The sequence below is a fragment of the Heterocephalus glaber genome, unplaced genomic scaffold (genome assembly GCF_053883595.1).
Source record: "Heterocephalus glaber isolate CG9 unplaced genomic scaffold, H.glaber_assembly_v1.0 deba00001577, whole genome shotgun sequence".
Lineage (NCBI taxonomy): Eukaryota > Metazoa > Chordata > Mammalia > Rodentia > Bathyergidae > Heterocephalus > Heterocephalus glaber.
The window spans coordinates 193,211-265,299 of NW_028258358.1; the positions used below are offsets into that span (position 1 = coordinate 193,211).

Sequence of the window (72,089 nt, forward strand, 5' to 3'; positions counted from 1 at the left end):
ACAATGGAGTGAAAGTTTATACTGTAGTTAGGGAGTGAGGATGAGTCAGTTTCTGCTCATGGATAGGGGCATGTACAGCTTGAGTCAGCCAAAGGCCATGGGAGAGAGCATCAGGCTTTCTTACCAGCTTATTCTGATTTGGGATACAAAATCAAGAGGAAGGGAGATTCTTATAAAGCTATTGTCTGTGAAACATAGAACTGGGATCAGAGATTTTTATAAAATTTGACAAGTTGATAAAAATTGAAAAGAAGATGCTAAGATTTCCATAAAATTGCAAAAGTTCTACCCCAGTGCAATCTTGAAAATAGCATTATAGTAGGGCAAATATTACTTAATTTCAAGATTTATTGGAAATCTATATTTTTAGGGCTGGGGTTGTAGCTCAGTGGCACAGCACCTGCCTGGTCCTGAGTTTGATCCCTGCTAGCAAAAAAAAAAAAGAAATCTATATTTTTCACCCAGTATGGTATTATATAAAAATTAATTAATTAATTAATAAAAAAGATGAAAGAATCCAGAAAATAATACAGATTTAGGCAAGTGAATTTTAACAAAACTACAATGCAGGTGAATTAAGTAATGTATTAGCTATTTCTTTTGTTGTTGTTGGGTAACAATGCATGACACTCACAATTTAAAGAAGGATAATTCACTTGGCTCATGGTCTCAGTCATTTGTCAACTTTCTACAATACAAGATTAACCATGGCAAAAAGGCATGGTGGAGCAAAGTTGTTTAATTCATAGTGGCTGAGAAGTAAAGCACAAAGCAAAGGGCCAGTAACAGATACCGAACAAAGTTATGGCTCCAGTGAAGTGGACAGCTGAGTGAGGTAGAAATTAATAGAGTTGGACAGGGACAGGCCCTAGAGGAAGTCAGTGGATAAATTGAGAACACATCAAATCTGTGGCTAGAGGCACACCTGAAGAAGGCAAAATTACAATGGCCAGGCTTGCATACTTTCCTAAGGGATGAATAGAAATTTGAGATTATGCTGTAAATGATACCTCCTAGTCCATTAAGTCCAGATATTCATCAGACCCCCAGGTGGGTGACCTGAATATCTGGACCCATCCCTTCTCACAACTATTCCTGTTTTAGGGGACACAGATAAGTTGAGGTTAAAAATGCTAGTCAAATGTCCTTGCTACATGCTCCACTTCCCCCTTAGATCAGTATTAGCTGAGTGGCAATATTTGTAATCTTATTGGTCGATTATAGTCTGACTCACATTTGTGACTTTGCTATATAAATTACCACTGACAAAGGGCCTCCGTGGCAACCCACTCAGGACCACCCCTGTCTCTCAGGAGCTATTCCTATATCCAACAAGTCTTTCCTACCCTTAACTTCCTTTGTCATTTGGAATTCATTCTTCAATTGCAGGGGACACATATTGGCACATCTGACATCTAGCAGGTTGCGAGTTATATTTCTCCTATACCATTTTGGAGGCCTCAGTGAGATCTTTGGAAGGAGGCAAGAGTGTGATTTTGTTTCATAGTATCCCTAAATCTTTGGACTGGAATCTGGATCATGATTCATTTAAGTAATCAAAAATTATCATCCATTATTTGCTGGCTGCTTATGCCTTTTGTTGGTTGCTTGAACTGTGTTAAAAGTTGAGAGAAGGGAAGATTTTGATGTCTTAATATTTAGTTTTCTTTGATGGGATATTTTTAATTTTACAGGCAGAGTCTCATATGCTTGTTTTGTATATAGTGCATTTAGACCTCTACACTGGTTGCTGAATTTACTTGTATTCCTTTCTTGAGTTGTTTGGCAGTTATGAGATGGCTTTTGTCTTATTTTAGATAGCTGGTTGGAATGACTTTTTCAATTTTTAATTGCTTTGCAATTCATGCTCTTGTGTATGTCTGAGGCTAGGGGACAGCTTTTGCCAGTTCACCCATATTATGAAAGGTTGTTATCATTGTCAATAAATGTAATACACTTCTCTTTATGATCTTGAAAATCTTTTTCTTTTCAGTTGGAAGCCCCTGGGCCCTGAGAAAATGAGGGCTCATCTATAGGCATTCCTTTAAGACTGCACCACCCCTATCCCTCCCATCCCTGAGAGGTTAGAAGAGAATCAGAATTCATGCTCATCCAGAAAGGCACATGTAATAACTTTGGCTGAGCCAGTGCCCAGGCAGGGGTTTTCTCCTGAAACTGCAGGACTAACAGGAGGAAACAGTCATTCAGGTCTCCTGATTATTGGTTTAATTCTTTTCTGGAAATGCTTCTCTTCTGAAACATGGATATTAAATCAGGAATCAATTGTAGCTTGTGGTTTTGGAAACAAACTCTGGGTTGGAAATGTGAGTTTTCAGAAGAGGTAGGTACATCCATTGGTAAGGGGAGCTAGTCTAGCCCAACCCATCTTCACCACTCTCCAGAAAGCAGTCACCTTTTTTGGAGCAGGGTAAGCTTAGAGGACACCCTGAGGGAGTATCAAATCCAAGAGGGATAAAAGGAACACCTTCTTCTCCCTGTGGGTTTTATTTTTTTTATTATTTTTATTTTTTTTGTGGATGGGAAACTCATTGTTGAATTTCCTTACTCCTTTGGCATGTATTCTTAAGTACTGGAAATTATCTGACCATCACATTCTGAGGAAGAGCTGTTTAATATTTTTCTGCAACCATGCATGGCCTGTCTATCCCTGGAGGCAAGGTGGAATGCAGAGGGAAGTATTAATTATAATACTATTTTACAACTGGAGTTGTAAGAGCAAGAGGAAAAGTAGTCAGAGGTATTTTATGTTCAGACTTTATTTCCACAGAGAGACAATCCTGACTTGTGTTTGAAGTGTAAATATAAGTCACTGGAAGTCAAATATAAGTCAGATACTTTTGGTCATTAAGGTATCATCTGGTGCAGCTATCATTACTGAGCCTGAGGTTCCCCTCCTTTGTTCTGCATACACTAAGGCTGAGAACTCAGCCCTTCAAACTACTTTATATTGTCAACTTTTAATTAGGAAACAGGTGAACACCCCCCCAATAAAATAGTTAAAATTATTATCTTTTTTTTTTTTGGTACCGGGGATCAAACTCTGGTCCTTGCGCTTGAGCAACAGGCGGCAAAACCACTGAGCTAAATCCCCGACCCTAAAATTATTCTCTTAACAGCAGTTTTAGCTATGAGTTATGGCTATCAAACAACCATGAGTATCAAAACAATGAGATGCCTGTATAAGTGACAATTCCAGTCACTTAAAATATAAACTGAGGACCGTCTTAAAACAAGCCTTTTGCTGTTGCAGCTGTAAGGGGTTTTTTGCTTCTGGTTCTTATTACAGGAGATCTCTGTTAACTGATAACCTACAAAAAAATTCTGACTATTTATCCCTGCATCCCTAGGATGAATTCCACTTGTTCAGAGTGTTTGATCTTCTTCATTCTGTTTGCCAGTACCTTATTTAGGATTTTTGCATCTATGTTCATCAGGGGGATTGGCCTATAGTTCTCTTTTTTGGTTGTTTCTTTCTCTGCTTTTGGGATCAAGGTGATGCTTGCTTCCAGGGATAATTCAGAAGTATCGCTTCGTTTTCTATTTCATTGAAGAGTTTAAATAGCAATGGCAATAAATTTTCTCTATATTTCTTGTAGAATTCACCAGTGAATCCTCAATCAGGACATTTCTTCATTGGTAAATTTTTAATTACATTTTCAATTTCATTGATTGATATTGGGTTCTTTAGAATATTTAGGTCGTCTTCATTCCAATTTGGTAATTCATATGATCTAGTAATTTGTCAATTTCTCCTGTGTTTTCCATCTTATTGGCATACAGGTTCTCAAAGTAGGGATTGATGATCCTCTGGATTTCTGCTGGGTCCATTGTAATTTCACCCTACCCTTTTTATTGTTAATTGCATGGATTTGGGCTTTAAAAAAATTTTTTTTTCATAAGGTCAGCTAAGAGTTTGTCAGTTTTGTTTATTCTTTCAAATAACCAAATCTTTGCTTCATTGATTTTTGTATCATTCCCTTAGTCTCCATTGCATTGATTTCTGCTCTGATCTTTATAATTTCCTCCCTTGTGTAAGCTTCAGGTTTGCCCTGCTCTTCTTTTTCTAGAAGCTTGAGGTTCAGCACTACATTGTTTCTTTGAATTTCTCTCGCAAGACTGCTTTCATTGTTTCCCATAGATTCTGATATGTTGTAATGACATTGTAATTTAGTTGTAGAAACAGTCTGATTTCTTCTTTAATTTCCTCTATGACCTATTGGTTGTTCAGAAGTTTGATTTTCAATTTTCATGTGTTTATGAAGTTCTTGTGGTATCTTTTGTTATTGATCATCAATTTCTTCGCATTATGGTTTGATAAAATACAAGGGAAGACTTCAATTCCTTTGCATTTTCTTAAGCATATTCTCTGAGTAACTATGTGATCTATATTGAAGAATGACCTGTGTGAAACTGATAAGAGTGTGTATTCAAATTTTGGGGGGTGGATCAATCTGTAAATATCTGTTAAGTTCATTTGTTCAAGAATTTGAGTTCTATTATTTCATTGTTTATTTTTTGTCTAGTTTATCTATCTATTTGTGTCAATTGGGTATTGAAGTCCCCCACTACCATTGTATTGGTGCCTATTTGATTTTTTCATGTCCACTAGTATTTGTTTTATATAGTTGGGAGCACTAGTGTTGTAGTGTATATATATTTATGATTGTCATCTCTTCCTCTTGGATTGTTCCCTGTACAAGGATATAGTGTCCTTCTTTGTTTCTCTTAATAGGTATTGGTTGGAAATCCATTTGGTCGGCAAATAGGATAGTTACTCCTGCATTTGTCAGGTTTCTTTTGCATGTAATACTGTTTTCCACCCTTTAACTTTCAGTCTATGAGCTTCTTTTTGTAATAAGTGTGCTTTTTTATGCAGTGTATTGTTGGATCTTGCTTCATGACCCATTCTGCCAGTCTGTTTCTTTTGATTGGTGAATTGATTCCATTAACATTGATGGTTACAATTAATATGTAATGACTTATCCTTGTCATGACTTTTTCCTGTTTCTGTATTCTCTCCCTTTACATTTAATTTCTTGTCTTGCCTGATGGATTCATTCTGCCGTGCTTCCTGGGGTTGTGGTCTTCATTGTTTTTTGTTAGGATATTGTTTAAAAATTTTTGGAGTGCTGGTTTGTTATTCATGAAGTTCATCAGGTACACTTTGTCATGAAAGTATCTTATTTCTCCATCAATTTTGAAAGATCTTTTTGCAGGGTCCATCAATCTAAATTGGAGGTTATTTTCTTTAAGGATTGAAATACTTTACTACAGGCTCTTCTTGACTTGAAGGTTTGTGTTGAGAAGTCTACTGTGGCTTTCCTTTGAATGTGATTTGTTTCTTTTCTGTAAATGCTTACAGAATTTTGTTCTTCTGTTGGGTTTCTGGAATCTTAACTACTATATGCCTAGGTGTAGATTTTTTTTATCATGGCTACTTGGAGTCCTATAGACCTCACTTATCTGTATGTCAAGTTCTTTTTGTCTGCTTGGGAAGTTTTCTGCCATTATTTTTGTGAAGTTTTTTTTTTTTATGTCATTTGCACTCTCTCCTGTTTCTTCATTAACTCTGATCAGTCTTATGTTATTCTTCTTTCCATCCTCTATCTGCTGCTGGATTGCTTTCTTATGGCGCCTTACTAATCTTAAGAAATCTTTCTCTTCCTGTTCACTAATTTCAATCCTGTCTTCTATATCTAATATTTTATCTTCACATTGGCTCATTCTACTGTGTAATCTTTCAAAGGAGTTTTTTTTTTTAAGTTCTTTTATTGGTACATTTTAGATGTACAACACATTTACATTTCTCATTGAGAACTTATACCTTTACTTGATGCATCTTGGTTCTTATTTTTTCCCCATTCCTAGCTCTCCCTTCACCTCCTCCACCCTTCCCTCTTTACAAAGACTTATTTTCTATTTTTTCCATTTCTCATAATTTTTCCTTTCCCTTCTTTCCTTTCCCCCGCCCCTCCCACTTCCCCTACCCCTTTGGACCTTTTCTTCCTATTTTGTGTTATCAATTGTTCATTCTAAACATTGGTACATTTAAGGTATACAATATAATGACATTCACCATTGGAAATTTCTCTTGGTTCTTATTTTTCCCCTTTCCCCTGCTCTCCCTTCAACCCCTCCATCCCTCCCTAGTTACAAAGACTTAGTTTCCATTTTCTCATATTAATTCTATTCTCTTTTTTCCTTTTCCCTAACTCTCCCACATCCCCTTCCCCTTTGCCCCTTTTCTTCCTTTTTCACATATTCTATTACACCTTTTAGTCCTTATTTACACTTTCAGTTTCTCACACTAGCAAAACTATTTGGTATTTATACATGTGTGTCCTATTGTTTCACTTAACAGTATCACCTCAATGTGCATCCATTTAGCTATGAATGTCTCTCATTTCCCATTTTTATGGCTGAGTAGTACACCATTTTATTAAAAAAAACCCATTTTCTTTATTCAGTCTCCAGTTGATGGGCATTTGGGCTGTTTCCAAGTTTTAGCTATTATAAATTGTGCTGCTATGAACATGGGTGCACATATATCACTGTGGTATAATTCTTTTTTTAAAATCTCATTTGATTTTTAATGTGATTAACAGAGATTTAATTTCCACAAAAGCAAATAATTACAGACAATGGGAAACACTGCCGAGATGGTGTCTGAACTCTGCTCCTTAGGCCAATGCCAGGCTACATGGTAAATGAAACTCTGACTATGGAGTCTTCACTATTATAAAACTCAGAGCACATGGCTAATTAAAAAGCAGCAATGGTTAATTTGATCACAGAAATAGTATGTACGATGAATCTGTCAGTATTGGAGTCTTTTTGGAGGAAAAACGTAAATGAAGACTTCTATCCTTTGGAAAGAACCATGACAAAAATACCCACAGATGCGGCCTGCTGCTGGGGATGCATCCCTCCAAACCCATGGGTCCAAGTTCTTCTCATTGATTTCAGCAGTTCACTTTCTTCTTCTTCTACCAATTTAAGGAGATTCCCACATTCTTCAGGAATGACTAGAAATTCCCTTCAGTTTAACCGTGAAGCAGAAATATTCTGCAACCTGGATGCAAGAAGTTTTCTACCCAAGTTATAAGACAGGATGATTTATAGAGTGCATTTCAAAGAAAAGTACTTAATCAAGAGTAAATTAAAGTGTAATGCATAAGGTACTTTAGTGCAAAGTTGCTAAATATGTACATGTTATGTGCCAAGTTCAAAGAAAGTGAGATTTACTACTGCTAAGGGAGAGAGAATATGGGGAAAATACCCTCGTGTCTTTAATCCTCTGCAGGGTCAAGTGTTTTGGGGGTTGTGTGTGTGCAAGCACGCATCAAAATATGCGAGACAAAATATGTGTTAACCACTCAGTGGTCTCTGCAGATGTCTGAAACTGCTTTTTTAGAATTTGAGACTTAAACATTGACATAATTGTGCAATCTCCAATATGCAATTCCATCTCAGAGAAGTGTTAAGCTTGTAGTAATGATTGAGCAATTTCAGCCTGCATATATTGTAAGGCAGGTACTTGACTGTGAATTAAATGTTTAATGAAAATTACAAAAAATACAATCACTATAACGCAGCCAACAGAGACCCCGAGGAAGTCAGCATGGGACTCCTCTTGCCCAAGCTCTCCTAGGTGGTCACCCCCCAGGAGGAGGGTTGTGCTCTGTGTGTAAGGAATTGCTTTTGGAGCTGTGGAACTGAGCAGGTCCTGGACATTGCTGAGGGATCCATTGTGTGGCAGGGTGGTGATATTGAGGGGGTGGCACAGCAAGGGGTACAGATCTGTGGAGTTCATGGCTTCTTTTGTGAAATTCCTTCAAAAGGCAAGACCATGGGCTAAAAATATTGGATGCATTTCTGCTAATGCATTATCATAACCATGGTTGCCTAACAGAAATTCATCTGGCTTATTCTGTAAAATATACCACCCTTCCTCAGCCACCTCCATGGCTGGCTGGATCCGCTTGTTGTATTTGTAATCCCATCTCTCCGGAATCTCCTCTTTTTGTAAACAGTAAGGATAGGATGAGCATCAGCCAGTGCTTCATAGACTTCATCAAATTTACCTTCTTTTGGTAAGATAGTGGCTACTGGAGATTGGTCAATCAGTGTGTAGTGGTTCTCTATCCAGATACTGGTCAAGCTCTGTCACCCTTGCCTTAGAACACTGGGTCATTCCATGGTAGCTTGTGACTATTACGTTCACCATGTTCCACAGCTTTGCTTTCTTCAGCATTTGTATGAGATATTGAAGTTTTAGCTATTACAAATTGTACTGCTATGAACATGGGTGCACATATACGACTGTGGTATGATTCTTTTAATTCTTTGGGGAAGATACCCAGCAGGGAAAGAGCTGGGTCAAATGGGACTTCCAGTCCTAGTTCTTTGAGGTATCTGCATACTGATTTCCACAGTGGTTGCACAAGTCTACATTCCCACCAGCAGAGGAGAAGGGTTCCTCTTTCCCCACAGCCCTGCCAGCATTGGTTCTTTGTTGATTTCATGATAGCAGCCATTCTTTCTGGAGTGAGGTAGAATCTCAGCGTTGTTTTCATTTGCATTACTCAAATGACCATTGATGTTGAACAGTTTCTCATGTATTTATTTGCTATTTCTACTTCTTTGTCTGAGAAATGTATGTTCATTTCAGATGCCCAATTTTGGATTGGGTCTTTAAATTTGGGAGGCCTGATCTTTTTAAGTTCTTACAGATTTTAGGTAATAGACCTATGTCTGAGGAACAGCGGGTGAGGATATTTTTCCACACCGTGGGTTGTCTTTTCACAGTGCTGGTGGTTTCTTTTGCTGTGCAGAAGCTTTTAATTAAAAAGAGATCCTACTTGATGACTGTGCTAATTCATGGGAAACTGAGGTTTTGTTCATAAAATCATTTCCTACACCAATATCTTCAAGAGTTCTACCTAATGTATTTTTCACCCAGTTCAGCATTTCTTTTAATATTTAGATTTTTAATCCATTTTGATTTTAGTTTAGTGCATGGCGAGAGATATAGGCCAAGTTTTAATCTTTGACAAGTTGAAACCCAATTTTTCCAGCACCATTTATTAAAGAGGCTATCTTTTCTCCAGTAAGGGTGTTTGGCTGCTTTATCGAAGATGAGATTTCTGAGTGTGTCTGGAGTTGTTTCTGCATTTTATAATCTGTTCCACTGGTCCTCAGGTCTGTTTCCTTGCCAGTACCATGCTGTTTTATCACAGTAACTTTGTAGTATAGTTTCAAGTTGGAGATTGTAATACCCCTGCCATATCTCTGTTACCTAGAATTGTTTTGCTATTCTGGGTCTAATCTTGTTCCAAATGAATTTTTGGATTGTTTTCTCAAGGTCCATGAAGTATGATGCCGGGATTTCATTTGAAATTGCATCAAATCTATATAGCAGTTTTGGAAGTAGGGACATTTTCACTATATTGATCCTTCCTACCCAGGAGCAGGGGATGTTTTTCCATTTTCTGATATCATATTTAATCTCTCTTTTCAGAGTGCTATAGTTTTCAGAGAAGAAGTCTTTGATTTCCTTTGCTAGGTTGAATACTAGGTATTTCAGTTTTTTCTTGGTATTGTGAAAGAAATTATTTGCCCTATTTCTCTCTTAGTGAGTGTGTTGTTCGTGTACAGTAAAGGTATTGTTTTTTGTGTGTTGACCTTGTATCCAGCTACTTGACTGAATTTGGTTATTAAGTCTTTAAGACTTTTGGTGGAGTTCTTGGGGTCTTCTATATAGATCATCATGTTATCTACAAATAATGACAAATTGACTTCTTCATTTCCTATCTTTATTCCTTTTATTTATTTCTCTTGTAATTTCCATGGCTAATGTTTGCAAAACTATATCGAACAAGAGTGGTGATAGTGGACATCCTTGTCTTGTTCCAGATTTTAGTGTGAAAGATTTCAGTTTTTGACCAGTTAGTATGATACTGGCTGTTGGTTTTTCATAGATGGCTTTTATCAGTTTGAGGTAGGGACCATCTATTCCAATTTTTTGTAGGGTTTTTATCATAAATGCATGTTGGATTTGGTCAAATGTTTTTCTGCATCTATGGAGATAATCACATGATTTTTGTCCTTGGCTCTATTGATATAGTGTATTACATTGATTGATTTGTGTATGTTGAACCATCCCTGCATCCCTGGGATGAATCAGGGTGAATGAATCATTCACTTGATCAGGGTGTGTGATCTTCTTGATGATCTTCTGCATTCTATTTGCCAGTGTCTTTTTAAAGACTTTTCCGTCTATGTTCATTAGTGAGATTGGCCTATAATTCTCTTTTTTGTTTGGGTCTTTCTCTGGTTTGGGGATCAAGGTGATGCTTGCTTCCAGGAATGAATTTGGGAGTATTGCTTCCCTTTCAATTTCATTGAAGAGTTTAAACAGGAGTGGCAGCTGTTCCTCTCTAAATGTCTTATAGAATTCAGCAGTGAAGCCATCAGGACCTGGACTTTTCTGTTAGTAGGTTTTTAATTACATTTTCAATTTTATTGGTTGATATTGGGTTGTTTAGAATTTTTAGGTCTTCTTCATTCAACTTTGGTAATTCATAAGTATCTAGGAATCTGTCCATTTCTTCTGTGTTTTCCATCTTATTGGTGTATAGGTTCTGGAAGTAGGTATTGATGATCCTATGGATTCCTGCTGGGTCTGTGGCAATTTCACCCTTTTCATTCCTAATTGCATGGATTTGGGCCTTTTCTTTCCTTTTTCTGATAAGGTTGGCTAAGGGTTTGTCCATTTTGTTTATTCTTTTGAAGAACCAACTCTTGGCTTCATTGATTTTTTGTATTGTTTTCTTAGTCCCCATTGCATTGATTTCTCCTCTGATCTTTATAATTTCCTCCCTTGTCTGAGCTTTGGGTTTGTCCTGCTCTTCTTTTTATAGAACCTTGAGGTTTAGCATCAGGTTGTTTAATTGGGCTCATTCTGTTTTCCTAATATGTGTATTCACGGCTATGAATTTCCCTCATAAGCCTGCTTTCATTTGTCCCACCAATTCTGACATGTTTTCTTGTCATTGTCATTTAATTGAAGGAACTGTCTGATTTCTTGTTTAATTTCCCCTGTGACTCATTGGTTATTCAGAAGTGTGTTGTTCAATTTCCATGTGTTTATGAAATTTTTCCAGTTTCTTTTGTTATGGATCTCCAATTTCATTGCACTATGGTCTGATAATAAATGGCATATCTTCAATTCCTTTGCACTTACTTATACATATTCTATGCACAAGTATGTGGCCTATTTTGGAGAATAACCCATGTCCAGCTGAGAAGAATGAGTATTCTGATTTTGTGGGATGGACCACTCTGCAAACATCTGTTAAGTTCATTTGTTCAAGAGTTCAACTGAGTTCTAGTATTTCATTTCTTATTTTTTGCCTAGTTGATTTACCTATTTGTGAGACTGGAGTATTGAGGTTCCCAACTACAATTGTATTAGTGCTTATTTGGTTTTTCATGTCCATTAGTAATTGTTTTGTATAGTTGGTCACACCAGTGTTTGGTGCATAGATATTTATGATTGTCATCTCTTCCTGTTGGATTGTTCCTTACAAGGATGTACTGTCCTTCTTTGTCTCTCTTAATCACTGTTGGTTTGAAATCTACTTGACCTGCAAAGAGGGTAGGTATTCCTGCTTTTTGGGGGGATCCCTTCTCATCGAGTATTGTTTTCTACCCTTTAACTTTCAGTCTATGAGTGTTTCAGTCTAAGTGTGCTTGTATGCAGCATATTGTTGGATTTTGCTTCTTCACCCATTCTGCCAGTGTATTTCTTTTGATTCTTGAATTGAGACCATTAACATTGATGGTTATAACTGAAACGTATTGACTTGTCATTGCCATGACTTTTTCTTTTTGTTAGGTTCTCCTCCTTTACATTTAATTTCTTGTCATGCCAGGTGGGTTCATTCTGCTTTGCTTCCTGGGGTTGTGATCCTCAATGTCTGTTCCTAGGATATTGTGTAAAATTCTTTGGAGTCCTGGTTTTGTATTCACTAAGGTCCTAAGGTGCTTTTTGTCATGGAAGTATCTTATTTCTCCATCAATTTTGAAAGATAGTTTTGCAGGGTACATCAATCTGGGGTGGAGGCTGTTTTCTTTCAGGGCTTGGAATATGTCACTCCAACCTCTTCGTGCCTTGATGGTTTGTGTTGAGAAGTCTGCTGTGATTCTGATGGGCTTTCCTTTGTATGTGATTTGCTTCTTTTCTCTAACTGCTTGTAGAACTTTATTCTTCTGTTGAGTTTCTGGAATCTTAACAATTATATGCTTATGTGTAGATTTTTTTTTATCAAGGCTATTTGGAGTCCTATATACCTCACTTATTTGTATGTCAAGTTCTTTTCCCCTACTTGGGAAGTTTTCTGCCATTACTTCTGTGAAGAGATTTTTTTATGTCATCTACACTCACTCCTGTTTCTTCTTTGACTCCAATCAGTCTTATGTTATTCTTTGCATTGTCTAGCAGCTGCTGGATTGATTTCTCATCATCCCTTATAATTTTGAAGCAATTTTTCTTTTCCTGACCACTAATTGCAATCTTATCTTCTATATTGAAAATTCTGTCCTCACATTGTCTCATTCTTCTGTGTAGACTTTCAATGGAGTTTTTGATCTGCTGGAAATCTATTTGTATCTGTTTTATGCATTCCATTTTTTTCTGTGTTGGGATTCCATCATGTTCCTTAGGTCTGCTTTAGATTTATTAATCATGTCTTGCACTATGAGCACAATCTCTCCTGTTATCTGAGAAATTATTTCTGATTTCATTTTTTCCATATCCCCTTTTGCTGCCAGTTCAGTGGGTCCAGGTGGTTGAGTATCAGAATGTTCCATCTCATTTCCCTTTGGGGTTGCTGTATGTGATCTGGAAGTCTGGTTTTGAAACTTGGTTATGTGCCTTCTCATTTCGACCAGAGTTTGGACGTGCTGTTGTTGCCCATGCAGCTCACCTCCTCTGAGCTGGTAGCGGTGGAATAGCAGCTCAGAAGCCCCTTCCTCTGCTGAGAGCAGTGGGACTGTGGCTCAGAAGCCCCTACCTCTGGGCCAGGAGCAGTGGGAGACTCAATGGAATTTTTTAATCTCCTGGATATTTGTTTGCATCTGTTTTATTGATTCCATTTTTTTCCTATGCTGTGACCCCATAACATTCTTTAGCTCCTCCATTTTTTATCTTTGTTTGCTCTAGAGCTATTAATTATGTCTTTCTCTATGAACACAATCTCTGTTGTTATGTAAGAAATTATTTCTGATTTCACCTTTTCCAGATCCTCTTCATTGCCAGTTCAGGGAGTCTAGGTGGTTGAATATAAGATTGTTACATCTTCTTGCCCCTTGGAGTTTCCTTGGGTGATCTTGAGGTCTGGTTTTGAGTTTTGTTTACATGTCTTATCATTACAAAGGATTCAGCCTGCTGAGTCTTTGTTGAGGTGACTTTTTGCTCACCCAGTGGTCTTCAAATCTCAGCTAGCCTCAGAGGCCTTCTCTCTGCTGCTCACCACTGCATCAATTCCTGGGTTCAGAATGATGACCTTCCGGATCCCTGCACTACGCTGTTGTCTGAGAGGGGTTCTGGCTGGGCCCTGTGCACACTTAGTTAGTGATTGTAATTGGGTGACCCTCTGGCTGGGGCCTTCCCTCCTGTGTAACTCTTTTCTGGGAGGGCTTTTGGCACTGAAGTCCATGGAGTCTGAGAAGATTGCATAAGTTTGATACATACAAAATAACTAAATGTTGATCTCTTTTATACAGTATATGTTTAGACCTTAAACATAAAATGATCAAAATTTGACCTCTCTTTTAATTTGGTCTTGACATGTAAACTTGATCTGCTGCATCTATTAGCTTTGATAAAACAAACTTTTTGTTATTGTAGAAATTAGATACACTTGTATATTGGAAAAAAAGGTTTTTTGTGGTCATTAATGCTATTTCCTATACTTCCCAAACAACCAGAATTGTAAAGATGCCCTTAGTTTTTTTCAATATTGTTATGCCCCATAAAATCTGTTAAAGCAGTCTATAATTTTTCTTAAGAATAAAACATAGCTGAGGAATATATCTGTGACCACTTATTGTTAACCTTGTCATATATTAAATGATCCCTAAGTATGCAGGTCTTCAAAGATGCAAAACTGAAAAACATCTTACAATATTGGTGACTTCCAGGTTAAAGTCATTTATGATGATAAAATTTTTAGTTATTGCATTCAACCATTCTATCCTTAAATGCATTTTCAAAAGAAGAGGTGTATCTTGACACAAAACACATAATTCTTCATAGCATGCTATACAGCATATAGTTCTTATTGTATAAAATTCTCAATAATGAAAACAAATCTATACCATCAGAATGTAAACCAATGGTTGCCAAGGGACAGCATAACATAAAAAGGAAGTATTTTGAAGACAAGATAGGCTTTTTAAAGAAGCACAGAAAATAAACATTTGAGGCAATGAATAAAACTATCTTCATCTGCTTATTATTTCATGGGTGTATAAATGTCAAACTTAACTAAATTGCATAATTTAACAGTATAGAGTTCATCATGTATGAATTTTACCTCAGTATAACTTTTTAAAAATACTATACTGTAAAAATTTAGGATTGAAAACTTTATTACAAAGTGTGGCATACAATAGTATAGATTGGTTATAGAGCAAGACAAGTGTCATGGATTGTATTTGATGAAGAAAGTGAAAGAAAATTTGTCTGAATTCTAAATAATTTAAGAATTAAATAGGATTTCAACAATTCTCTTTTGACAGGAGCATTATTTTTGAAGGTTATTAAATTAACAAACTGTATTTTTGATAATTCTTAATTATTAATAGTTGGAACATGTAGATTCTTGAGGAATAAAATATAATGACAATGTAATCACTTCCATCATGAAAAAGAAATTGAAAATTTATTCCTTGTTTCCCTCAAACAGTTATGGAAAGGAGATAAGATTGTAAGGTCATATGCACTTACTGTTACTTAGGATCATGGGGAAGAACATGGCAGAAATATAAAAATAAGCATGTGTAAACTAATACATAATATTTGTCCTGATAGCACTTGTGTTTGGAATAAATTAGGGACATAGCACTACATAGGAAACTTTGGCCAAAAATTTAAACATGGTACATAATATAAAGTACTGCTTTGGCAGATGTAAATAGAAATAAAAGTTTTGTGTTACTGTTCAGATAGAGCAGACATGTTGGAGCCATCTGAGGTCTTGGTGAATGTTCTAAAAGGTTGTGTGGAGGCAACGTAATGCCATGATAATACCATCTTCAAATGGAGCTAGTTAGTTTTCAGGAACTGAGACCAGTTTCAAACAAGAATCTTTGTAAGTATAAATATTCAAATATCACTATGAGATCCTGGATTGTCTTTTACTCTGAGATACAAATTTCACTACCTTTATACTCAGAAACCATTTTGGTGAGGATCAAGCTAAAGCTGGAGGATCAAGGAAGGTAAACCATACTAAATCATCCAAAAAGATAAGTTGAATACATGATATTATAACACTATCAATTTTTGAAAGAATATAATCATAAAAACAGCTGTAAAGGGGTTTTCACAATAATTGCATTCATTAAAATAAAAGAGTCTATAAATTTTCTACATATGTGAGGGTAGCATGTAAAATTTTAACTCTAATGCATCCTTTAAACAACTGGATTTGAATTATATTTGAAACTGGATTCTTAGCTGTGATGAGAAGAGCAGGGAGGAGGTATTAAACTAACCATTGAGAGCATATGGCATAACATCAAGATAAATAGAAAGACTGTATGATTTTAAATATATACTCATCTGCTTTAAAACATGAAAAAAATCACATAAAAATTAAGCATCTAAACACAGGTTTCTATTTCTTTCAAATGATGCTTAGCTATTATAGCATTTGTAAGGCTACTATATGGTATGAAAATTTAATACACTGGTTTTTGTAAATGGACAAAAGCCTTTCATAAATATTTCCTAAATAATTTTGCAATATTCAAGGTGATTAGCTTTAAACAATAGAGCAAATACTTGAAACATGTGTCTTAAAATTGGCTTGGATTTTAGCAGGTTTGAAAAAAGTTCAACTTTGTCCTTGAAGAGCTTCCAAGAAATCTGTTCAGTTCTCTGTGTGCTTCAATTCCAATTCATAAATAAATTGTATTTTCATCCACTCAGATATTGAACTAATAGTTATCGCTTTTCTTTTAACCACATAGCATGGATTTACAATGGAAATGAAAATGAGAAAACATTCTTAAGCAATCTGTAGTTTGAGTGGTTTCTCAATCATTCTTCAATTTTTCTATTCTGATAACATAACGATTTGGGTTTCTTTTTTTACTGTGAGATATTGCTGTCCTTTCAGGTTTTGAATAATTTCATTTATCCTAAGTGTACTCACTTAGTTAAATTAATATTAGAAAATATGGGGAGTAGCTATTTGAACTATAAATCATGGAGAGCAATTATTTGATGTGATGATTACGTGAGATAAAATGAAAGAAAACAGAAATCTCTCCCCTCTTAGAGATTTTCAACATCTTTCAAAAAAATCTGTTCTATTTTCTCATCTTATTTCTACTGTTCCAATGTAAAAGTAAATAAAAATGGATTTAGTTTTACAATTTTTTATTTCACTGTGACAAATATTTTAGTATAGCATATTAATGAAAATGGAATTCCATCAAGATAATGGAAATAAACATCTTATTTTTTAGTACACAGCATAATGTTATCAAAAAACTATACACAATAAAATATGAGAAATAATGTTTATGAATACTCCATTCCAAACTCAACTGAAAGCAATTTGTTATATCCAAAATAATTTAAAAGCATTAATAGCAAATGACTTGTCTCATGTTTTTGAATTTTTCAATTGTATATTTTACAATTTCCAGAAAAAAGTACATATTTTCCAAACTGATTACATTTACATAATAAAGATCATAGTCTGAAATTATCCTAATACCAAATGTACCAATTAGTATAAAAATCTATGCCACTTAGATAAAAAATCAGTATGTTGACAAAGTTTTAAGATTTTTATATTCACATTATTTAAAAATTATTTATTCCTTCTTTTTTTAGTTAAAATATATTTGTAGAAAATTTAATTTATACCCAGAATTGAAAGTAAGATGTAAAAATAATTAAAATTTTTATGCTACAGATAAAGAATTTAATGAATATGAATCTTCTAGAACAAGCTGGATTAGAATTTATAGAGTAGCATCATCATCACAGAAATCTTAATTTTGTTTAATTTCTTTCTTTTAACATGGTTTAAAATGCAAACTTACGGATTCATACAAACTTATGGATTCAGTAAAATGGAGATGCCTGGTATGCTCATAGTTCTCAAGTTTATAAAAATCACTTTAAAGTCATTTATAGAATAACCAAAGAAACAAAACAATCATGATATTCTCATAAAGTTTACATGGAAAAGACTTGATGTATGACATTCAACAATTAGTATAAAGTATGTAATATCGCTACAGAACATAATTACACTATTGGTCTGCAGTACACAGTTCTGTATTTGCCAAACCTCCTTTACTACTACATTTAAAATATATTTCCTCTCCTTGAATTAAAAGCACCAAGATTACCATTTGTCATTAGGATGTCTTTTTACAGGTCTGCTGTAATTTCTTAAAAATATACTAAAGAATTGTTTAGTTCTAATAAAGAATCTTTCTCCAAAACACTGACATTAATTAGTAAATGAGTACACAAATCTCATTTTGTAAGAGAAGCCATGCCTTTGAGTATGTTTTGTGTATGACTACACAGAGAACACAACCCAACCAAATATTTCTGTTTACTAATTAATTGTAAATATGACAATTTTTTTAAATAATCAGTTTGAAAAAAATATAATGTCCCTCTACATATTCCTTCTAAGTTTTTTTAAAATAATTACCTTTCTTTTTAAATAATCTTGAGATTTTTCACAACTTTGCACATTTTGTTTTGAGTATACTCATCATCCTCAAAATATACACACCTCATCTTCACATTTGAAGGAAAATGTGGTGTATAAAAACGTGGGTCAATTATTTTCTTTCAAGACTTGAAAGAACTTATCTCTGTAAATACAAAATTTCTTCTTTGTACTGCAAAGTCATCTACAATTCTTGATGCTCTGTTGAAGCATATTTACTAATTTATTTTGTTCTCTTTGCTATTTTTTAATTTACTTTCTAAAACACACTATGAGATATATATATATATATATATATATATATATATATATATATTAGGTTGCATTCTTTTAAAACAAAACTTGACAGAGTGATTTTATGTAAGTCATTTCTTGTGGGAATGTACCATAGAAAGTGGGTGGCAATTAAGCAATGTAGGAAATTTGGGGAGAGTTAATCAAAGAATGAAGCCTTGGTTGCAAAGTGGCTTTAGCCTGACATTTTCTTTAATTCTTTAAATTCATTAATCACATACTTTATAATGAACTTATAAGATTATTCCATTAAATAAAAGTACTGGATATGTACTTATACTTTCTGCCTTTTTTTCCTATAACTGAAGTCATGTTTTCTTATTTTGTCTGATTGTTTTTTATTGTGTACCTGATACTGCACTGGAAAAAAGTGCGGGCACTGAGACTGAATGATGCTATCACACTCCAAAAAAAAAATTACATTTTCCTCTAGTGATCAGTATAATGAAGCTTGGAATCATAGATCACATTTAATCAATAGGAAATTGTAACATCTGAATGTGGGTTTTAGTCTCTGTGGGGACCAGTAGATTTACTTTTCATCATTATCCCCAGAATGTAGTGAGTGTTTTCATGTGCAGGTCAAAAGTCTAGGGAGATTGTGAATTTGAATTTTTTGTCCTTCTTGCTTTATGAATCTGCCTAAATTTGAGGTCAGTTTCATAACTTAACTACTGCTTGAAAAAAAAATGACAAGTTCTTCTGGAGGAATATAGTGGCACATATTGAGTAAAAACTCCGAGTGTCACTTCTGTATAGGATGAAAGCTTAGCCGCACAAATCCTATTTTGGCAGTTATCCGAGACATGTAAAAGCTTTGTTTTACCTGGTTTAGTTTTTCTCAGTGCTCTTAGTGGTAAATTAAACCTAAAAGTAGTACTTGCTGAAAACAAGTACTTTATGGTGTCATTATGATACAGTCAGAGTTTATAGCTTAGCTAGTCATGTACAGTGTATCAGTTTCTTTGAAGTGTCACACCATAGCAATAGCAGTGATTTTGATGCCCAGTAGGAAATGTGGATACCCATCACCTGCCACATAGTGGTCTAATGGCAATTTCCATTACCCATTGATGGTATTAAAAGTGGACATGCCTGGGTCTCTGTAATAGCAGGGAAGCCAGAATGAAAAAAGTTTGCAGTTATATATTAATAAGACTTGATTTTCACTTAAGACTGGTAAACATAATTTTGTTATGTAAGAAACATGTTTTATAACAAAAGTAAATTGCATTCATTGCTACCACTGAAATGCTCTTCCTGTACAATTTTAAACTGTGATGAACTTTCCAAAACAGAAGAAGAAAAAGTAATTATCATGTTTCTATTTTTACTTAGTTGTAAATTTTTAGCTTGGTAGCGGGTTAATTATGTCTGAGGTGCACCCACTGAGGATTCTGTAAGAAAATTGAGGACTAACTCTATAGAACCACAGAGATTGCTGGAAAGATGATACCTATTAGAACTCCTACTTATGGAATATTATCCTAAATAAATATCATTGCTATAAGGCATCCTAAAATCAAAATAAAATGCCTTTCAAAAACCTTTATTATGTAAATAGTTAAGACTATTTCAATGAAAATTATTCAGTTAAAAAGGAGAGGAGAAGAAACTAATTTTCTAACTTTTTCAATTCTCATATATGAAAATCAACAATGATTAACTAGTATCTTGGATAAAGATGACAATGTGCTAGTGTTTCTCTTGTAATATATTGAAAAATGTGAAAGTTAACTTTCCCCTTTAATATACCTATAAGTGCTACATAAAATTATTTTGGATTCTTTACAAGGAAATTTGAAGCTAAATCTTTACAGATTATTATTATTTTTTCTTTGCTGATGGAGCAATCCTGCTTTGGGTCCAAAGTTAAATTTAAGAAATGTTGATAATCTGTGAAAAAAAAATTTATGTGATTTTAAAGTATATCTTATTCTGATCTAGAACTGTGGAATGTGCTTAGTACAGTTTAGCCATTATACTGTGAAAATATGTGACAATAACTTCTGATAATTAAGAGATTTACCATTATAAGACAGTTTTAAAAAATAATTATATCACTTTATATAAATTAAAAATACGTAAGGACCTTTTAGCTGACCCTAGCAGAGAAACTCAGTATAGATTTAGCTAATTTCTGTAATGTTTTTCCATTTCTCAAGAGGGATATAATTAGAATAGCTTGCAAAAGTTTTCAAAGGACATCTTTTTTTTTTCAATGCAAGTGCTCTACCACTTAAGTACACATCAAGCACCTATTTTACTTATTATTTCTTATTTTCTTACAAAACTGGTTGAACATTATGGTAACCACATAAATGAAAAAAATCTGTAAAATTTGTTATGGGAAAATGCATAAAAAGATTTTATTTATGATAATTTTTTGTCTCTCAGAAAAGTATAATATTTTTGAAAAATGTTTAAATAAAAGAAACAAAGGGTAGAGAAAGAAAGAGACTGCTGGATGCCAAACTACCACCTAGTTAATATGACTTTGTAGAAAATAAGGTACTTAATGGTTCTATTATATGTTCAAGGTTGCAGAGATATTAAGAGAAATTTGATAGAATGAAGGTATGTTTGACTTCATTTTCAATGTATGGAAAAGTAATTTAGGGAAAGTTAAGAGTAGAAAAATATGTGAATGTCAAAGAGATAGGATAATAATTTGAATAATCATTTTATTGGAAAAATGAATCAGTATGAGTATATCAAGTAACTGGAGAAATTTATATTCCATAAATCAATCTTTATGTTATAACCCTATGGTGAAAAAGTGTAAAATGAAAATAGAAAAAGGAAAAGCATTCAAATGAAATGGGTAATATAAGAAAATATCTGTAAATACAACAGAAGTTGATGTTGATTTCTTTGAAAGATAATGTTGATTTGTTTGAGCTTCTAATGTAAAGTGAAAGTTGTATTTAATATTATTCCTCTTCATTGGCAAAGGCTAGCATGTTAAAATTATATCACTTGATTTGAGTGCTTTGTTCCTGTTCTCCACTTATTCTTGTTTCATTGAAATTATGTTCTCAGATGCAAACATATGGACACAAATTTTCACAGGTATAGTTTAAAAAATCTCACACTGGGAAATAAAAAGAAAAGATCCAAAGGGGAAGCGGAGGTGAGAGGAGTAGGGGAAAGGAAATAAGGGAAAAGAAAAAAATATGAGAAAAGGAAAAAAATGGAAACAAAGTATTTGTAAATAGGGAGGGGTAGAGGGGTTGAAGGGAGGGCAGGGGAATGGGGAAAAAATGAGAACCAAGATACATTATGTAAAGGTACAAGATCCCAATGATAAATTTAAATACATTGTATACCTAAAATGTACCAATAAAATAATTTATGAAAGTAAATAAAATTCACATTGGTACTTAAGGCTCTAGAAATATTCTTTGTTTATCTGCCAATGGAGAGTTCTTTGAAATTAGAAATGACACTGTGGGGCCAGGGATTTAGCTTAGTGGCTGTACACCTGCCTTGCAAACACAAAGTCCTAAGTTCGATCCTTGGTAACAAAAAATAAAGAAATGACGCTGTGGGTACTGCATTAAATGTATGTATAAATACATATCTAGATATATACTATAAGTGATGAATAATATACACAAACGTGAAAGTTTCTCATACTTTAAAATGAAAAGTAGCCTTATATTATTTCCCTATTTATAAATTTAACAAGTATTGCTTATTTATCTTAGAATAAAGCACACATTTTCATTATACTGTAAAAGGCTGTCTATTGCCTCCTGAGTTTCATCTTGTACCAGATTGTACATCACTCATTTTGTAGTGGTTGATTACTAGGATTATAAACACAATGGCCATCTTTCACTTCCTTAAAAATACTCTAATGTGAGAAGTCTAAGATGCTTTAATTTCTGTCTTTAATGTTTCCTTACTTTGTGACTTTGATATGAATTTTCTTTTCACTAGAAGAATATTCCCCGAGTAGACACTATTGTTATGTCAAATTGCTTTACTATTTCAATTGTGTACTTCCTTTTTGTTTAACTAGATGTTGCAATTACAGTTGATGAAATTTTTCAATTATTTGTTTACAGTGCATCTGAGTCACTAGCTTCATTAGGACAGAAGCCATGATGTTATTATACATTTTCATAATCCCATGGACAAAAATAGTGAAACTTTCACAGTCATTTATGAACTTTAGTCAAACATCTAATGAATTTTTGCATTTCTTAATATCTACTGAGTTCATAGATTCTTGAATATTCATTTAAATAGTTACTGAATAAATGAGAGATGCATGTTTTAAAGGCTAAAATTAAAAAAGCTTGACTGAAGTATTACACCATGAAAACATGACAACTGCAAATACTGTAATGAAGTTGTAGATCTAATTCCCACAAAGGTGTATGACTCAAAATTCTCCTCTGTGACTGGCCAAGGATTCTCACACCAAGAAAATATAAATAAAAGGAGTAGTCCCTAAGGATTCTCACATGAGAAGTTAAATTGAAAATGAAATAGAACTAAATATAGGATAGAATCAACATGCATTAAGTTAGCAGAAATAAACAAGAGCAATACTAGAGGCCTGATAAATTCAGATACTAGAATTATCAATTTGAAAGGCAAAATATAAAACAAAATCAAAAATAAATAAAATTGTTAAACATTGCCAGTACAAATAAAAACCAAATGATTCTCAGAAAGAACCAGTTGTATTTGGATAGAGAAATATAATTTATAGCAATCATTGAAACCAAATTGACTAAGTAAGTAAAATAAATGGCAAATGAACTACTAAGTAAATTACATGATAAATGTGAAGAAATTTTGCTCATATTTGACAGTGTTTAAAATAATATAAAAGGAAATTTAACAGACCAGAAAGGTAAAATGAAAATATATATCATATATTAAATATTGCATATTTGAAAAAAAATTGAAATGATAAATGAAAGGCAATATTTGACAATACGATGGCTTAATATTTTATTTAATTATTGAAATACTTGAATATAAATACTTGGCAACAGAAGTGAATAGTGCGGCACAAACTCAAAATGTGTGAATAGTGAATCACAAATATTAAAAATTAAAGAATCACCTAATTTATCAGTCAGCGTTGTCATTGCTGACAGATACCCAACACCCATAATTTAAAGGAAGAGAAGCTAATTTAATTCACTGTTTGAGTGGTTCAGGACATAGTCAGCTGCTTCCACTGCAGGACAGTCATGGCAGAGGGGCGTAGCAGACCAAAGATGCTTAGCTCACAGGGGCCTGGAAGCAGAGCAGCAGAACACCTTTACAGAGGAAGGGCCACGGAATTAGATATGTACTTCAAAATTTCACATCAGTGACTCACTCAAATACATGCAGATGTGTGCTTTTCAAGCTCATCAAGTTGACAATGCAATCTTACTATCACACCTGTGCATGATTTAGTGAAATGGTAGTGTATATGTAAACAGAAAATATTTTAATGAGTTAGAATTTATCTAAGTTGATGTATGTATGACATCCACCAAAAGACAAATAAAACCAACAAAATAATTAGAGTTAACTATTTAAATTTAAATGTAAATTTGCAGAATATTTGGAACCAAACATTGGTCTGGCTGAGGTGGCTACAGAGCTCAGTCACCATTTACAATAGAAGATATTCAAATAGTGATTAAAATTCCACTCACAAAATGGAAATATAATAAGTACTTTTACATGGTGAATTCTACCAAGACTTTAAGGAAGTGATAATTGCAATTTTATGCAGTTTATATTGCCTACTATAAATCTGTTGAGCAAAAGGACAAAAAAAATAAGAACATTAAAATATTAAATAGAATCAAATCAAACAAATAGCCTGTCAAAATAAATTGTTTTCAAGCATTCAAATAGCGTAGAACTTGATAAAACTTACCGATATCTTTTAGTATACTATGAGATCGAAAGAGATAATCTACGTCATATTAGTAGTAGGTAAGAAAACCATTGTTACAATTTAATAAATATTAATGACTTACAAACAAAAATTAATGGAACATAGAAATTTCTAAGCAATGTGAAACAAATGAAAACATTTTTAACTTGATAAAAATATGAAATATAAACAGTACAAGTATTAGTTTTAGAATGATAATGTTAAACTGTGCATTGATTCAGAAAAGCTCAATTTTTTTTTCAAATGAGCATGAAACAATGTTATCAGATTCCAAAATACCCATTAAATCTTCAGAAATCTACCTCCAGTAGCTATTCACAATAACAGTGTAATCATAATATTGATTTCCAAAATAGTAAATTGGAAGCACCAGTTTTGAAACTTTGTGAACATCATTATACAATCATTGTACATCATTGTATTATCATCATTGTAAAATACTGAGAATATGCTTGTCACTTTTTGAAAAATCAACTATACATTTTTCAGAGTCTTCTATGTTGGAATAAACAATTATAGCTCACTAATGTACGTTGTTCAACATACCATTTCATAAAGTATGTCCTAGTGTCCTAGCCCAATGTTTAGTTGCTATCACTAAGTTTAATATATACATTTATGCATATTTCTGGGTTGTATTCCCAGGATTAGAAATTCTGCTTCACAGGTATATATATTTTCAAATTTAGTAGATATGTAGCCAAGCAATTTTCCAACGGGTAGTGGTACAATCAATCACAAGTTTGAAATATGTCTTTAACATTCTTATCAATTCTTGACATTTTCTGTCTGTTTCATTTGATCACTGTTGTGGTATGCAGTTTAAATTTGGTGACATATGCATTTATTGTCATGTTATTGGCCCCCCAAATTATACCACTTAATTTGTAACATTATGTCAGTTGATACAATTTTATTCCATTTAGTACTTATCTGATAATTCTACAAGTTTAAAATATGTTGACACAATTTGTCAAGTTGAATTATTTTTATATTTGTTTTTCAATTTTCTACATATAGCTGAAAACCTATAGTTCATTACTAGTATAAGCTTAAAGAGTCAATATTCAGAGTGTGCTCATAAATTTTGTACACAGGTTTGCCTTTTCACTACTTTGTTTATTTTATTCTGAGAATGTCCCCTGTAAGTGTTTACATGAGGTTTTTTATAGACAAATTATTTCTCATTTATTTGGATAAAATTATTTACTTCATTTTAAATTTTATTTTATTAGTAGATGTTTGCAATACATAATGGTTACATTTATCATCAGTTGGTACATGTACATATCTTATTTTTTTCCATCCCTTTTCCCTTCACTACTGCCCATCTCTCTCTTCTTTTAGTCTCCGTTCCTTTTGCAACAGATGTCTCCCTGTTTCCTATTATCTTTTGTTTTGCTCTCTAATTTTTTAATTTTAATTTTGTCATATAAAAAGAAACCACATGATATCTAACCTTGTGTGTCTGATTTATTGCACTTAAGATTAAGGTTTTGAGGTACATCTATTTTTTTCACAAATGACTATCCATATGCAGAAGATTGACTCTAGACCTTTATCTCTATGTATTTCATTTTTGAGGGACTATGTTTCCTAGATAAAGAATTCCAAGCAGGCTATTTTCTTAAAATTTAAACTATCCATTCAGTTTTATCTTCCAAATGCCATTAATTTGTTGAAATTTGGATGTTATTCATACTATTTTTCCTATTTGAAATTATTTAAACTCTTCTTTGACTACTTCAAAGATTTTTCTTTTTAATTTTGCTTTCCATTCCTTTAACCATATTCTAAAGAATTTCCCAGGATTTTTGAGTCTGAATTGATGTATTGAATAGGTTTTATAAAAGTTATTATTTTTAAAAAATTTATTATTTCTCCCCTCTACCTGTGAATAAAATTACATGAATGTTTAACTTGCCAACACTTGTGTCTCTATTTCTCTGTACAATACTGTTCATTATTTTTTCTTCAGTACGTTGAAAATCTTCAGTTGACCACTTTATATTTCTATGATCCTAGAAATGTAATTTTTATTCGAGCTAATAAATTTATCATTTTAGATATTATATTTTGTAGTCTACAGTCACAATTGGTTTATGGATTGTAATTCTATAATGCAATTATCCACTTTTTGTCTATTTTTGTAACATATTAACCAGAGTTACTTTAAAGTTATCATCAGCTGACACTAATATTGGAATTATTTTTAATCTTTTTTATTTTCTTCTTTCACCTTATTTTCACTTATTTAGTCCTATTTTTTTCTTTAAATGTCCAATATGTTTTAATTGAATAATAATATGCATTAAAATTTTTAAGGTCATAATATAATACACTTATATTGCTAGAAAGGTAAAGTAATGAAAATGTACTTTATTGTACATTATAGAATATTTAATTGATAATATATGAAAAAGAAGCAAAGCACTTTAATTGGAAGCATATCAAAGTGAACATTAATCTTCTCTGGAATATACTAATACTGTTTTAGTGTTTACATATATTTCTATTATGACCACAATTATGCAACACTTTATGACCTTCAACATACCCTTTTTAAATATAGGAGGCTGGCAAAAGAAATAGTTTTATTCTGAAAATGTTAAGAGTTTAAACTGCTTTTTCAAGACTATACTTCAATAATTTAATATCCTTTTTGCAATCTGTATGCATTGATTATAAGCTCTTACAAGAATTTCTGAAGACATAATAAAATGAAATATATGAAATAATACCTAAAATGATTTTCCAAATAAATTTTAAAATAACAATATCTTTCCACTGACTGTAGACTCAAACTTGCAAGCTAATATGAATGTTTTGTTAAATGTTGCGCAAACCAAAAAACAATTTAAAGCCCTTCCAGTATTTAATGTTAGTCCTGTTTTTGTTTATTCTTCATGCATCTATTTTATTTTTCACTGTAGCAGAAGTCCCATGAATTCAAAATTTCAGATATTTATTTAATAATACTTTTATGCCTAGGAAAATTAAAAGTGAATAAAATACAGACACGAGGCACTACTTTTATAATTTGGTTAATATCTCTTAAATTCTGTAGTTAATAGTTGGGTATGTTGCCACTTGTGCATAAAAAGAATCTTTAATTCTGTAAGACAGGCTTATTCCAAACTTTAATTCTTGATTTTACTGTTATTTCTCAAGCAAAGATCTACTAATTACACAATATAAAATGTGCCTCAGTATTTACTATATTTTATGTTTATGACTATCATAAAATTTTTACTTACATAATAGATAGATGATAGATAATTTGATATCATCTGCTATGTTATTCCTTGTTGTTTCCCATATTACAAAATGACATTTGAATAAATAATATGACCAATTCATTTATATTTTAGTCTCAGAACTTGTACTGGTAGAATGAAGTAGCATTTAAGATACTCTAGTTATTATATGAATTTCTTGCAAGGAAACATTTATGTGTGTATTGTAGAAAGCAATCCCAAATGCTCTACTTTTCATTGCTATTACTTCATTTGCCAACAAACTCTATTTGGAGAAACAACCAAACACTGAAAAAAGGAGCATCACTCACAGATCTCAGCGATTTCTCCTAAGCAATTGCTAGTGTCACTCAAAGGAAGTCAGGAATTCAAAACTTAATGCTCTAATAAAGTTGTACATCCCAAAGTGAGACATTTACTGTGAGACTGCATCATTTGTAAAGTGAATCCGAATATCCTATACATGATGGTGAACGGTTTCAAGTCTCATCTCCCTACAGCACTCCCAGTGAAATGAAGCTGAATAAAACAAATCCTGATTTTTCACATTTACTGTTATTAAAGAAAGGAACAAAGTACTGCCAAGGGGAATGAAAGAATAAAGCTATGGCTATTCAGTTGTGAAGAAAGTAAATTAATAAAACTAACCTCATTTCTTTTGTACATGTTTTCAGTAGATGCCCCTGGAGAACAATTCCCTTTATAGGATAGAAAAAGGTGGGGGGATGTACTATGAAGATTTGTAACCAGGTCAGTTTTAGTAATATTTGAACCTGATGCCTCATGAGAAACTAATATGTCACCTTGTTTGCCATCAGAAGTTTTATATTTTTCCTATGGGCTATTTCTTTTTCATAATATTTACTAGAAAATTTGGCACATATTATACTTTCATAAATCATGATATGTAAAAATATTATCTGGGAAAAGGATAAAAACAATCATGTGTATATACTCAAGAGAATTTTTTAAATCCTTAAATATGTGTGATGCTCTAGGCTTAGGTAAAATATTAAATGCATTTTTGCCATTGCTGTGCAAAACTTAATAAAATATGCTATTAAAGCCTTTGTGCACAGTGACAAACTGAACAACCTCTAGGCTTTTCATCTGCCAAAAGGAGGATTTTTCATTTCAGTGGCTAGCTGAGTGATGTACATGCAGATATTTTCCAAACTGTCTGCCTTCCTATTTCTTTTCTTTAGTGGATCCATTTAAGAATTAATCCAGCATCATCTAAGAGCACACAATATAGGAGTACACATCTCTAAAGAGACAGATATGAGTAAAACATTTTATTTTTTACAAAAGAAGAAAATGAAGCCAAATATCCCAGTGAATAATATATTTGTTAGAATTTGAATCTACCAATAATTTTAGACTTTGTTCTGCATGATAGCTTTCTCTAAGTCTTTATGTTCCAGATAAATCATCTTTTCTAGACTAGACTATTCAAAGTTATCAAAATTAAAAATATTATTTCCAGTATAAGTCAACTATAAAAAATGATAGATATAGTACATTTTATTCTTATTTTTTGTAAATTTAGTTTGCTATGAAGATGCATCGTATACTATCTTGATAAATAAATCAGTATATGTTGTCAGTATATGTTAAAGTTCATAAAGCATTTAAATGTTCATTTTTGTTTTAAAAAAACCTTTGTAAATGATTTAAAATTTAAAATGTTTCATTTTAGAAGGAACTTTAGAAAATTCCATGGAATTATCAAGTAAAGGACAAAGATTCTACATTAGTTAAACAAAAGAATTTGATTATTTAGATAGCAGGCTGACATGGAAATTTTTCTGAAATTATAAAAAAGTATTCTACTTTATTTTTATCTAAAGACAAGTGACATGTGATCATTATGTAATGAATGACAACCTTTAAGTTATATTATTCTGTATTACAAGGCAATTTTCAGCAAAGGAGGCAGAAAAAGTTCACTTGGTTGGCCTTTGCTGTGGTTTATATGTAAAATGTCCATCAAACTTTCATGTATTTGGAATGTGATTGGCACATAGAAGCATTATACTATACTCACCAGTGTACTTATCCAAAGATGAGTTTATGCTGTAAATTCATGGTTGTCCACAGGGGGAGTAAACAAAAAGGATGTATTAATGTTCCCACTTGCTTGCTCTCTCTTTCTCTGCTTCCATGCTGATATAGGGTTTCCTCCACCATGTTCTTTTACTAAGCCACTTCTGCCTTTGAGCCAACCAATAATGGACTCGATTCTATAAAAATCATGTGCCAAAAGAAACTTTTCCTTTCTTAAATTGTGGATGTTGGAAATTTTATCCCAGAAAAGGAAGAGTGAATGATACAGACAGTTGGTAACAGGAGTGGGGTTTATCACCATGACTGTACCTGATAAGTGGCTCAGTATCCTTTGGAATATTTTGTGGGAAGAGTTTAGAAAGGTTAAAAGAAGTAGCCTAGGAAAGCCCTAGATTGCTGTAAGCAGAGCTTGGGGTCATTCTGGTTGGAACAGAGAAGAACAACATTCTGATAGTAATATGAGCAGTAAAGGCTAGGCTCAAGAAGTTTAAATTGAGAACAAGAAATCCATGGACCATTGTAATACACTCTGGCAGAGACCAAATGTGATACACTCTGGCAGAAAATTTGTCTACGTTTCACTCATGTCCTAGAACTTTGGATGATCTAGATTAAACGAGGTAAATTAAATAGGATGGCTCAGTATATTTCATGGAAGTCCAATGTTTGGTGTGTCATGGATATGGCTAGCTGCTTTTAGCAAAATTTACAGTAAGATGTTGAAGTTAAGAGCAAAGTTGAATGATTGAAAAGATGTGCAGTTGTGCAAAGAAACACAGAAAGGGAATGGCACACAAGAAAGAAGGGCGGTGCTGAAAATATCAACCAAAAAAAAGCTCAGTACTGTGTATCAAGAAAAAAGGAATGATGGCATCTCGAGAATTAGCCATAAACACCCATGGCAGAGTCAAATATTAAAAAGTGTATTAGATAAAAAAAGAAAAAAGAAAAAAAGTTCATTAGAGCACTTCATTTATTTTCATTGCTAAATAATGTTCCATTATAAATACCTCACATATTTTTCATTCATCAGTTGATAGACTCACATGTGAGTTGTTTCCAACTTGGGGCTATCATGAATAATATTGCTGAAGACATTTTCACACCAATCTTCATGTGGACATGTATTGTTTCTCCTGGAACACATGTAGGAGAAGAATTCTTAGATTATATGGTAACTCTATCTATATATATTTTTGAGGAAAAATAGCTTCTAATTAGGAGGGTGGGGAAGGGGGGAAAAAATAAGAACCAAGATACTCATGTAATGGTACAAGATCCCAATGATGTATGTAAATGTATTTTATACCTAAAATGTACCAATAAACTTAATGGTGGAAAAAAACAAAGTGTAAACATTTCAAACAGAGCCCATAGACTTACTGCTCAAGAAGAGCAACCTAAAAAATTAGTTCTCTGGGATTCATTTCAAAGTGCTTAGTCTTGTAGACACAAAGAGGCCTCTTCAGTCATGGTCCAAATGCTCTGTTTACTGCACATACTGATGGCAGACTTTGACTTTATCCACATACTATTACTTTTACTGTTATTCATAATGCAAGGGTTGAGGAGTTATAGAAGCTTCCACTCGTATTTCAAAAGAAGGGATAGAAGGGCTGGGGATTTAGCTCAGTGGTTCTGCTGCCTGCCTTGCAAGCTCAAGGACCTGAGTTCAATCTTTTGGATTTCTTTGATCTCACTCCTTTGTATTCTACTATTGCTCCCTTTTAGGATGGGAATATTCACCCTGTAACATTGTACATTGAAATTATTTAATTTTCTTTTGAAATTTAGAGGTGCTCACAGTTAGGGTTGCCATGACTCTCAGAAGAGATATTGGTCTCAGACTTTTCAGCCATATTGGAAATATTAAGTTTTTGGCAACTCTTGGAGATGGACTATGTGCATTTTGCATAATGACAAGGACAAGAGCCTGGTATGAGCCAGGGGAAAAATGTTATTTCTACCAAAAGATCATGTGTTTGGAAGATGATTGGTTTATGGGGTTCTAAACTCTGTAGTGGATTTGTGTCTTGATGAGTTCAATAACTAAATGTGCTGTTAGGAGTTAGGGGCTCGTTGGAAACAGGTTACTGGGTGCATGGCCTACAAAAGTATATTCATGATCCTCTCTCTCTTCACTTCCTGCATGTCTTGGAGTGAGCATCATTCCTTTCCCACCATGCCTTTCTCCATGCTGTTTCTTCCTAGGAACTTTACCAACCATGGACTGAGTCCTCTAAAATCATGAGCTAAAATAAATCTCTCCCCCTTTAAGTTGTGGGTGCCGGATATTTTGTTCGCCAAATGGAAGTGATTGATACAGATTTGCTTTTTAAACAGTATTCCAAGTTGATTCTTGTGATGACAATCCAGAAAAAAAAATTATCCACAGTTCAAAAGCCATCAATTTAAGGCAGAGGAAAAGCAGGTAGGTTATCCTGAAAATATATATGAAATTCTAGTTAGATAATCACCGAAAGGAAATGCTTATCCATGAAAAGTGAGAAGCATGCTTAAACAGAAGAACAAGAAAAACACACCCTGAATTTTGCACATATATTATTTAGCTCTCCCTTATTATCTTTTGAAAAGTATAATTTAATGCTATCTATACACATACATACACATACACACACAAACACCACTGAAATTTCCAAGTACAAATTTTATTCTAATCAGTGCTGTTTTCTCATTTTATCCTTACTTTCCTCATATTTACTTATCCCTATTCTTCATTCCACTTTTCCACTACATTCATTATTCAACCAATGCTAGGTAGGAGCACTAAAATTTGCTTGTTTCTATCAAGCTCAGCCAACACATAATAATAATGACTGAAAAAATGTTAGTGAGATATGCTTATTCTAAGAGTACTTATTTACTTTTAGCTTAATTTAATATTAGAAAATAGGTGCTAAGCACTTAATATTGACCAGTATCTTAAATACAATATTACAATAATTAATTCAAATATTGTTAAAGATTATGAATTTAAAAAGACTATGAATTACAAAATTATCTCTATTCATATAATTAAGCCTTCTTTTTATAGTTTATTTCCTCCTACTTGGCTTTACCTTATTATTTATCTTTTACATTATTTTATTGAATGCATAACTTGGTAGTGTCCAACTTTTTCTTATGTACATTATAAATATTGCATATTGTCTATATCCCTAGAATTCAACCCTCAAGTAATAAAATTATATATTCAGTGTCATAAGACTTCCTTTCTGAATTTATAATTTCTACTGACTCATGCATTATGTGTTGTATTTTGAATTGTAAATACATTTTTATTTCAAAGTTTATTTCTAAATTAGTTATATTTTGGTCCAACTGCTGTCTCTATACTATTAGTTAATTTTAAAATTTTTTACTTTGTACCTTTTCTTTAATTTCTTCTTTAATTTCCTCTGTGACCCATTGTTTATTCAGAAGTGTGTTGTTCAGTTTCCATGTGTTTATGAAATTCTTGTGATTTCTTTTGCTATTGATCTCCAATTTTATCACACTAGGTCTGATAATATACAGGGGATAACTTCAACTCCTTTGCACTTACTTAAACATGTTCTATGAGTAAGTATTTGTTCTATTTTGGAAAATGACCTGTGTGCACCTGAAAAGAATCTGTATTCTAATTTTGTGGGATGGCACACTCTGTAAATATCTGTTAGGTTCATTTGTTCAAAAGTTTGATTGAGTTCTAGTATTTTGTTGTTTATTTTTTGTCTAGTTAATCTATCTAATCGTGACAGTGAGGTATTCAGGTCCCCCACTACAATTGTATTAGTGCTTATTTGATTTTTCATGTCTGTTAGTATTTATTTTATATAGTTGGGTGCATTAGTGTTTGGTGCACATATGTTTGTGATCATCATCTCTTCTTCTTGGATTGTTCCCTTTACAAGGATGTAATGTCCTTTGTCTCTCTTAATCAATGGTAATTTGAAATCCACTTGTTCTGCAAAGAGGACTCCTGCTTTTTTTTGATTTCCTGTCACATGGAATATTGTTTTCTACCCTTTAACTTTCAGTCTGTGAGTTTCTTTTTGAATTAAATGTATTTCTTCTATGCAGCAGATTGTTGGATCTTGCTTCTTTACCCATTCTGTCACTCTATTTCTTTTGATTGGTGAATTGAGACCATTAACATTGATGGTTATAACCGATCTGTATTGACTTATCATTGTCATGACTTTTTCTTTTTATTGGATTCTCCCCCTTTGTGTTTAATTTCTTGTCATGCCCAATGTTTTCATTCTGCTGGGCTTCCTGTGGTTGTGATCATCATTACTTTTTCCAAGGGTATTGTCTAAAATGTTTTGGAGTGGTCGTTTGGTATTCATGAAATTCCTAAGGTGCTCTTTGTCATGAAAGTATCTTATTTCTCCATGAATTTTGAAAGATAGTTTTGCAGGGTATATCAATCTGGGCTGGAGGCTATTTTCCTTTAGGGCTGGAAATACATCACTCCAAGCTCTTCCTGCCTTGAGGATTTGCATTGAGAAATCCGCTGTGATTCTGATGGGCTTTCCTTTGTATATGATTTGTTTCTTTTCTCTAACTGCTTGTAGAACTTTGTTCTTCTGTTGAGTTTCTGGAATCTTAACAATTATATGCCTGTGTGTAGATTTTTTTTGATCAAGGCTATTTGGAGTCCTATGTGCCTCATTGATTTGAATGTCAATTTCTTTTTCCCTGCTTGGGGAGTTTTCTGCCATCACTTCTGTGAACAGTTTTTTATGCCATCTTCACTCTCTCCTGTTTCTTCATTGACTCTGATCAGTCTTATGTTATTCTTCTTTGCATCTTCTAGCAGCTGCTGCACTGATTTCTCATGGTCCCTTACAATATTAAAGAATTTTTTTTCCTTTTCACTAATTACAATATCATCTTCTATGTCTAAAATTCTGTCCTCACATTGGCTCATTCTGCTGCATAAACTTTCAATGGAATATTTAATTTTCTGGAAATCTGTTTGCACCTGTTTTATGGATTCCATTTGTTTCCTATGTTAGAATTCCATCGTGATCCTCAGCTCCCCTATTTTTTAATTTGTGTCTGCTCTAAACTTGTTAATCATGTCTTGCACTATGGGCACAATCTCTGCTGTTATCTGAGAAATTATTTCTTATTTCTTTTTTTGCAGATCCTCTTTTTTTCCTGTTCAGGGATTCCTGATGATTGAGTATCAGACTGTTCCATCTCTTTTCACTTTGGAGTTGCTTTCCCTTTGGAGATCCCTTTGGTGATCTGAGAGTCTGGTTTTGAGATTTATTTACATGTCTTCTCATTTCAACAGGGGGGTTTGGGGAGGGATATGTGGTGGTGGCACCCCTGCAGCTCACCTTGGCACTGGGGGCAATGGCACAGCAACCAGGAAGGTTCACTTCTTCTGCACTGGGGGCAGCTCTGCTCCTCAGCACTCGGGGCGGGCGGGTATTGTGGCCCAGCTTATAGTCATCACTGGACACCCTCACCTTGCCCCACCCTGTCCTCTAGCAAAGATGCTGTCACCTCTCTGGGAGAGTGGCCACCCACATAGTCAGAGCTGGAAGAGTGCAAAGGTCTATCTGCACTGGAGATCCAAAGGACCCTGTTGATGTCCAGCAGCTCAGTGTAGTGTCCTGTGTGTGTCAATATCAAGAGGCACAAGATTCTGTGATGGAAGCCTGAAGAGTTTGGAAGCCATGAGATGATGTCCAGGGTGAAGGTGAAGATAAGCTCCTAGTTTTTGTGTGCCCAGTACCCCATCCCTGATTGGTCCATCATGTGGCCAATACTATACCACTTAATGGCAGAAATCTTAATTGGAATAAAGAAAACAGTTTAGTAAATAGTTACCTTATGTAATATAAATTATATAATAATTAATTTTTATGTCTGAGTTTAGGACACTGGCCAAATAACAGTAACGTCAATCCTTGTTAAATTATTAAGCAATTTAATGGAAGCTAAGCATTGCAACACTAAAAGAAAATCATTCTTCTTTACAACTTTTTCAATAATTTACATGTTAATGTTTTAGTACACTTCACTTCCCTTTACAAAGCTCATTCCCTCCAAGAGAAATGGATACTAATATTCAGCAACAAAACACATGGGCTGAAAAATATGTTGCCATGTTATTAACTGTAGTAATAAATGCTAATCTATGCAATTTGGATAAAAGCCAGTGCTTTAAATGTATACAGGCTTTGTGCTAGTCCTTGTAATTATACTCTGAAGCTTTTCATTAACATAGATAAAGGTAAGTGACTAGGTTCAAATTCTATGGTTGTAATAATGAGTTGAAATTATTATAATCAATCCATAATCATCTGGTTCAATAGTAGCAAAGTGATTACATAGACATTTCTAATCACATCTTGACAATCTTTTCTTACCATAATAAATTTCTTAATATTATTTTTACCTGTCATCTTTGTAAGCACAGTTCATTTTATAAGAAATAATTATCTGTTCATTTTTAACAAGTGTTTAGATTACATAGATTAATAATGAGTGCTAATTCATTTCATCACAAAATGTAAATTTAACAACAAATTAACTGTACAATGATTCCAGAACTCTGATCCTAATTCTATAAATATGACATACATTTTATAGTTTCACATTAATATTACAAAGGCAATATTAACTTACATAGATTTCATATTAATTTAAGTTTGTCAAAATATACAATAAGAAAAAACATTAATCTTGAAATCTTTTAATGAGAAATCACCAACATTGTCCAACACTTAACATACTTCATGGTATACATAATTTTAAGATATACTTATTAATATTTATTGTTACATAAAATATAAGCAAAATGCCTTATAATGACATAAAATATTTTGGTGAGTCTTTTCTGTTAGGATACTTAGGAAAAGAAGACCAGTTTTTATACTTATCATAGGGAGATGGTATATACTCATTGCCAATTAATAGTTCAGATATCAACAGTAGTGACATGTTTGAGGCCAACATAGACAATTGAGCAACTTAGCAAGGTCCTCTCAGAAAATACAGACTAAAAATAAAATAAAATAATGAATTGAGGATATAGCTTAGCACAAAGAGCTGGGGTTCATTTGTCAGTATCACAAGGGGAAAAAAAGAATAACCTCTTAGTCCAGCAACAAAGCTCACCTTTGTAATCTGAGTTACTTAAAGGGCTGAGGTGGGAGAATGGCAAGTTCAAAGCCAGTCTGAGCAAGTTAGAGAGATCCTGTCTAAAAATAAAATATAAAAAGAGTTGAGGATACAGCTGTCGGGAAAAGAATTCCTGAATTTTATCCCCAGTATAAAAAGAAATATTCTCCAGTAAAATCCAAATCCCAGGTAACAAGAATTTGGCAACTTTGTAAATCTACAGGAAAAGAATATTCTCCTTAAAGGCAAAAATTTGGGGAAATTTGTGAAAAGAACCCAGAGTGAAAAAGTAGTGCATATTTAAATAATGAAAAGAAAAGAATAAAACATCTTTATCCATTCATGTGTTTTTTTAATACACTGGAGTACTACTCAGCTGTGAAGAAGGATAAATTTGAGACATTTCTAGGTAAATGGATACACTTTGACACCATATTTTTAAGTGAAATAAATCAGACACACATGTTCAAATAACACATTGTTTCTCTCATGTGAAAAATCAAAAATGTGAATAAGGACCAAAATGTATAATAGATATTGTGAAATAGGAAGAAAATGTTCAAATGGGAAGGGTAACTAGGAAGAGGAGAGGGAGAAAAAGGAAGAAAGGGAAAAGGAGAAAAGAGAATAGAAGGAAAAAATGGAAACAAAGCTTTTGTAAATAAGGATGGGAAGAAGAGTTGAAGAGAGAGGAGGGAGAGAAGAAAAAAAGAAGAATCACAATATATTATTTACTTGTACAAACTCCATATGGTGATATTATTATTTGTATCTACAATGTACCAGTAGAATTAATTAATTTAAAAATAAATAATGAAAAGAAAGTCAGTTTGGCTAAAGGATAAACAGATATAAAGACAGCAACAGCAATGACAGTTTGTAAAAGAAACAGAAGACACTTCATTTAAGAGCTTGTAAACTGAGGTCCTCTGACTTTTTACTCTAGCACTAATGGGAGGCCCCAGACTTTTTCTAACTGTCTTGTTTTACTCAATTTTTCAATCATTGTTAGACCACATTGCATGGAATCTAGAGAATGTAGCAGATAAGATTCCAACTAAAATGTCAGTTGTAGAAGCTAATAAAAGGATTCAGGACAAAAAAAGTTCTTGGTCTTTTCTTTCTTTCTTTCTATTTATTTATTTATTTATTTATTTATTTATTTATTTATTTTTGATACCGGTGATAGAACTCGGGACCTTGCGCTTGCGAGGCAGGCAGTGGAAACACTGAGCTAAATCCCTGGCTCTTGGATTTTTCAAGAGTCAGGTAATAGAGACAGAACTGAAGGCTTTGCAATATATGTTAGACAAAACTGATAAAGTTGGGTGAGACAGAGGATAAAAGAAAAAATAAACTGAATGAAAAGACACTTTGCTTCAAGTGGAGGATTTTTGTTTTTTTATTTTTATATGTGAGCTTATGGATGAGAAGATGATCTTGGCAATTACTTAAGTGTTGCTGACCAACCAGGAGTGTGGCAATTAGGAATTATTATTTGAGATGTTCATTTAAAGAGGAATATTAGATATCGAAGTAGAAAAGTAAAATGTGTCCATGGCTGTTGGGTGGTTTGTCATCTTGTTTGGCTTTGGAAACTGTCTAGGGCACTGATGAAGCACCCTTGTCACTGTGTTTATGTGGGTCATGGAGCAATGTCCTCGGGGTCTCCATCTGGGGCCTCACTTTCTCTTGTCTGCTGCTATTCTCCTGGTCTGTTTCAGTGCTGGCGTGAATTAAGCAGTTTTGCCCAACTGTACCGTTCTCCAATGATGTTTCTGCATTGGAGCAAGCTGATCATGTCTGAGTATCCTGAAACTCTGAGCTAAGTTAAACTTCTCCTTTAAACTGTAGATTTCTCCTATTGCTTCTCCAGCAATGAGAAAGTTCTCTTGTATGAAATCTAACAAACCTAACTTAATCATTTACCAAATAATGATAATCATCTGTCTGGTAATATAAGTAACGTTTGCCAATATTTATTTCTGGTTACTCCTTGTTTTTTCTGGCGACCTTTGACTTTCATTAGTGATAACTAACAATGGCTAAAAGAATAATAAAAATACAACGTATAATTACTAGGCTAATTTCTTTCAAGTGTGCTGTAAAGAATATAACCCATAATATTAAAAAGTCTTACTCTATTAAAATGCTTATTTCAACTCATAGTAGGATGCATTTTTCCACAAAGTCATTTCAAAATGTTTTATTCTAGCCCAGTTTTATTTTAAGGTATGAACTAATAGTGCTATCTTTTAGTAACTGCTTCAGATCACAATGGATCCTCCAAGATTTATGTTGCACCTTCAGCTATAAAATTTGTACAAAATCTATTTTTCTGGAAAGTTTTTATGTTATCATTTTTAGCCTGAATCCAGAGTTATTTCTTTTAATGTGAAAAAAGTTATAAACAGGCAATTTCCACTCACTCAGTTCTTATGGAGCATAGCAATATGCTATATTGCTAGAAGATGTTTTTATTTTGTTTATTCACCTTCCTTTATTTTTACTGTAAAAGTCTTAAACCATTAGCCACCTCACCCACTCTCAAAGAAAGAGAGAGAAACAGGGCAGGCATCTGAGAAGGCCTTACATAATCATTACACCTTGTTTTGCTGTCAGAATTCCTTTAATGTGAATTATATTAAAGGATTCATTTACTCCAACACATACACTTGTCATTTTTACTTTCTGCTTATATCAAATTTCCAAATGGGTAATTCAGAATGAAGAGGCAATCATAAATGATGTCCTATACTTATTTCAAATAGGAAAGATAATATAATCAGAAATTACTAACAAAGCAGATAGATTTTGAGAAATAAATGTTATTTTGAATACTTGTGAGGGACCAGTAAGTATTATTTCAAGGTAATAGAATATTTTAGAGATACAGTATTGTCTGTGTGTAGGTGGTATACAAAACTCATGTGGGTGAATAAAATAATATACTGAAATTTTTCATATTTGTAAGTTTTACTCATTCTCATAAGCATAAAGAAAAAGAAGAATGTCTATAATTCCAAGTGTAATTTTAACTCTTATTTAGAATTATATACCATGACATATTATCTGGGTAAGACTAATATTAAAAATGTTGCTTTACTCAGTTGTGAGTGGTTCTTCAAAAACAAAAATAATACAAATTTTTCATAAATCTGATTTTTCTTTTAAATGAAAATATTTCATACTAAGGATTTTATAATCTTTTAGCATTTGTTCTTAAGTATTACATTGAAGGCATTGATGTGGTATGAAAATGTAGAGTGTGTATGAGAATGTAGAAATTCATATAAGGAGTGTTTGCCTATCTGATGCTTCTGTGTCTCAGAGTCTGTAAACATGTCAAGAATATTTAATATGTAAAACAAAGCAAAATCCTGTGACTTGGAAGCTTAGAAGTAAAACTGAAATTATAGAAAGCATAATAAGAATTTCAACATGATATTGTTCTTTAGAAAAGAGAAAGATTACTTCTAATTGGTTAGTGTTTCTAAAAATTCAGAATATGAACAAGATCTTGGAGAATAAGTCAAATGTCCACAATTGTGTACATTAATTTAAATCAAAAGTAGAGACCTCTAACAGAGATCTTAGTTATAGTAAAGAATATTTTGAACATTTTAAAATGAGAATAAAAGAGTACAACTTATGAGAGTCCGAATACTGAGGAAAATATTGGAAAGGGGATCTTGAAATGTTATGCTATTTCATGCTTATTTAATGATGCTATATTAAAATGGAATATAACATTTCATTTTGTTCAATTACAATTATATAAAATAAGAATAATAGAATAATAAGAATAATAGAGTGGAACAAAAGTTATGATTGTATATGAGACATGGGATTGGATTATTTCTTTGCTTTTAAGTTTTTTTCTATTAATGTTATCATTTGGAGTTATAATAAGTAAATATTGTATCAAGTCAATTATTTTAGTATCTCTATGAGTTCTAAATCATATAGATAAGCAGGGGAATGTGCATTTAATAATAATATAGCTACTATTCTCATGGCCTGAAATACTCTTGGGCTCTCTATGGATTCTTGAGTTTATCCCATTTCTAAGAATTAAATTCTACATTTGTAAAAAAAATTCTAGAAACTACTTTTGTATTTTTACAATCATTAAAATATTGTATAATCTCACAAACAAAATAGAAAATTAAAATACAGCAATGTTAACAATGGTTACATATGCCTATGAAGTAATGGAGTAGAAAATTTTGAATTCAACATGAGTAACAATACTATACTTCATAAAAAGTGTGGCGACTCAATAATCTTTGGTGATAGACAGAATAGCATAAATTGGCCACAGTAGCATTAAATGGATATTGGAAGCATATTATGTAAATATGTAAATACTGTATATATATTTTGACAATGAAGATTCATTGTCTTTGAAATGTGCTTCACAACTTGTTACCACTTCTACTCCTTGAAAAATCCCATTTTCCCATCATAACATGAGTGATTGAAGCTATAGTGCTCCTTGAGACAAAATTAATTGCCTCTTCCTTTTTCTCCACACTTTATTCATACTTCTAAAATAGGAATTTTATATTGAAGAATTTGTTATATATGTTTTCTTTTAGATTTTGACTTTTGAGGTGAACAGCTATGTGTGTTATAATGTAAATTTCAATAATGTGTCTCTAACCTTGGAAATGTACACATACACATCTTACAAGTATATATCAGCACTCACATAGATATGTATATGTGCAACTACTTGAAATAATTCTGAAGTTATTAAAAAACAATTCAGGTGGACTCAACATATTATTGTTGAAAATTCTTTCATGAACATCTCTTGAATGCAAATAATTCAGTCTTTCAAATTTTTGAAATATTTTAATTTCAATGGTAAGTTCATAAAAGAGCTTTTATTAAATAGCTGATATTATAAAAGTAACATGTAAATTGTAAAAAAAAATAGATTTTACATAAAGAGTTAGGTTTTGTGTCCAATAGACATCAGTTATAAATGCTCTTTTAAAGCAAAAATGGAATTATAAAATGTTTGAAATTGCACAGTTGTCTGAATTAGATTTGTTTCAATATATTGTCAATGTTGGAGTAAGAACATTTTGTTGATATGCTAATCCATGTGACAGGAGACAGAATGCATAAAAATATTTCTAATGAATGTGACTCACATAATAGATCTTTTAAAATCAAAATTAAATTTATAAAAATTGTATAATCATGGTATTTCCTTCATACTGTATAATATTATAAAATTATAATACTATTGTGCTATATAATAAATTTATATAAATAATTTTACTGGAAATTGCATTCTCATAATCTCTAATGTGTCAATAAGTACACATTTAGAGAATGAGCAATAAGAAAGTGAAAATTCTAATCACATTCATTGGAATAAAAATTTAGTTCATCAACATTTATTCTATTTTTCATAAAATTAACTGATGATAGCTTTTCCCTTAAATGACTGCGGTTAACATTGGTCATCATTGTAATAAATAATATTTCCATCATTTTGAAATAAATTGATTAATTTAGTGAAGTGCTTATTCTGTCATAAAAGAGGAATTTTATTGATTAGAATCAGGAATTGCAATTGACAAAGGAACTGAAATATTCATGTCCATCAAAAGTTACCAAAATTTTGGGGAACCGAGTATGAGAGATAAGTTTAAGACTGCATTTCATATTATGCCACTTAACAAGAAATAGCATCAATGACTCTATTTAATCACCTGCTATGGACCGGATGATATGTCAGATGCTATACATATGTATTTTGTAGAATCCTTACAAAATATTCACATTGTGATTTTTTCAGACTATTGACAAGTTTAATAGTTCATCAAATATCAGAAAGCTGGTAAATGGCTGAGCTTGCATTGAAAAGCAAAATGTCTTCCTAAATAGGAGATATTTTTCCTCTGCAATGTTCTGCTTTTTAAATGTGCCTGAGTCACAAACTCCACATACATAGATGCAGTGGGATGGTTACTGTGGGTCTTCATTGTTCTCATTTATAAGCTTCTATATCCTGGTGCTAGGATATGAATAAGTTTCATTTTAAGGCTTGAAGAATTAATGTGGAAGTAGCATGCTAAAGTTTTTCTCCTATGTACTTTTGAACAATTTTTGCATACATTTATTTAAAATTAAGATTTACATTTTCATGGTATTTTCTACAGAGCAGTCTTCCTCAGAAACCCACCAGTTTCTGCTGTGATAAAAAATAAATCAGAGAAATACAGAACAGGGAACTTCTTCCATGTTTGCCACCATGCACACAAATAGACAGAGAGAGAGAGAGAGAGAGAGAGAGAGAGAGAGAGAGAGAGAGAGAGAGAGAGAGGTGGAGCATTCTATACTTTTGCTTTAGTGTTTTATATTTTGATTTTCTGTAAGTTGCATTAAAGAAAACAACTGGTATCTTATTATTTATTTATTTTTGCTTAAATTCTTTTATGGGTATACTTTAGGTATACAATACATTTACATTTATCATTGGGTACTTTATGATGTATCTTGGTTCTTATTTTTTTTCCCATTGCCTGTCCTCCCTTCACCCCCTCCACCATTCCCTATTTACAAAGACTTTATTTCCATTTTTTTCTTTTCTCATAATTTTTCCTTTCCCTACTTTCCTTTTCCCTTCCCCTCCCACTTCCCCTACACGGTAAAACTTTTCTTCCTGTTTCAAATTATCAATTATTAATTTTAATCATTTTAATCCTTATTTACACTCTCAGTTTCTCACAACAGAGAAACTATTTGGTATTTACACTGTGTCCTATTTATTTCACTTAAGAGTATGGCCTCAATATGCATCCATTTACCTATAAATGTTTCTAGTTTCTCATTATTTATGGTTGAGTAGTACTCCATTTATATAAAAAAAATAAAACACATCTTCTTTATCCAGTTTCCAGTTGATGGGCACTTGGGCTGTTTCCAAGTATTAGCTATTACAAAATGTGCTATTATAAAAATGAGTGCTCAAAAAAAATGGGTGCTCATATATCACTGTAGTATGATTCTTCTAATTCTTTGGGGAAGATACCTAACAGAGGAATAGCTACGTCAAATGGGACCTCTAATTCTAGTTTCTTGAGGTATCTCCATATTGATTTCCACAGTGGTTGCACCAATCTGCACTCCCACCAACAATGAAGAAGTGTTCCTTTCTCCCCACACCCCTGCCAGCATTTGTTATTGGTTGATTTCCTAATAGCAGCCCTTCTTCCTTGAGTGAGGTGAAAACTCAGCATCGTTTTCATTTGCATCTCTCAAATGACCAGTGATGTTGACCATTTTTTAATAGGTTTATTTGCTGCTTTTACTTATTTGCCTGAGAAATATCTGTTCATTTCAGATGTCCATTTTTGAATTAGGTCTTTGAATTTGGGGGGGGTCTGATTTTCTTAAGTTCTTTATATATTCTAGACAGTAGTGCTTTGTCTGAGGTACAGCAGCTAAGAGTTTTTTCCCACATTGTAGGTTGTCTCTTAGCTCTATTGGTGGTTTCTCTTGCAGTGCAAAAGCTTTTTAATAAGATGAGATCCCAGTTGTTGATTTTTTGTGCTAGTTCTCCTGCTACTGAGGTATTGTTCATAAACTCTTTTCTAATGCCAATGTCTTCAAGAATTACACCTAACTTATCTTCCAGCAAATACAGTGTTTCTGTTGTACTATTTCAATCTTTCATCCACTTTGATCTTAGTTTAGTGAATGGTGATAGATATGTGTCTAGTTTTAAACTTTGGCAGGTTGATATCCAGTTTTTCCAACACCACTTATTAAATAGGCTGTCTTTCCTCCAATGATAGTTTTTGGGTCCTTTGTCAAAGATGAAGTGGCTGAGTAGGTCTAGAATTGTTTCTACATTTTCTAATCAATTCCACTGATCCTCAGGTCTGTTTCTTTGCCAGTACCATGCTGTTTTTATCACAGTAGCTTTGAAGTATAGTTTCAAGTTGGGGATTGTGATACCCCTGCCATGTCTCTGTTGCCTAGAATTGCTTTTGCTATTCTAGGCCTCTTCTGGTTCCAAATGAATTTTTGGATTTTTTACTCTAGTTCTGAGAAATTTCAATTGCCACTGCATTGAAAAAAAAAAATATATATATAGCAGTTTTGGAAGTATGGCCATTTTCACTATATTGGTTCTTCCTACCCAGAAGCAATGGATGTCTTTCCATTTTCTTATATCCTCTTTGATTTCTTTTTTCAGAGTGCTGTAGTTTTCAGTGTAGATGTCTTTTGCTTCCTTTGTTAGATTGATTCCTAGATATTTCATTGTTTTGGATGCTATTGTAAAAGGAATTGCTTCCTTAATTTCTCTCTCAGTGAGATTGTTATTTGTGTACAAGAAGGCTATTGTTTTCTGGGTGTTGACCTTGTATCCAGGTATTCTACTGAATGTGTCAATTAAGTCTAGAGGTCTTTTGACAGAGTATTTTTGGTCTTCTATGTAGGGATGATATCATGATTAAATAATGACAGTTTAAATTCTTCCTTTCCTAACTTTATTCCTTTTATTTCTTTCTCTTTTCTAATTGCTGTAGCTAATGTTTCCAGAAGCATATTGAACAGGAGTAGTAGTAGTGGACATCCTCATCTTTTTCCTGATTTTACCATGAAGGTTTTCAGTTTTTGACCTTTTAGTATGATGTTGGCTCTTGGTCTTTCATAGATGGCCTTCATCAGGTTGAGATAAACAACTTCTATTCCAATTTTCTGTAGGGTTTTTATCATGAATGGGTGTTGGATTTTGTCAAATGCTTTTTCTGCATCTATTGAGATGATCATATGGTTTTTGTCCTTGGCTCTGTCAATATAGTGTATTAAATTTATTGATTTATGTATGTAAAACCATCCTTGCATCCCTGGAATAAATCCAACTTGGTCAGGGTGTATGATCTTCTTGATGACACTGTGTATTTTGTTTGCCAGTGTTGTTGAGGATTTTTGCCTCTATGTTCATTAGGGTGATTGTCCTGTAGTTCTCTTTTTGGGTTGGGTCTTTCCTTGGTTTTGGAATCAAAGTAACACTTGCTCCCAGGAATGAATTTGGAAGCCTTGCTTCCCTTTCAATTTCATTGATGAGTTTAAAGAGTAATGGTGATAGCTCTTCTTTAAATGTCTTGGAGAATTCAGTAGTGAAGCCATCAGGACCTGGGCTTTTCTTTGTTGGTAAATTATTTTCTTACATTTTCAATTTCACTCATTGTAATTGGGGTGTTTAGAATTTCTATATCTTCTTCATTTAACTTTGGCAATTCATATGCATCTAGGAATCTGTCCATTTCTTCTGTGTTTTCCACTTTATTGGAGTATAGGTTCTCAAATTAGGTATTGATGATCCCCTGGAATTTTGCCAGATCTATTATGACTTCACCTTTTTCTTAATTGCATGGATTTGAGCCTTTTCTTTCCTTTGTTTGATAAGGTTGGCTGAAGTTTTATCAATTTTATTTATTCTTTTGAAGAACAAACTCTGATTCATTAACTTTTTGTATCATTATTTTAGTCTCCATTGCATTGATTTCTGCTCTGATCCTTATAATTTCCTCTCCTGTATGAGCTTTGGGCTTCTCATGTTCTTCTTTTTCAAGGAGCTTGAGGTTCATCATAGGTTGTTTATTTGAGATGTCTCTGTTTTCCTAATATGGGCACTCACTGTCATGAATTTCCCTCATAGAACTACTTTCATTGTGTCCCATAGATTCCTGTATGTTATACTGGCATTATCATTTAGTTGTTGAAACTGTCTAATTTCTTTTTTAATTTCCTCTTTGACCCATTGGTTGGTCAGGAGAGTGTTATTCACTTTCCATGTGTTTGTGGTTCTTTTACAGTTTCATATGCTATTGATCTCCAACTTTATTGCACTATGGTCTGATAATATACAAGGAATAACTTCAATTATTTTACATTTACTTAAACATGTCCTACGAGCTAGTATGTGGTCTATTTTGGAGAATGAAGCCTGTGCAACCACAAAGAACTTATATTCTGATTTTGTGGGGTGGAACACACTGTAAACATCTATTAAGTCCATTTGTTCAATAGCTTGGTTCAGTTCTAGAATTTCATTGTTGATTTTTTTTTGTCTAGATGATCTGTCTGTGACAATGGGGTGCTGTATTAGCACTTATTTGGTTTTTCATGTCCATTAATTTTTGTTTTGTGTAGTTGAGGGCATTCAAATTTGATGCATATATATTTATTATTGTTATCACTTCCTCTTGGATTGTTCCCTTCACAAAGATGTAGTGACCATCTTTGTCTCTCTTAATTAGGTGTGGTTAGTTTTGTCTGCAAATAAGATTGCCACACCTGCTTTTTTCTGGGTTCCTGTGGCATGGAAAACCCTTTTCCATCCTTTTACTTTCTGTCTATGAATTTCTTCTTGAGTTAGTTGTGTTTCTTGTATTAGCATCTTGTTGGATCTTGCTTCTTAATTCATTCTGCCAGTCCCTTTTGATTGGTGAATTGAGGCCATTAACATTAATGGTTATGATTGATAGATAATGACACATCCTTGTCATGATGTTTTACTGTTGTTGGCTCTTTCATTTTTTTATTTTTCCCCCTTTCCTTTTAGTTTCTTGCCTTGCCTGTTGGCTTTGCTCTGTTGGGCCTCATGGAGTTGTGACCTTCATTTTCTTTTTCTAGGATATTGTTTAGAATTTATTGGAGTCCTGGTTTGGAGTTCATGAAATTTCTCAGGTGTTCTTTGTCATGGAAGTATCTAATTTCCCCATTGATTTTGAAAGATAATTTTACAAGGTACATAATCTAGGTTGGAAATTACTTTCTTTTAGGGCTTTACTTCTCTCTAGGCTCTCCTTGACTTGAGGGTTTGTGTTGAGAAATCTGCTGTGATTCTGTTGGACTATCCTTTGTAGGTGATTTGTTTCTTTGCTCAAACTGCTTGTAGGATTTAGTTCTTCTATTGGGTTTCTGGGATCTTGACAGTACATCTAGGTTAGATTTTTTTTATCATGGCTAGTTGGATTTCTATATACCTTACTTATGTGTGTCTCCAATTCTCTACCTCTGTCCGTGAAGTTTTCTATTATAACTTTTGTGAACAGTTTTTTTTATGTCAATTATGCTTCCTCCTGCTTTTTCATGGACTCCTATAAATCTTATGTTATTCTTTGCATCATCTAGCAGTTGCTGGATTGATTTCTCATGGTCCCTTACTATTTTTAAGAAATATCTGCTTTCATGGTCACTAACTGCAATCCTGTCTTCCATATCTGATACTCCATTTTCACATTCCCTTAATCTACTGTGAATGTTTTCAATGGAGTTTTTAATCTCCTGGACATCTGTTTGAATCTGTTTCATGGATTCCATTTCTTTTGTATGTTGGGTGATCATGATTTCTATGTCTTTCTTATGCTGCACATTCATGGCTTCCAAGATGGTTCTGAGCGCATCTATTTTTTTATCTGCTTCTGTTCTAGAGCCTCTAATCATGTCTTTCACTCTCCTCACCATCTCTGTTGTTATCTGGGAAATTACTTCTATTTTGAATTTTTCTAGAGCCTCATCCATCTGTTTTGTTACTTCCTGTGCTATCAGTTCAGGGTGTCTAGGTGGTTGATTATCAGACTTTTCCACCTCATTTCCCCCAGAATTTGCCTTTTGTGGGGTGGAAGTCTGAGTTTGTGCCTTGCTTAAATTAAATGTTTTCTCATTTTGGTTTTTGGTACTGTCCTCGGCTGAATTCCTGGGTAGATACTTTGAAATTGCTTATTGCAAGTAACTTTGTTGCTTGTATTTAGAACCCTTAAGGAATGAATGCATCTCAGAAGTGTCTTCCAGATATAGCTGGTCTTTAGGTTTCGAGTCTCTAATGACTCAGCCAATCTCATTTTTATTATACCCAGACGGACAACTGATTAGATCAATCACAACACCTTCACCAAAGTGATACAATCAGCAACACCATTGCATCAAGGAAAGCTTAGCAAATGATAATTTGTGATAGTTACTAATCTATCACCTTTAACTGTGTGAATTAAATCAAAATCGAAGACCAGCCCAACATATGTTTATAGTAAATAAACTGTTCAATATAGCAACTTTACCCTTCAGGATGGGGAGTTAGAAGGAGCTAGGGAGGGAGGGATAGGTAGATAGAAGTATAGGAAAAGGTTAGCAGTGAGGCCAGAGGATGCACAAAGATCACACAAGCTCCAAGAAACTGTTGAAGACAAGAGGAAAAGATGTATTGAAAGAACAAAGACAAGAAAAGAACAACCTAACAGCAATAGGAAGGCTAGAAACTCTATTTACTGTCCTTTAAAACTAATGACAATCTACAGAAGGATAAAAGAGAAGAAAAGAAAAATAAAGAAGAAATCCAAATTAGGCCCATAAAAAGAACAAAGAGGGAGATGAAGAATAATGTGGGACAGCAAGAGAACAAGTGAGAGAAAGAAAAAAGAAAAGAAAAGAAAGAAAAAGAAAAATTTGAAAAGTAGAAAAAAAATTAAAAATAAAAGAGGAAATTTTTTTTTTGAAAATATCAAATAAAAAATAAAAATGAAGGGCCTCTCTCTGGTTATGTCTCTGCTGTCACAATAGACAATGTGGGCAGCAGTGAGCAGATATAAGTCAGTGAGTCTCAGCAAGCTACTCATAGACCCTTGAGATTCAGGCAGATTTCTGTCTGCAAGTTCCAAGTTAAGCTCCCTGTCCTCCTGCAGGCTGAACTCTGCAAGGTTCTACTGCAGGTTCCAGCTGTCCTTCCCCTGAAGATAGTCCAGGTTCCAATGGGAGGTGATGATCTCTCCAAACTACCAAGTATGGTCTGGTGTTCCTTTATTGCAGAGATTCTCTTCACTTTTCCAGTGGGCTTCACTTTTCTTCAAGAAGTCTGAGAGAGGTCCTCTTTCCCTTGTTCACTTGTGCTCTATCTTCTGGAGCTCAGAATAATGGCCTTTATGACCCCCTGTGCCTCTGTAGTGTGGAACCAGGTAGCTGCTCAGCCAGGAGCCCAGGGTGGGGGGAGGGCTGGGGGAACTGTAAGCTATTCTCTGAGGGTGGGGTGCAGGGACAGAGAGGGATTCCATGTGGCTGAGGTCCACACCATCTGGTGGCTGGTCCCTGGGTGGCAGGCAGAGGGAACAGTATCTTTTTAAAACAGTGTTTTGGAATAACCAGAAAAAATTTATAAAAGAATACTGAAGGAGACATAAGTCAATAAAACTGTAAAAACTAAATTCAACAGGATTTGCTAAGATATCCAGCCCAGTATATGGGACAATGTGACATATACAAACAATTTATCCCAATAATATTTATATATTCAATGATTTCAAAGCACTAATAATAAGTGATAAAGTTAAGATGTGGCCTCAAACAAACCAGTTCCAGATATGTAATCTTTCCTTTGTTATGCGATTTTTTCCCAAAAAAGTTCAAACATTGCTTAGAGGTTCATGTTGGGTATCAAGACATACAGAAACTGATAATTTTCATTTCATTTGATGATAATTTTAAGGCAAATACATTTTGAATGCCAAAAAGTGAGGCAGTGAAAAACCTTGATTTTGACTCTTAGGAAAAAAATTCAAAGAGAAATTGATGTATCGTAAGAAGTTGAAGAAATCTTTGTGATAGTGATCAATACCAAAAAATGTATCCTTCATTAAATTGAAATTGAAAGATATCTTCCACATATGAAGATAAAAGGAAGAATATGAAGCAAAACTTGATGGGTGTAATTCAGAAGTGTAAGAACGAAACTGAAAATTGATGGAGAAATTCAACAACTTTTGGATGAGATATGCTACTGGGGAGAATAAGTGATGGCAAAGTCAGAGATAAGTGAAGTTAACTCTTTAACTGAAGGATAATAATCAAAGATATAAAAAGAGACATAGATAATTTTAAAAGTCTATGGATCAATCTGAAATGTAAGAAACATTGGTCTTCTGAGAATCAAATTAAATAAATTAAATATAGTAAATATTTTAAAGAAATTAAAGAAACCCATCAGAATAAGCACAATGCCAGAGAACATATTCTTAGAATGTTTGCCGAGTTCCTCTTACTTTTTTAGGTCATATATTTATAAGGTCAAACATTCATCAAATTCTTGAGAATACAAGTATGTTATGGGTATATCGAATAAGAGATGTTCTTTCAAATTATTAGAATTGACATAGTCAAAAACAAAACAAAAAAGGAGAAAGGGCATGGGTTAAGGGAACTAGAGAGAAGGAAAGAAAAAGGGAAATGAGGGAAAGGCACAGAAATAGATATGGTTAATAAAAATTAATTTCCAAAAAATATAATTGTCATAAAGCAGTCAGAATTTTATTAAATGAAAATAGTTGCGTAGAAAAGTGTACAAATGTTATGATGCTATTTTTAAATGTGTAAAATAAGTAGGAATTATAAAATATTAGAACATAAAACATACTATGCAAAAAAATCTGGTGTTAGCTGTAAATAAAATAATAGAAAAATGTGGAAAAATAGTCATTAAAGTATCATAAAATAAAGGGCTTTTGGGGAGGGCACTGGGGATCATACTTGGGACCTTGCACTTGTAAGGCAGGTGGTGGAACCACTGAGGTAAATCCCTGGGCCCATAAAATAAAATTTTGATGTCAAAAATAATAGATGCAATGTCTAAAGTGAATTATAATCTTTGAATTTTATTAGAAAATATTTGATAGAAAGAAGCAAATGTTCTTAATCTTTATGCAGTTTTGTTATTGTTTTAGTTTGGTTTTAGTGATATGATGCATCTCATAAAGGAAAAAGAAAAAGATTAGGCACCTCAAGTAATGAAATAAAAGTTTTTAGAGGAGGATAATGAAATTCTAACATCACAAAAGATGAAGCACAGGCTAATAATAAGAAAGTGATACTTTTTCCATATATTAACTTGGAAAACATAGAAACTAGCAGCTAATTTACCAGCAATGAATTGGTAATTTCACTCCATGTTGGTGGGAGTAGAAATTGATTCAAAATTAGTGGTATCTTCCTACAGAACAAATCTTCATGCAGAACAAAGTTGATTTAAAGCTTAAATTCCTATATAATATTCAGAAATATGCATATATAGGTGAGTTTATTAAAATACTATGCATTATCTAAAAATTAAAGCCACCTAAGCTTGCTGTGTTGATATATCGGTTAGGTAAATTATCATAATAGTAAAAGCAGAAATGTTGACAGCATCATTAATGTGTGCTTCTAAAATATTTTAAAATCATAAAATAGTAAATGTTTTATTTAATAAAATTAAAAATATATGCACTAAAATATTAGAAAAATACTGACCAAATTTCTGTTGGACATAGAGATACATTTTCTACACATTAAGAATACAAATACATCACTGTTGTAATTAGAAGACAATGATAAATGTCATTTGAAAAATAAAGTAAAATGAGTGGAAGTCGTGTTAGGTAAACAAACCACTGGCATCATGATGCATTTCCTTCTCCAGCTGCTCTTCTGGCCCATCAGCCCATTCATAGCAGTGAGAAGCCATTAGAGCAGGTGGCTGCTCATTTTACTTTGATATGGAAGATTAACCTCAAAACTATTTCTGCATTTACTAGAAAACACTGAGTCATGACAATTGTAAAAACTATCTCCACAAACATGCAATCAAATTCTTTGTTACCAAGGCTTACTCTCACGTGGGAGGAGTGCTAGTGAAGGATGTAAACTATTTACAATGTCTAAATCACTTTTTTCCACTTATTCTCAGTTTTTGTGTCTGCTACTTATGTATTAAAACAAAATGAAAAGGTGATTAACTGTGCCACAATATTAGTTTTATATTGCAAAACTAGACTTTTATATTCAGAAAGCAGAATTATAACTAGTGAAATTGTGTTGAGAATTTTTTATAAACCAAGAAAGTGGATATTCATGTTATTTTCATTAAAATTAATCTAAAATAAATCTATCCATATGTGCCTGCTGCTTTCTGTTTTTGTTAGTAGCTCTGCTATATTCCCCTCAGATTCCTTTTGTTAATTAAGTATCAACACATTTTAGATTAATATTAGGACCGGGGCTATTTTGACCTTGCATTTAAAATAGCCTTCTATTCCGAGGATGAGACATGCAAGATTAATTTAGAAGAAAAAAATAATTGACATTTAGTGTGCACTGTTTGGTAGGTTCAAACAATTAGCATTTGTGAATTTGGCTCGACCATTAATATTATCACACTGCAGTCAACATTTGTCACTTTCCATCACAAGTATCATCTACTTCTACAAAACTAACTTTGGTGTTTTCAGGCCATGTAACAGAAACTAACTGATAATAATCAAAGGTAGAATGTAGTTCAAAAATTGCACACCATTTAAAAACTGCTAATAATAGATGTTTACTTAACCTCAGAAAAAAACATATATATATTACAATACCTTCAAACACATTTTCCAATGGCATAAAAGACAGGAAGTTTACAAAATAGGCTATACTGATATGTACCTTATTTCTTTATCTTTGTAACTATGTATTTTATTCAGTATGTGAAATAATAACATAATTTAGCTTTGACTAATAGGGACATTAAATAAAGCTTTTCATATATGATATCCTAGTAAGCCATTAGAACCTAAAACTGCAATAATTTAATGGGTATCACTGATATAATTTTTTAATTTTATTTTTTATTAGTACATATCTGCAATATGCAAAACTTATATTCATCGTGAATAAAATCAGCATGGAGCACAAAAAATAACATGTGAAACAGAATAGAGGAAGTAGAAACAAGTCAAGGCACATTCAGCTACCTGACCTTTGAAAAAGGGGCCCAAAACATATGCTAGAGGAAACATAGCTTCTTTAATAAATGGTGCTGGAAAAATTGGTTATCCACATGAAGAAGACTGAATCGAAACCCCTATCACTCACACTACGTAGAAAGCTAAAATCAAATTGGATCAAAGATCTAAATATTAAAACAGAAACACTGAATCTAGTGGCAGATAAAAATAGATAAAACTCTCAAAGATATAGGCAGAGGCAAGACCTTTCTTTCTTTTTTTGTTGTTTTTCTTGGTACCGGAGATTGAACTCGGGTCCTTGCGCTTGCACAGCAAGCGGCGAAACCACTGAGCTAAATCCCCAACCCCAAGACCTTTCTTAATAGAAACCCAATTGCACAAGAAACAACATAAATAATCAACAAGTGCAATGATATCAAATTAAAAAGCTGCACACCAACTGAAACAACCAACAAATTGAAGAGACAGCCTACATGAAGGAAAAAAAGTTTTGCCATTTATTCCTTGGACCAAAGGTTAAAGTCCAGAGTATATAAAGAGTTCAAAAATTTAGACTCCACCAAAATAAAAGACCCAATGAAAAAATAGACAACTGAAATTAATAGATACTTCTAAGAGGAATTACAAATACCTAATAAATACATGAAAAAATGTTCAACATCTCTGATCATTAGAGAAAGGCAAATTAAAACAACACTGAGATTCCATCTTATTCTAGAAAGAATGGCTGGCATCAATAAAATGCTTGAGTGGCTGTGGAGAAAAAGCAATAATTCTATATTGGTGATAATTAGTTTTTTACATTAGCATATTTAGGGTATGGTACCTGGATTTTTGGTTTTAAAAAGGCTAGATGTTGTGGTGAAAGTATTTGTGAATATGACTAAATGATAATTAACTTTAAAGCAAATTATTTTGCATAACGGGTGTGAACCTTATTCAATCAGTTGAGTGTCTTAATACAACATAAAATAGTTACCTGGACTTCTGCCATGTTGGCCTATTCCTGCACGTATAGAAGTCAAGTCCACATCGACTCTGGTCACTCAGAGCAGAGGGCTCCACCAGAGGGTGTGGCTGACTCTTCTAGATAGTGGACACTGACAGAAAGAGTTTGCAGGTAGCGCTTAGGGTAATATTTGGTAAAGTTGGTTTGTGAAGGAAGATGAAGTATTGCTTCAGATATCTTGGCCTGTAAAAGTAAACAGACACAGAATGTACAGCTTTGAGAGGAAAATGATGTATTCTGAATATTTTTAGAATAGTGTGTTAATGGTTGTAGTCATCCAGGAAGCAGTTGTGAGGGAGCATCTACTGTTGAAGGGAGAGGTCAAGAATAGAGGCAGTGTGTGGAGCTCTTCTGATTGAAAATAATAGTTGAAGTCAAGAATTTGCAAAATTCTATTTTTAAAAGAAAGCAAAATACAGAAAAGATATAATGGTATCAGAAAAGCCTTTAGAGAGGAAATTTCTTAGAGAAATACTTTTCTTCATTTTCCATTCTCATATTGTACATCACTTGCCACTTTCTATGTCTATTTTTATGAATTTATATATTTATCAAATTTTCAGAACCTTATTCTTAAGCAAAGATATGTATTATAGCAATATATGGTAAAATGTTTAGATTGTTTTCATTTCATACACAAGAAAATTTGTACAAAAAATTAAAACAAATCAAAAGGATAAAAATCATGAATCAATATGTTCTTTTAATGTTATATTTAGTATCAAACCAATTGAGGAAGAGATTTTAAGACTACGCATCTCCTATTCTCATCACTTATTTGATCAACAATTTTGCATATACACATTGCCATTTTTAATAAGAAACACAAAAACAGGGCCACACATATTAGTGATCCTTTTAAAGGAAAATAAAGACATTATAAAGCTGAAGAATCTTATTTTCTTTTTTTTTAGACAGGGTCTCACCATGTAGTTCAGGCTACCCTGAACTCACTATGTAGCCCAGGCTGGCCTTGTAATCTTGGTGATCCTCCTGCCTCAGCCTCCCAACTGTTGGAATTACAGGCATGAGCCATCACATCCAGCAAAACTGAAGAATCTTAAGAAGAACATACTGAGAAAACTTTCAGCTTTAAGTATATAAGTCAAATTATTTCTGGATTAGAAAGTGTAGATCAATCTCTGGTTAGTCAATGAAAAAGAATTTTTCCTCTCTTTCGAAAATTATTCTTGGGATTGTATCTAAGTTGGAATGACTATCCCTATGTTCATGTAGATTTGCTATCCATTTCTCTTGATTTCTCAAAATAATATTTCCAAACTTTGTTTTCAACAACCCTGAAAACAATGAATGCAGCTTTGATTATTGCCTGAAGAAAGCCAGCCCTCTGAGTCGGTTTTGTGTCTGCTTATACCAACTCCTCTGCCTTTCTGTGGCCATTTTTTTTTTAGCTGCCCATGTTTGAAGTTCTGTACAAAGAAACAAAAAGGCTTTTTAAGCCATTTCTTTTGGAAATCAGATTAATTTGTCTGCAAGTACATGGCCTCAGTGGCAACTGACATCTACATGTGTGGCCCTCTAAATTAGCAATCCTGTTTTGTTTTCTAAAACTTTAAATTTCCTTTTTTAGTTAAGAGTTAAATTTGATTCTAAAAAAAGCACACCTTTCTTCTTTTTTTTTTCTTTTGGCCTACTTTCCCTCCCTCAGTCCCTTTCTTCTGTCCTTCCTTCCTTCTACCTGTCTTGTCTTTCTTTTGCCAAAAACAGATACTGAGCTAATATTTTGTCCATTGTACAATCACACAGAGTAATCATTTCTACTTGTTTTTTCGGATAATTGTCTCTGGTTAATATTCTTTGGCAGAGGGAGATTTAGGAATTCTGTGAATAAGGGATTGTAATCTTAGGATCATGTTCTATGGAGACTTCACAGCATGCACTACTTATGTCAATAGATGCAGATTAATTAAAATAGCAGTTTTCTGCAGCTTTTAAAATGTATATTACTTATAATAATATCAAAATATCTATTTCTACATTAAAAATGGTTTTATTTTTTAGTGAAAGAGATTACCGGTGAGTAAAATCAAGGGCTAATCCATACCACAGCTAGCATGCAATTATTCACAAAAATGACCCTAAATTAAAAGAAAATACTTGGAATTTAAGAATAAATTAAAGTGAAAACAAAAGGCAAACTAGAAAATGAAACATGCAACTAACAACTTTTGAAAAATAGGTTTAATCATTTCAGTCAAATTCTATAATATAAAGTTTCTGTATAAAAATTAAGAGATTTTATGAAGGAGAAATTAGCCTAAAATTTTGATTGAAATATAACATTATAAATGGTAATCTTTCAAATGTATATGTACTTTAATAAAGATTTTGATTATACTACCAGAAATTTCTCAATAATTAGTAAAATAATATTAGGCAAATTGTTGTCTTACTGAGCTTCAACTGATTGAGCAATAATGTTAACAGCAATGTCATATTGAGGCTTTGGAAAAGCTGTTCACATCTGCAATTTAAAGTGCTAAAATAAATCAATAAAATTAACATCCTGACACAATCAAGGTGGAATTGTAATGGTAGATGCAATCCAAATTTTTTGAATGAGACTAGTTCCTAAATGTGTAATGATAGTATATGAATAATAAGTAAGCAAGAGTAACCACATTATCATATTCTTTTAACATGTCAAAGCATACAAAACAAACAGAAGAATTTCATTCAATGCAATCAAAATGAAAAATACCTTCAGAACTTGAGATTGCCCTTGTGAAATAATTGCTTCTGGAAAGAAAAAGGAAAAAACGAAATGAGTAGTACCAATTAATACATTTTGGACCAAAGTGAATTGCCTAGTGCACCCTCAATGAATCTTTTATAAGTGTATGTCTTTTGGTTTCAAAACATTTTCATTTACTGTAGACTATAATAAAATTCCTGTCATCTATGTATGATTTGTAAGAATCTAATAAAGGAGATTATGTCCTATACTCAACTTCTGTAGATATAATCTAAAGATTATTGTGTCCTATAGTCTCATTATCATAGTGAAAGCTGTATAGTTTAGTAATACTTATTGTTTTGAATGACTTATCCAGGGGATATAACATGGCTGAATAGAAGAGGAGCCAAGTCGGAGGTACTCAGAGAATATCAACTAAAAACACAGGCAATTAGAAAAAAGGGAGGACATGCATCCTCTTGCCAAAATCAATCTGAAATAACAGACTTTTAGATTTAAAAAAAAACATAAACATAGGACTTTCTATCTTAATTCCTCTTGTTTTTCCCAATCCCCTCCCCTCCCTACAACCCCTCTTCCCCTCCTTATTTACAAAAATTTGTTTCCATTTTCCTTCTTTTATCATTTTCTTTTTATTTCTCCTTCCTCTCTTTAACCTTCAACCCTCCCTAGTTCCTTTTTCCTTTTGAAGAGTTTCTTACAATTTCACATTATTTTACATTTTGGAGCTTATTTACACTTTAAATTTCTCACACCAGAGAGACAATGCAATATTTGTACATATGTCTAATTTATTTCACTTAAGAGTATGGTCTCAAGATGCATCCATTCAGCTATAAATGTCTCAAGTTCATCTTTCTTTATGCCTGAGTAGTACTCCATTGTACAGAAAAATCTTTTTCATCCAGTCATCAGTTAATGGGAATTTGGGTTGTTTCCAAGATTTATCTATTACAAACTGTGTTGCTACAAACATGGGTATGTATATATTGTATATTGCTTTTAATTCTTTCATAAAGATACCTAGAAAGGGACTAGCTAGTTTCTCTGCTGAATCCTACAAGAAATTTAGAGAAAATCTAATGCCACTACTCCTGAAAATCTTTGACAAAATTGAGAGGGAAACAGTGCTTCCAAAATCATTCCTAGAAGCAAGTATTAACCTAATAGCACCCAGAGAAGGATCCAATCAAAAAAGAGAACTACATGCCAATTTCTCTAATGAACAGACTCAAAATACCTCCATAAGATACTGGCAAACAAAATTTAGAAAATCATCAAGAATATTATACACCACAACCATGTAAGATTCATCCCAAGGATCAAGGGATGGTCCAACATATCCAAATCAATAAATGTAATATGCCATATCCACAAAGGCAAGGGCAAAAATCATATGATCATCTCAATAGATGCACAAAAAAGTATCTGACAAAGCCCAACATCCATTTCTGATAAAACTTTAGAGAAAATTGAAATAGATAGTCTTTACCTCAATCTGATAAAAGCCATCTATGATAAACCAACAGCCAACATAATACTAAATGGTCAAAAACTAAAAGCTTTAACTCTAAAATCAGGAACAAGACAAGGATTTCCACTATCAACACTTCTATTCAATGTACTTTTGGAAACATTAGCCAGAGCAATTAGACAAGAGAAAGAAATAAAAGGAATAAAGATAGGAAAGGAAGAATTTAAATTATCATTATTTTCAGATGACATGACTCTACACATAAGACCCCAAAAATTCTGCCAAAAAGCTTCTAGATTAATAACCAAATTCAGTAGTGTAGCCAGATCCAAAATCAATACCATACACAAATAACCAACTTACTGAGAGAGAAATTAGGGAAACAACACCTTTCAAAATAGCATCAAAAAAATGAAGTACTTAGGAATGAATCTAACAAAGGAAGTAAAGGATCTTTACTTTCAAAATTACAGTACTTTTCTTCATATTTGAAATTATCGATTATTCATGTGGGAGGGGAAGGGAAAAGGAAAAGAGGGAAAGGAGAAATTATGAGAAAAGAAAAAAATGGAAACAAAGTCTATGTAAATATGGAAGGGTGGAGGAGGTGAAGGGTGCATAGGTAATGGGGAAAAAATAAGAACCAGGATACATCATGTATAGGTACAAGCACCCAATGATAAATGTAAATGTATTGTATACCTAAAATGTACCAATAAAATAATTGAAGGAAAAAAATTACTGTACTTTTAAAAAGGAAATTAAAGAGGATATCAACAAATTGGAATATATCCCTTTCTCATGGTTAGGAAGAACCAACATAGTAAAAATGACCATACTCTCAAAATTGTTTTACAGATTTAATGCAATCCCAATCAAAATACCAATATCATACCTCATAGAACTAAAATTCATTTGGAACCAGAAGAGACTTATACTAGCAAAAACATTTCTGGGCAACAAAGGCAAGGCAGGGAGTATCACAACCTCTGACTTGAAATTATATTACAGAGCCACTGTGATAAAACAGCATGATACTGGCAAAAAACAAAATAAAACAAAAAGAAAAAAAAAAAAAAAACCTTGAGGAGCAATAGAACAGAATAGAAGATGAAGAAACAACTTCAAACACACCCAACCACTTTGTCTTCAAAACCAGGCCAAACACTTTGACTGGAAGAAAGACAGCCTCTTTAATAAATGGTACTGGAAAAAGTGGCTATCTGCATGCCAACAATGACTAAAACTAGACCCACATCTCTCCCCAAGTGCTAAACTAAAATCAGTGGATCAATGATCTAAATCTTAAAAGAGAAACACTAAATCTGCTGAAAGAGAGAATATGTGGAACTCTTGAAGACATAGTTGTAGGCAAAGACTTCACAAACAAAACCCCAATTGCTTCGGAAATATTACAAAGAATACACAACTGGATCTCATCTTATTAAAATGCTTTTGTACAGCAAAAGAAACCACCAACAGAGTAAAGAGACAAGCAACAGAGTGGGAAAATTTTTTTTTCAGCTATTCCTCAGACAAATGACTGGTATCCAGAATATATAAAATAGTGAAGAAAAATCACCCCCACTCAGAGTTAAAGACCTAATCCAAAAATGGACATGGGAGATCAATATATTCTTCTCAGTTAAAGAAGTACAAATGATTAATAAATATGTGGAAAATGTTCAACATCACTGATGGTTCTAAAGATGCAAATTAAAACAATGCTGAGATTCCATCTTATTCCAGAAAGAATGACTATTATCAAGAAATCAATCAGTAACATCATAGTAGGCATGATGAGAAAAAGGAACTCTTCTCTGCTGTTGGTGGAGGTGCAGACTGGTGCTACCACTTTGGAAATCAGTATGGAGATTCCTCAGAAACCTGGGGCTAGAGTTTTCATTTCCATTCCCCTTCTCAGCGTCTTTCTGAAAAAATTTCTGCTGTGGAGACAAGCACCTTTGCTCATGTCACTACCAGGGCTTGTCCCTGCAATAGCATCTGTGCTGAAGCTAGCTACCTCCTCTGTCCATCACTATGTTTCTCAAAGCACTATTATTTATTCTTCCTCTACCTGTGTCACATCAAAATGATTCTCAAATCCTTACCCATGTATAGTTGCTCTATAGCTGTCAGACATGCTGTCTGGTCACATGTATACATGTCCTGTTTTTAAAATATAAATTATTAAAGTGTGTATAGATACTTTTCAAAAAATAATTAAAAGCCTCATACCACCGGGATGTATGCACATCCATGTCATAGCAATACAGTTTGTGTTTGCTAAATATTGGAAAACCCAAATGTTCGCCAACGAATTAATGGATAAAGAAGATGTGGGGTTTAGAATGGAATACTACTCAGACTTAAAGAATAATAAACTTAAGACACTTACAACTAAATGAATGCACCTTGAGACTATACTCTTAAGTGAAATAAATCAGACACACGTGTAATATCACATTGTTTCTCTGGTATGAGAAAAAAATTTAAATAAAAAAGAAAGTGTATAATAGATTCTGTGAAGTGGAAGAAAATGTTCAAATAGGAAGGGACACAGGGAGAGAGGGAAAGAAAGGGAAAATAAAAAAAAGAAAAGAAAGATAAAATGGAAGCAAAGCTCTTGTAAATAAGGAAGAGGGGTAGAAGGAAGAGGAGGAGAATGGGAAAATAAATAAAAATCAAGATATATCATGTACAGGTATAAATTCCATATAATGAATGTGATCACTGTGTGTATCAAAATTGTACCAACAAACTTAATTAATGATAAATGAAAGTTATTTCATAGTAATGACAGATAATAGAGACAACTAAAGGGAGAAATGTCAAGGTGACCAGTGAATAGAAAATATCTTATATGGATTAAAATTTGAATCAATTCATATTTAAGTATTGTACATTATATATCTGATAAATTCTAAAACTTTAGAACAGAATAAATTTCAAAATGCAGTATTATTTCTTTGTAGGTAATGCTATTATTTTAAACAGTCCAAAGCTGAGTTAATAGATTCGGGACACAATTTATGATTACTTTGTAAATATAGTTAATGCTTTCTTCACTGTACTGATTTCTCTTAAATATTTAATATATAGTTTAACAACATGATGCAAACATGATTTAAAATTTGTTAGTATTGGCCTAAGTTTACCTTCATTAGCAAAGTCAAGATAATTAACATATAAATCACTCAAAACAATTTCATATTCTCTGCTGAAATCCTTCATCCTTACATTTCCTTGTTTTCTTCTAACATGAGAAAACTCTGATCTGTTGGTTTTTAACTATAAAATATCTTATAGTTTCTTAGAGTTTTGTATATAAATGTTCTGCTACTTTACTAAGCAGAATTATTTTTTATTCATCAATATTACTGCAGATATCAGTTGTTCCTCTTTTTGTTGTTGATAATATGATATAGCATGGATATATTATTTTTAAAAATTTTATTATGTTTTTCATTTGCCTCAGGATTATTTCTCCTTTTGAGCTTTTAAATGCTTTGAAAATTTATTTGCATGTCTCCACACATACATTTGGTATTGAACACTTAGGGTAATATATAGTAATGGATGACTCTGTCTTTGCTAGGATAAGCATTTGAAGAAAGTACCAAACTCTCTCTGAAGTAATTTTACCATTTTACATGTACTTAAAAAGTGCATGAATTTTATAATATCTCCAAAATCTTCCCAACATTAGGTAGAGTTAGTTTTTCAATGTAGACATAAAGGCAGATGTGTAATATTTGGAAAGTGCATTTTAATTTGCTTTTCTCAAATGAGTAATAATGTTAATCATTTTTCTTGTGTTTACTTGCCACCTGTGACTTGCATTTGGTTACATGCCCATCACATCTCTTGCACACCTGTTTTTGTATAGTTTATTTTCTTATACTTGATTTTTAAATTTTGTTTGCATTTACTTTTAAGTGACACAAAATAAAAATTGTGCATATTTATGGGATACTATGTGACATATTTATTGAACATGTATACAATGTATAATGTTTTAATGCAGGTAAACATTTAAATGTCTTAAACACTTATCGTTTCCTTATGTTAACAATTAAAAATCATTTCTTCTACCTGTTAAATATATATCAGTTTATTACTCAAAATAGCAGAAAATATTTTGTAAACTGTATATCTGATAAACTTAGCATTCAGAATATTTAAGGAACATAACAAAGGTAAGGAGCAAAAAACCCCAACCCTAACATCATTTGTTTAAAAAAATGGGCAATAGGCTTAAATAGACCTTTCTCAAAATAAGACATGTATATTACCAGCAGCTATAGGAAAAAAAAAAGCATGTTTAACATCACCGATCATCAGAAAAATTCAAATCAAATCCACAATAAAACATTACCTCACCCTAATAAGAATGGCTATTATGAAAAAAATTAAAGATAGTAAAGTGAGGGATAGGATTTGAGAAAAATGATGCGACAGTATAAGCTCTTGAAAAAGAAATAGAAAATTATGAAAATAAAACAAAATATCTTATATAGAGAGAAAAATAGTTCAAATGCCAGTGGGTTTCTCTTCAGAAATCATAGAAATAAGAAAGAAGAGTCACATTTGTCATTGGCTCTAAGAAAAGAAGTAACAGCCCTGATCCTCATGTCCAATAACAGTATTCTTCACAAATGAAGGGGAAGTCAAGAGAATATCAGAGAAAGAAAAAAATAATAAAATACATAAACATCATACCAACCCAAGAAAATTATTTAGTGGAGTTACCTAACAAAAACATAAGCAAATAAAAACAAATAAAAGGTAAGATATCAAAAAGGAAGAAGAAACAATAAATATTGGATAAATATTTCTCTCTGTTGTTTTTAAAATAGTATTTCATAGTGGAAGCAATAATACAATGCTGTATAATGTTTATAAGTATATGTAGAGAAAATATTTAAGGTCATATTTTATAAATTAAAACAGATGAGAAATGATAAAAGTAGTTAATATTTTTATTTAGCAAACTGATAAAATGATTATTAAGCCACTTTTCTATTATAATACATACATGAGTTAATTAAATTGTAAAGGAACATTTTTATTTCGGTGCATGCTTTTGGAGGTTTCAGTTTAAGATCAGTTGACTCTGTTGTTTTTGGTCTGTTTAACAGATAGGACATCAGGGCAGGAATATGTGGCAGTCAAAATTGCTCACCTCATCATGAGCCAAAGAGCAATGAGAGAAGGAAGGGGCAGTAATCTCTAAGTATTCTTCTACTCTATGAACCCAGTGACCTAAAAACATTTCTACCTCTTAAGGCTTTTGCACTTCTCAATAAGATCACCCTGGGAACCAAGTCTTTAACATAGATATCCTTAGGAAATATTTAAGATGAAAACTTAGCACTCTATCCCTAGCTCCTAAAGGTTTATGTCCATCCCACAATACAAACTGCATGCAGTCAATCTAACAGTTCTCATTCTTGACTGTTCCAACCTTGCTGAAGAGTTTAACTCCAAAAAGAGTATAACTCTTTTTATACAAAGACGGAAATAAAAAATAATCACGAATCAGGTGAAAACAAAAGTGAAACTCATCAGGGCAATCATTAAATCTTAAAATATCCTTGTGCTAGTCAACTTACCTGTTGCTGAGACATAATGCCTGATATCTACAATTTAATGGAGGAGAGGTTTAACTTAGCTCATAGTTTTAGCATGTTCAGTATATGGCATGCAGGGTCCAAGGTAGGAACATGATGGAAAAAGAGAATGTCAGAACAAAGCTGCTTAATTTATGGTGGACAGGAATCAGAGCAGAAGAGGAGCAACAAAAAGCAAGAGATAAGGGACACTTCTATAAACCCACCTAGAAACACCCAAATACTACTCCATCATTCCTCCCAGGCAGATCCCAACATTGACACTGTCAAGTTCAAGTTTCACTTCACAGCCCTTGTCTACCTGACACCAAAACACATGTCCTTAAACTGCATTTAACCCACAAATAAGTCTAAGTTCATATTGTGCCTAACATGATATAGTTTCCTTATCTATAACATAAGGCACAATAATTTCTTTCCCAAAGTCTCAGTTGTTCTGGGATTTTTCAAAAGTCCAAATCAAAGTTTCATCTGAGACTCAAGATAAACTATTAGTTGTGAACCTCTCTAAGAATTAAACAACAACAAAAAAATTAAACACAGTTTACATAGTCACAGAATACAATGGTACATGGTAAAGTGTAAGCATTCCTATTCCAAAAAGAAGAAAGGGGGGGATAGAAAAGAACTACCAAGGCAAATTTGCAACCCAGCAGGGCAAACGTTAAGTCCTATATCTCCTTATCCTGCATCTAAATCACACAGTAAAAATGTGAGTTCCACAGAGCTTGGGCAGCCCTAGCTTATGGTTATAGGGGTTGGCAATTATAGCCTACATGGCCTCTCTATTGGCTGGCTCCACTCATGGCTGTAGCTTTCCTCAGCAGATGTTCCATGTTCTGGCATCTCTAATTTCCGGGGGTCTCTACTGCACCTTTGGATTCATACTGTCCTCCAAGGGGCTCCTTGCCTGTCCTCCCAGAACTTCTTTTGAAATCCTAGGGGAAACTTTACTGATCCAACAACTCTTTCATTTTACATGCTTCTAAAACCAGAATCACATGGATGATATCATGATTTGTCAACACAGTGAGTAGTAAATAGGGCCCTTGACCAGGCACTGGTAGCATCTATATGCCTTAATGATCGAGCATGGTGAAACCTGAGAACCAACCCCTTCAACAGTCATTTTTGTGTAAAATTCCCAGAGCTTCTTGTCTCAAATAAAAGGTTTGCAATTTTGCACCTATGAACCTGTGATATGTGCGGTTTTACTGATTCTTTTGATGCCTTCGAAGCATATTTCATCTTGCTCTTGTACAAAGTACTTGTCTATTTAATGGTACTAATATCTTGAGCTGCCATACCTTTTTAGCCCCAAATTTACAAACGGTTCCTCCTTGGCAAAAATTTAAACTTTTCATTTTTTTCTGCCCTGCATTTTCACCCGTTATGTTTATCAATTTATCTTAAAGTAGCTGGCAGTACCTATTAAATAGCCTGTATGTTGGACTATTTTAAACACTTTTCCACTAGATCAACTAGTCAACTTCATTTAATCTGAGTCTTTTGCAAAGTTTTTGAACTTAGGCAAATTGCAGACAAATATCTACCAGACCAAAACACACATGGCCACTAATTCAACTGCTGAAAGAGTACTTATATCCAAGTGAAAATTCCTGAAACTGGCTTTTGTTATTTGCATTCCTATCAATATTCTGGTCTTCTTAACTTCAATAAGAATCATCCAGTAGGCTCTATTTATGATTTTATAAGGTTTCTTTATCCTGCATCTCCAAACCTTTCCAATCTCCTCTCCCAAACTGTTCAGAAGGTTTCTAAATCATATCATCAGTTATAGTCATAACAATGCTATAACTTCTCTGGTACTGATTTTTCTGTATTAGTTTTTCCATTGCTGAGATGAAATACCTAACACCCCACATTCAAAGGAGAATTATAATTTAACTCATGGTTCATGTGACTCAATATATAATAGGCAGGGTCCAAGGCAAAAACATGAAGGTGGAAAAGATTAGTAGAACAAAGTTGCTTGCTTCATTGTGTCTGAGTAGCACAGCAAGGAACCAACACTGGAGAGGAACTTGTGAGGGATTACACATAGACCCCCAAGGGCACACCTGCATGACCAAACCATATACCCTGAAGTGTGCTCCACCAATGACTGGGCAGATTTCTAACCTGATTAAGTTGACATTGTCATTTTTAACCACCACATACTATATGCAACATCTACAGTTTACTGTAGCATTACATGTGCTTCCAAGAGTTTAGGCAGTGTCATCTCTATCGCCTTGTTGCTTGGAACCCATGTAACTGTTGTCTCAGGCTCATTCTGTGTCCTGCCCACAACACCCTGGCTAAGATTTGAACATGGCTAGTGACTTTATCTTCTGGGATTCTCCACTGTAGCTTCAGCTTGACTCCTCTCGCTTCATAACACACTATCCCACAAGAGGCAACTTGTGGGAACTCTGATTCTGTAACACACTAAACTTTTCTTTGAAATCTTCATGGAAGTTATCATGATGCCAAAACTCTGAGATGATGCATGCCTGCAAAACCAGTATCCATAGATGATGCCAAGTTCTGCTACTGGCATGAATTACACCTGCACCCACTACAACCATGGCTGTAACAGCCTTTGTGTGCAACCACTTGAATACAGGTGAATGGTCCTTAAATGGGTCTGTATAAGCAAGACAACTTAGGTCATTTTACCAAAAATAATTAGTCCTGCAAAGATTCTGAAGCAAATTTACATTTCTGTACTTTCAAACTTGTAATGATTCTTGAGACACCTTGAAGACATTTTTTCCTATGAACCTTGTGCAAAGAAATCACTCTAATTTTCACTATTTAAATATTCCTCCTTGACTACAAATTACACATACACACACACACGCACACACCTGCACACGCCTTTCAGATCAAACTGCAAAATTTTCAAATCTTCCAGCTCTTCTCATTTTTGCTCCTGACTCTGACTGAAAATTTGACTAATGGCTGCCAGGAATACCATATCAATGCTTGAATGCTGTATTGCTTTGACGTTTTTTCTGCCAGATAAATTATTCCAATAACTTTAAGCTCAGCTTTTCACAAGTATCAGGGCATAGACAAAATGCACACTTATTCTTTGCTCTAGTGTTGCAAAGGTACCATTTAGTCTGATTGCCAATAGGGTCCCATTTCCATCTGAAATTTCATCAGCATAAACTTCACTGTCTACACTACTATCTTTATTCTGGTCCTTTGAGTCCCAATCAGAACCTTAACATACAACATTCTAGAATTTTTCTAGCTTCCTCCTCCAAACTCTTCCATATTACTTCCATAAAATATTTCCAAAAGCTTCTTTGTCAGGTATATAATTTCATACCATAAAATTTGTTTCACCTCTTCCGTATGAATTTTATGTATTGGTCAATGTCCTGTTACTATAACAAATACCTAAATACATAACTTATAATGAGAAAATGTTTATTTTTAATCATGATTTTGGAGGTTTCAGCCATGTTCAGCAGGGCACAATGCATGAATGATTTCCTCTGTTGTTTCTTTGGCCCTGTGAAAGACAGTCCATCTTGGTGGGAGAATGTGGTGAAGTAAAACCACTTCCCTCCTCGTAAACCAGTAAATAAAGAGAAAAAGAAGGGAGAAAGAGTGCCATATTCCTCTGCAAATGTTTAGCCATAATGACATAAAGACCTCACGCTAAGCTTTACTTCTTAAATATTCCACTATCCCCCAATATAACACCATCGACAACAAGCCTTTACCATGTGAGCCTTTGGCAGAGCACTCTAGATCTAAAGGACAATAAATGGCAACATTAAGAGTGCAGTAAGTTTTGCATATATACATATATGGCATTAGCTGTAATTATCATTAGGAAAGCTATTCAACAATATACATTAAGGGGCCAGGGATTTGCTCAGTGGCACTGTGCCTACCACAGAAATGCAAGATCCTGAGTTCGATCCACAGTACCCCCCCCCCAAAATATATATACTAAAAACCACTATAGGGAAATAAAAATGCATTTTTTAAATGTTTCCAAATAGAAATTATGAAGTGAGAAAATAATAGTAAAAAAATTAATCAGAAATGAATAAATGCAAAATTATAGTTACAAACTTCAAGACCTCCCTGTCAAGATATGATGAAACAACTCTTGAGAAAACCAGCAATGATTTACAAAAACTTGAAAATATCAACCAATAGGGTTTAATTCACATTTATAGAACTTTACCCAAAAACTGCAAAATACACATTCTTTTGTAGTAAAAAATAAGCTTACAAAATAGATCATATCCTATACTTTAAAATAAACCACAAAAATTCAAAAAAAAATGAAGTCATGTAAATTTTATTTTCCAATAGTGGAATCATACTACAAACTACTCACTGAACAATAACAACATTTCTGAAAACATAACAAAATAAAATAATATGCTTTTATAGAACTCCTGGGTCCAAAGATGTCTGGGCCAGGGAGCAGGGGTAAACACAAAATATGTTTTTTTTAAACCCAATTAATATATGACATATCAATATCTGTGAGATAGGATTATAGCATAAATGAGAGCAATATTTACTGCAGTAAATGCATACATTAGAAAAACTAAAACTTCCAAGTAAGTGTTGTAAACTGCCACTACAAAGATCCTTTAAAGGGAATATAAGCTAAGCATGGCTGTGCATAACTGTAATTCCAGCACTGTTGGAGGCTGAGCCAGGAGTATCAGGAGTGTGGGTACAGACTTGGCAGCTTAGTACTTAATGAGCTCTTGTCTCAAAATAAAAAATAAAAAATAAAAAATGGAGGGCCAGGAATTTAGCTCACTGGTTCCACCACCTACCTCGCAAGTGCAAGGTCCCCAGTTTTATCCCTGGTACCAAAATAATAATAATTAATAATAATAATAATAATAAAATAAAATACAATAAAATTAAAAAATAGACTGGGGATGTAGTTCAGTGTAAGGGCGTAACAATAACCCTAAAAGAAAGTATATAACTAACTATTTAAATAACTAATAAAAAAGCAAAAATAAATGAAATTGAAATCAAATATCAATAGAGAAAAATCGGTGATGAAAAGATGTTTCTTTGTATAATTTAATAAAATCTGCAAATGTATAGCAAGACTAACAAAGCACAAAAAGAGAGAAGTCATAAATTAGTAATAGAATATATTAAATGGGAGATTCCATTGTAAATTTTGTAGAAATTGAAAGGATAAAAAGGAATATTATAAAAAAATTCTGTGCACATAAATTTCATAACTTAAACAAAACAGACAAATCCTCAAAAAACATAAACCACTACAAAAAACTCACCCAAATTACACAAAAATCCTTAACAATATATTTGCATATAGAATTCTTCAAGACATAGCAACAATTTCATAAGATGATTGTCTGTAGACATTTGAAGAGATTGATCTCTGAATCTCTGGCTCAATATTTGAAAATCAGTCACCATAACCCATTATATTAGCAGGTAAGAGAGTAAAAATCACCTGATCCTATCCTCAATGCTGAAAACACGTTTTATGAAATTAAAGAGACATTCAAAATGTTACAGATTGAATTTGGCGTCCCCGAACCCATATGTTGAAAGTCCAGCCCCCATTATTATTGTATTTGGAGAGAGGACTTTTAGGAGTTAATTGAGGTTAAATGAAATGATAAGAGAGGCATCCAAACCCAATAGAATTGTTTGCTTTCTATGAAGAGAAAGAGAAGGAGATGACTCTCCATGAAATACATACCAACTAAATGTCATGTGAATGAAGACACAACAATAATGGGAACATAAGATGTTTCCAAATCAGGAAGAAAACTCTTAGCAAAACCTAAATATGATAAAAGATGTTAAGACATACATTTCTGTTATTGAAGCCACCCAGTCTATTATTTTGGTATGGAAGAACAAGCTGCTATAGACATATGCTAAAAATCTTGCAAAAATATGAATAAGACGTCAATATGGTAAGGATACTCAACAACAACAAAAAATCAATAGTTAGCATTACACTTATATATCACAGATTGAATGCTCTCTAAAATTAGAAACAAAGCAAAAATATCTGCTCTCCTCACTTTTAATATAGTACTGACACTTCCAGTTCTCACAATATGATTTAAAATATTATCAAAGGCATAGAGAACAGGAAGATGTGAGATTATCTCCACTGGTACATGACATTGCCTATATTGAAAAATAAAAATCACAAAGAATCTCCAAAAAACTCATAAAACTAACTATCAAATTGAGAAAAGTCATAGGATACAAGATAAATATTTAAAATTCAATCATATATTATGCACTGCCATGAATACCTGAATATTAATAATAATTTAAATATATTATGTACAATCACAAAAAAAGAAGAAAAGGAAGAGGGATAATAAGTATAAACACAAAACATACACAACACCTACATGGTTGAAACTACAAAAGGCTGCTCAAAGACTTATTTTTTAAAATCTTAACAACTGGAGTGATACATGTTCAGGAAATGATAGATGCTAATTTTCTCCAAATTCATATTCAGCTTTGGATGAGATTCCTGTTAAACCTTAAGCACGTTTTCTGTAAATATAAACAAGATTAATTTGATATTTATATTAAAAGGCAAGGAACTACAACAGATAAAATAATTTGAATTAGAATATAGTGGGAGAAATAAATTTATTCAATTTCAAGATTTATTATAAAGCTGTGGCAATCGAGCACTCCTGCTGGAGGGATTGGCACATAGGTCAATGGAATAAAATTAAGAACCCAGAAATAACTGCGTACAAATATGCAAAATTGAGTTTTACCTAAAGTGAATGAGCAATTCAGTGGAAAATTAGAAGCTTTTGCACATCTAGTGATAAAGATAGTGAACATCCATATTCAGAAAACTGAACCTTGAGCTAAGTATCATACCATGTGAAAGAAAAGATTAAAAGAAGCTTTTATAAAAAACATGGAAGATATTTGAGGACTATGGCTAAGTAAAATTTGTGCAACTAAAACTAAAAATACTATAAATAAAATAAAGATAATTATTATCTGGACTTCATTTTAAAAAGACCCCTGTTAAGAATAGTGACACTCTACACACTGGGAATAATGCAAATATATATATATGTATATTATATATATTTCTCAATATATATATCAATATATTATAATTATGTCTATATGCATATATGTATTCACCATTATGTGTAAATATATAAATGTTATATTTTAGTTAATTTCAAACATTACCATTGAGACAAAGTGTCAAGATTATATGGGATCTCTTTGCATTATGACTTTCATCTTGATGTAAAATTATAATTATATCTAAATTAACAGTTTAGTTAAAAGTTAAATAGCCAGATATATATTGGCTATAACTGTTGACAGCATAATTCTATGCTACAGTTATTATGTCCTATGCTTATGTCTTTCCCTCTAATTAGTGAAGACTTTCAGCACATAGACATTAATAAGTTTATATGGTATAAATGGAGCATCTAATACATGACTAATAATATAAGTACTCAATAGATTTTAAAATGGTAGATTTTAAAATACATTTTATAGACATTTCATATTTTATGTTTTCTTTTATTAGCTAAATACAGTACTTAGGCTCACTGGCCAAAATAGAAATTTTATCTTTTCACATCCATAGTCCCAGCAAAGAACTCTTGGTATGTGAGTTTAACTATATAAATATTCAATGCACAGTAAAAGAAAATATGCATTGACCATGCTGGCATTATGGATGAGATTCTGTACTATAAATTGATCCATTA

At 33.0% G+C, this 72,089-nt stretch overlaps 1 pseudogene; it reads right to left on the bottom strand.

The window, feature by feature from the left end:
• Nucleotides 1–7,501: 7,501 nt before the first annotated feature.
• LOC101713786 (ectonucleotide pyrophosphatase/phosphodiesterase family member 5 pseudogene) lies at nt 7,502–54,479 on the bottom strand (annotated as a pseudogene).
• Nucleotides 54,480–72,089: the final 17,610 nt, after the last annotated feature.